The 69474-nt window shown below is 37.1% G+C and overlaps 2 protein-coding genes across 2 annotated transcripts in view; both read left to right on the top strand.

Moving 5' to 3' along the window:
• Nucleotides 1-10623, top strand: part of ABCA5 (ATP binding cassette subfamily A member 5) — a 79218-nt gene extending 68595 nt beyond the window's left edge. Inside the window, 4 exon segments of the mRNA XM_032210824.1 lie at nt 4001-4080; nt 4988-5043; nt 6097-6241; nt 9485-10623. Coding sequence (XP_032066715.1) covers nt 4001-4080; nt 4988-5043; nt 6097-6201 — 241 coding nt within the window. The 3' untranslated portion in view covers nt 6202-6241; nt 9485-10623.
• Nucleotides 10624-14173: 3550 nt separating this feature from the next.
• Nucleotides 14174-68902, top strand: LOC116504696 (ATP-binding cassette sub-family A member 5-like). The gene is made up of 40 exons (XM_032211888.1): nt 14174-14260; nt 14945-15128; nt 17534-17658; nt 20765-20969; nt 21548-21709; nt 22156-22253; nt 24205-24434; nt 27660-27801; nt 29923-30111; nt 31280-31427; nt 33662-33830; nt 34650-34708; nt 34963-35073; nt 35401-35576; nt 36164-36283; nt 41451-41589; nt 41682-41772; nt 43387-43526; nt 46122-46241; nt 46634-46835; nt 48119-48291; nt 48790-48920; nt 49127-49264; nt 49571-49684; nt 50831-51001; nt 53312-53425; nt 53918-54052; nt 55924-55989; nt 57260-57351; nt 58509-58632; nt 59635-59752; nt 59854-59945; nt 60841-61016; nt 62580-62655; nt 62751-62845; nt 63795-63914; nt 64028-64177; nt 66467-66546; nt 67312-67367; nt 67785-68902. The coding sequence occupies exons 3-40, from the start codon at nt 17554-17556 to the stop codon at nt 67890-67892; spliced, it is 4935 nt and encodes a 1644-aa protein (XP_032067779.1). The 5' UTR covers nt 14174-14260; nt 14945-15128; nt 17534-17553; the 3' UTR covers nt 67893-68902.
• Nucleotides 68903-69474: the final 572 nt, after the last annotated feature.

Raw genomic sequence — 69474 nt, 5'->3', positions numbered from 1 at the left:
CTATCTATCTATCTATCTATCTATCTATCTATTTATTTATTTATTTAAAGTCACAACCCCTGGTATGCCCAAATATGGGAGGAAGGTCACACTTCCACTCTCTGTCTTCGGCTCGTCACAAGAGACCATCCAGACAGAAACCCAATATTTTTTACTGTTGCCTTTTTGCTACATTTGTTATATTTATGCTGATAAATAAATAAAGGGAGACTAGTATAGATCTATTTCAAGCTATTTAGCTCTCATCAGCTAGCCATACCCTATGTTGGGAATCGAACCTGTGCTCTATTGCCTCTCAGGCAGATGTGTTAACCATTGAGCTACAAGGCTCGACTCCTTATCAGCCAGCCAGGATGAGAGGTATATATTTAAAGTCACAACCCCTGGTATGCCCAAATATGGGAGGAAGGTCACACTTCCACTCTCTGTCTTCGGCTCGTCACAAGAGACCATCCAGACAGAAACCATATATATAGACATATATATATGTCATATATATATACTTTATGGACCATGCTGATCAAGCTGTAACATGGTCTGTTCACAATATGGTCCTGAAACAAACTGGTTTTGTGTCCAAAGGAAGAATAGGATGTTTTGAAAATTGCAGAGCATTTGGTCTCCAAAGACAAAATGTCTTTTGTATATCCATATTTATTATTTTTTGTAATTTTCAGTATGTATAATAGAAAATTACATCTACCGTATTTTTTGGAGTATAAGACGCACTTAAAAGTGGCTGAAAATTTGGGTACGTCTTATACTCCGAATGTAGCACTGCTCACCAGGGGTGGGGTCTTCCCAGCTTTACTGCTGGTGTGCGTGTGCGTGCTGGATGCACGCTCCACACCATGCACAATTTAATTGAAATTGTTCTGTACATGCGCAGAACTAAAAAAAAAGATGGTGACAACCACGAGGGAACCGATTTGGGGGTGTGGCAGCCCTGGGTCACTGCCGGTTCCAGCAACCCAGGCCGCTATACCACTACCGGTTTGACTGAACCAGTTTGGCCGAACCAGTAGGAACCCACCACTGCCACACCGCATCTAATATTACAGGATAATCATATTAATAAGATTTCATTGTAGTTTTTAATTTCTTATCCTTTACCCAGAGCTGTACAGTCTTTTCACTAAGGCTAAAATAGAGGCTGGCATCTGTGTGTATCTGTACACCATAGGATTAGTGGGGATCCTTCACAGTTCCATTCCTGTGGCTCTTCAGTTTCCTGTTTGTAATGCTTTTTGCTTAAGTATCTATATTCTAAGCTCCTTTTGATTGTTAGATCTGAAATTACGTCTTCAGATTTCTTGTTAACTTTTTGATAAAGGCTATTTTACTTTGAGGAAAGCTTTCTAGCTGTCTTCTGGTATTTCTTTTAATCATCACCTGTGTTTAAAAACTCTGCTGGTCTCCTTTAATGCAACTTTCCCTCCTGAATCTTTTTTCTTGTACATTTATCTTATTTTTCTGCCTCTTTTTCTAACCTGCTTTCTGTCTTGCTGAACTTTTCTTTAAACATTGATAGTTTTTCAAACTTTAAAGCATGTTCCTCTTTGCCTTTTATTGGAGAAATCTTCCTTGGATCCTTTTTTATCTTCAGATTATTGGACTTGGTCTCTCTCTTTCCTTTTTCTGATCTGAGGTTTCTGAGAGTATCCTTCCATAATTGATTCTTTATTGTCTTCTAATGACATTTTAAATCCATAACTATCAGGATTTCAGCCAGGAACTCAACTAAGAAAACACTTTGTCAAACACTGAATGATATTTCAGTGCTAAAATCTTAATATTTTATTGCTGTTGCCAATCCTTTTTGGACCTGATGTCAGTATTCGAGAGTCTCAACCATTGAATATTGCTGTTAAATTATGATTCCTGAGCATCATTGCCAATGTGGTTGATTGATATAAAAATCGTTTTTCTTCTCCTTTCTCTGCAATACTTTATGCTGGATTAGAGTCTCAGCAATTTCCATTTATATTAAATGTCTCTCAGGGTTCGGTCCTATATTCTGTTTTATTTACCCTCTGAGTTCCTTGATTTACTGGATTATTTATTTATTTATCAGTTCCCTGATTTACAGTTAGGGTTTTCAATATCATTGATGTGCGGATAAAGGGTCTTTTGTGACCCTTGATGACAGTGCATGGCCCATATCTTACTAACATTTCCTCTTGAATGTCTTCCCATTATCTCAAGTTGAATATGCATAAGTCAGACATTGTATTTGGCCTGATGATACTCCCCATCCTGTATTGTGTCTTTGCTTATTTGTCTCCAGGGACCTTGGGTGTTCTCAATTTCTTTCACTTGCAGCCTCAACGTTTTTTGATTGATGATTAGCTGACTTTATTTGTATATTTATTTATCAATTCTTTATAGCCTCCCATCTCAGAACACCCATTTGGCAATCTTAGAGCAAGGGTTACTAATTTGCATTTATCTATTTACAGTCTCTATCAAATTTGTGTAGCTGCTCATTTCACAAAAAGCGAGTCTGGGTGCGATTCAACAAACCAATAAGCAAAATTATAAATATAACATAGACAAAATATATTACAAAAATATAAAAAATAAATAAAAAGATAAATATTATAAAAACAAATAGAGTTGTGATGAATAATTGTAGGAAGATGGTGGGGAACAATGGAGAAGAGAATAGCTTTGTTAGCGGTGGTTTTTTTTTTGTACTCTTAGATTATGGCAAGTCTTTTGGCAGATGTTCCTCATTGGGTCTCCGCTCTTAGTCTAGTACAGCTCCATTCTCAATGATCTGAATGATGCCAATTCTTCTCACATTCTGTTGTACCAGAGGTGGCATTCAGCAGGTTCTGACCAGTTCTAGAGAACCGGTAGCGGAAATTTTGAGTAGTTCAGCGAACCGATAAATACCACCTCTGACTGGCCCCACCACCATCTATTCTGTCACTCCCGAGTCCCAGCTGATCGGGAAAGAATGGGGATTTTGCAGTAACCTTCCCCTGGAGTGGGGAGGAAATTAAGATTTTTACAGTATCCTTCCCGTGGAGTGGGGTGGGAATGGAGATTTTATAGTATCCTTCCCCTGTCATGCCCATCAAGCCACGCCAACAGAACAGGTAGTAAAAAAAAAAAAACACCACTGTGCTGTACCAAAAGGCTCTACTTATTTGAACCAACACCCAGTACCAAAACCATTGGTACTTATATTTGGAGCTCTCTGGTCACAAATTTCTCAATATCTATCTTATTGGAATCCTTTTTACTCCTTATTTCCTTTGCACCAGACCATCCTTCAGAATTGTAGTCTGGCTTCTTTCAGGATTGCAATTCTGTAATCAGCTCCCTTTTTGTCTTTTCATCTCTGTACAGTTTATTTGCCTTTTAAAGGGGTTGAAAAGTTTTTCTTTATGGCTGCTAGTTAGTCTAGGGCCTGGTTATCCCATCCTACTAATTAATCTTGGCAGTTTTACATTAATTCTGGTTTTATGCAGGATATACGTATTCTCAATTGTATCAGAGTACATTGTTTCTAAACATGTTTGGTTTGTCTCTCTGATTAACATTTATTTACTAGTTTGGCTATTAAGTTGTGAATATACAGTATGGAATTCTGTAATCACTCTTTCTGATTTATACTATATCTCAGTAAAGGTATCTAATAAGTAATTATTATTATTATTATTATTATTATTAATTATTATTATTCATTATGGATAAAGCAAAGATAAAACAATTTATCAGTGATGTCCATAAGCAAGGTCAATATTCTCAAAATGGTGAGCATGACTGAGTGACTGTACACACTGTTTTTGTGTGTGCGCAATGTACAGTGCATATTAAAAGAGGGCAGGGCTTCACTTGTTGGTTGCCTCTACCATTTTGATGTCACTGACCTTCCTGTATAATCCTGGTGTTTGACAAAATATCTAATGACATTGCATTAAAATACTTAAACTAATATTACTCAAACTATTTGTTTTAGAATATACTTCCTTTCTTTCTTTTGTTGCAGTTTTGGCTCAATTTCATCATACAAAATCCCCAAGGAAGATGTCCACTCACTTGCCCTGTCTTTTTCCAAACTTGAGGAAGGTAAGGTAACAGAATACTAAGTGAACTGATAATCTTAGAATGTCTGTCTCTTCGTTAATCTTTTCACTTTCTTAATAATCCATCCTCATCATTTTGCCATCTTATGTCATAATTTCATCCATTTTTGGTCAGTCAGATACCTTTAATATATATCAAGCTATTGTAACAAATGAAGTTTTAACTATTTTCTATTCAGTCTCATAAAGTGCTTGGAAGCATGAACAGAGCACCTATCTGCAATACACTGAAGCAACTGTTTGCAGGATTGTTCGGCAGCGGCACAGATCAGCCACGTGATCCCATGATCTTTAATATATTGCAGACAGATGTGTTCATGTTCCCAGTCACATTATGGTGATTAAATTCAAAGGACTGCATATCCTAATTTCTAGCCTTTCTGACTTGCTTTCAGGATGTGTAGAGAAGTTAGTTGAACATTAGAACTGTTACAGAAGTGTGTGTTTTGAGAATTGAACTTTCTTTTTTCTATAACCTGTAAACACTGCTTGACTAAGTACATCCATGAATGAAAAGCAGTTTCACACTAATACACTACTGCTGATTCCCCCCTCCCCCCCATATTTTTCAAAACCACAAAGGAAACTTTGAAGAGGAAAATAAATCCAACAGAATTTCTTTTGTTAATAGAAATAACTTCCACTGAGAAAAGCATTCCAACAGATTAACAAAGAGTGCCCACAAAACTTGATTTGGTCTCAGTGTAGCAATTATATAGCAGTTTTAGTAGTTTTATAAATCATCATGTGCATGGGCTTTTGGAATGATCTAGCAGCTGTTCAATGGTTTTGGCATCAGATGGAATTGGTTGTTTTATAAAGTATCTTAATATCAAATACTTTGATACCTGTCTTTCAATGACAATTAAGTTTTTAATTCTTTTAAACAGCAAAACATGCCTTTAATATTGAAGAGTACAGCTTTTCTCAAGCAACTCTTGAACAGGTAACTCAGAGACCTTTCCAAATAATTGTACTGTATTATACTTACTAATTCTTATATGTGTGTGTGTGTGTGTATATATATATATATATATATATATATATATATATATATATGTGTGTGTGTGTGTGTGTGTGTGTGTGTGTGTGTGTGTGTGTGTGTGTGTATGTATATATATATATATATATATATATATATATATATATATATATATATATATATATATGTTGTGACTCAGCAGCAGTCTTCTGTGAGTCTTTTCGGGATGCAAGATTAACTATGCAGCTGGGGCTCGTTAGGGGCATCTTCTGGGGATAAAAGGACGGATGGTGCCACACCCTGGTTGCAGGAGTCAACGTTCCTTCGTTCATTCAACATTCATTGATCATCGGTCGTGGTTTATTTGAGAGCACTTGGAGAAGTGATTTGCTTTCTGTAACCCTGATTCAAGGAGGCACTTGGAAAAGTGCATTGCTTTGTAAGAGTTTTTGTTTGGTATTCTGTTATCTCGTCAGAGACTTTATTTATGTTTATTTTTGGGCTCGCAGCCAGTCTGAGCCGAGAACTGATAAAGTGAGTTCCTTTTAAGTTTGTCTGCCTGTTGTCTGTTAATGAGCGGAGAAGGGGGGACAGAACATATGTGTGTGTGTGTGTGTGTGTGTTGTATTTGTGCTGTGACTCTAATTACATACAAATAAATTAGTAAGTATATGTATGTATATATGTATGTATGTATGTTTTCTAATTCTGTATAAACCAACAATAATTGAAATGACATTCACTTATCCATAGTTTCTAAATTTCTGATTTTACTAATTTCATTCATAAATAAACTTGACTTTCAACTCTTCACCAGATATGAATGTAGTCAAAAGTTCAATGATTAATTTAAACTCATCATTATATTCTTATTTTACATGCCAAGTCAAAATTTTCCATATGCCATAATCACTAACAAATTGGCTCCTGAATACTGACCTCTACCATCTACTATGGCTTTGATCAATCAAAGATTTTAGATAATTTGTTGTATTAAAACTATTGTATTGTTTGTAGGTTTTTGTGGAACTTGCCAAAGAGCAAGAAGAAGAAGACAGTTTTGGAACATTAAATAGCATGCTTTGGTGGGAACGAACCCAAGGAGAAAGAGTTGTTTTCTGATATATTCCATGTTGCAGACTTCAGCTTCTACATTCTTCAGGTTTTTTTAAAGGATTATTTTTATTACTTGAAATTACTTTATTCTCCTGGAGTGTTCATTGTATTAGAAAATGATTACTAGTAATTAGGAGTACAAATAATACTGATTCTTAACATCCTAAAAATGCAAAATTGACCCTATTCTCTTTATTTATTTTATATAGAGTACCTCCAGTGTTTTGTCTTTGGTAAAAGTATTTTTAAATGAATCAATATATGCTTTCTGTTGAAGAACATGATATTCTGATTTCATCATTCATGATCTATCTAATTTCCATATTATTGTTGGAAAAACATAACTCTAGAAAAATCTGATTATAAACCCATGACACATATTTCATTTTAGAATCTTGTTTTTCAAAAGAACTTTTTACTAACTAGAATACTGAGAATTTTGTCTGCATGGTTAAAACTTTGGTAGAATTTGAATGAAAAATTTCCTTTTAATTTGAAATACTCCAATTGATCTTCAGCATTTACTCTGTAAATAGTGAATATATTAATAATACACACACACACACACAGAGTAAGACTGGGATGCAAGTATAAGATCTATCTGTATATTTACAAAATTACAGCTATCCTAGTTATTTCCTAAGTAGTCAGTGTGATGATTAAAAAATGATTTTTTTACAAAAAGTTGATTGCATGTGGAGGTACTAAAGGTACAATAAAATCAAAGAAAATTGTATCCTATGATTAGTTATTATAACTATGATTTATGGTCTGTGGTCTGTCGCTTTCTTGTTTGTATGTACATTGAGAGCTTATGCACTGCAGACAAATTCCTTGTGTGTCCAATCACACTTGGCCAATAAAGAATTCTGTTCTGTTTTTATTCTATTATATTCCATTCCATTCAAATCTGTCTTTACACAAAGGGAAAAAACAGTCCAATCTATCAAAAACAGATTAGGAACCCAAGTTGAAATAGGAAAGAAAATGGTAAGTGAGCATCTGTCTACCCTAGACAAGTTCAAATCATAAGGACCAGATGGATTATACCCCAAGGTTCTGAAGGAACTAGCAGATGTGATCTCAGAACCACTGAACTATATATTTCAAAGATCCTGGAGCACTGGAGAACTGCCAGAGGACTGGGAAAAAAAGAGCTAATATATTTCCCATCTTAAAAAGGAGAAAAATAGATCCAAGAAACTACAGTCCCATCAGCCTAAGCTCAATACCAGGGAAGAGTGTGGAAAAGATAATCAAGCAATGAACCAGTGAACGCCTAGAAGCAAACAAAGTAATAACAAACAAAATTTACTTGGACTTCTGTAAGGCATTTGACAAAGTAGACCATAACCTACTACTTGATAAAATAGAAAAATGGAGGTTAGACAGCATCACCACCAGATGGATTCATAACTGACTGACCAACCGCACTCAAATGTAGTCCTCAATGGAAGTGCATCTACATGGAGAGAGGTATGCAGTGGGGTACCCCAGGGCTCGTCAACATATTCATCAATGAATTGGACGAGGGGATAGATGGGGAACTCATCAAATTTCCAGATGACACCAAGCTAGAAGGAATAGCCAAAACTCTGGAAGATAGGCTTAAGATACAGAAGGATCTTGACAGATTTGAACATTTGGTGCTACCTACCAAAATGAAATTCAATGGTGAAAAAGGTAAAATCCTACATTTAGGCAAGAAAAACAAAATGCACAGGTATAGTATAGGTGGTACCTTGCTCAATAGTGGTGACTGTGAGAGGGATATTGGAGTCCTAGTGGACAACCATTTAAATATGAGTAGGCAGGGTGCTGCAGCTGCCAAAAAGGCCACCACAGTTCTAGACTGCATAAACAGAGGGATAGAATTATCTATCACTTTATAATGCTTTGGTAAGGCCACACTTAGAATACTGCATCCAATTTTGATCACCACAATGTAAAAAAGATGTTGAGACTCTAGTAAGAGTGCAGAGAAGAGCAACAAAGATGATTAGGGGACAACAGATAGGATTAGGATAAAACATAAAGAATGGTTGCTGGAACTGGATATGTCTAGTCTTATGAAAAGAAGGACTAGGGATGATATGATAGCAGTGTTCCGATATCTCGGGGGTTGCCACAAAGAAGAGGGAGTCAAACTATTCTCCGAAACACCTGAAGGTAGAACAAAAAGCAAGGGGTGGAATATAATCAACAAGAGAAGCAACTTAGAATTAAGGAGAAATTTCCTGACAGAACCATTAATCAGTGGAACAACTTACCTCCAGAAGTTGTGAATGCTGCAACACTGGAAGTTTTTAAGAAGAGATTAGATAACTATTTGTCTGAAGTAGTGTAGGGTTTCCCGCCTAAGCAGGGGGGGGGGGGTGTTGGACTAGAAGACATTCAAGGTCCCTTCCAACTCTGTTATTCTATTCCATTCCATTCCACTCCACTCCACCCCACAATCTACCTCATCCCTATTCCAAAAAAGGATTATATGGAAAATCAAGAAACTCACCTTGTGCAGTAGTATTTTACTATATAAACATGCATGATAAACTAAATCTATGAATGATCTTTGGAGAGCATTAACTTCTACATTTGTATGTTGAGTTAGATTATAATGTTAAGTGTTTCTTAATTCAGTTTCCATACTGTTTTTAAAAATTATTTCAATTCTTTGATAAAAGTAATAAATTAAAAAGATGTTTCTAGTCTACATTTTTTGGAAATGCAACTGGTCAAGAACTCTTATTGCAGCAGCATTATTGTGTGACACATTGCCTTAAAGCTTTCTTTAATGAAAAAGCCTTTCCTTTCCCTGTGTTAGGATTGTCTGCTTAAAATGACCTTGCGTTTTCTTTCCCTTTGTTTGCCTGATTCAGTTTTCATATCATGAAGCATGAAGCTATAAACGGCATAATTCTGATTCTTCAGGATTTAAAATGTTCCCAGCCCATTATATTGCATGAGGTTATGTTCCAGTGGTAGACCTACTTAAAAAAACAACAACAACCCACTGACACATTCTTCAGTTAAGAAACTGCCATGTGCATGGGCTGGCTTTGTTGGCAATATGCAGCTACAGATTTGAAAAGTAATTAGCAGGAGACTAACAATGGGTCTATCCATTTGGTTTTCTTGGCAGCAATTCCTAAATGTTTTGCCACTGAGTTTTCAAAATTCTCAATCTAACCTGTAGCTTTGATGTATCATGGTGGTTGCTCAAGAGATTTTTAACTCATTGCACATTGATCTAATCCTATCCCTTCATTCTCGTATCCCTTTGTCCTTTCAGGCATTGAAGAATTAAATTGAGATTGACAACCTTCCTTCTCCTTGGACTGTTTATTGATATATTTGCTCAGTCAAAAAGTGGTTGGAGATTTCTGCCTTTCCTGTCAGAAGACTGAGGATTGATTTGGCTTTCAAGAGACTTCCCAAATTGAATTCAATAGTTTTCTGAGATGTGTGTGTGTGTGGAGAGGGTGGGGGGTGTCAGTGCAGCACCTATATTTTTTTTATTAGTTGAGCAGTAGCCAGTTTGTTTGTAGACTTGTATTCCAGTAGACTTGCAGAAATTAATTTGCGTATCATGTGGTTTCATTCCTGTTTAACCTAGTTCACAATTTCTGGCATGTTTTCACTCTCAGAATCTATTTGTAAGGGATTCATGTTATGTATATCAAAGTTGCACTCTTTGCTCAATCGCTCTCAAAGGATTCATTCCAGGCACCACCCAACCAGTTGTTTTTCTCACAGTTGGAAAAGATTGTTCAATACAAAACTTGCAGCCTTGCTACAATGGTGGCTGCAGATGAACATTTTAGCCCAGGAGTTTGTACTTCTAAAGCTAGAATTATATTTTCTAAAACATTGATTGTTCATAGCAGTTTTTCTGTCTTCTAAGCCAGTCACTTTGTATTTTCCATTATCTTGATGTTCCCTCATTCTAAACATTCTCACTTTCACAGCAAGAGGGAAATAACAATATTTTTTCTCTTGTTCCCAATTTTCCAGAGAAGCACCACTGTATTTCCTAAATGTTACACAAGCACTGAAAATGATCTTTTGCTTTCCTCAGCTCTTCATATGTCTTTCTGTTCATTAAGATGAGGACAAGAGATTGGTTAGTCCTGCTTCAAAAACCTCATTTGAATAGTAGCACAAAACATACTTTTCAGAGAATTGGTAGCCCTTGCCCTCATCTTTCATATTCAGTTTTACTTGTATCCCTCTGATTTCATGAATTACTTTTATGTAAATGTCAAAATTGTTCTGATTTTAAAACATTCAGTTTCTGTACAAAATCCTAATAGAATAATATATTAGACTCACAGATCTATCAGTGGTAAAGTACTATAGTATTGTTGCTGCTATTATGTTAAAGTGCCTTGCTGGAACTTCGTTGCTTGTAATAAATCATTCTAAAATGTCTGTTTATTGTTCCAATATAAGAATATGAATAATTTATTTGTATAATATTATAAACATTGAAACATTTTACTGAATCTTACTTCCGCTACAGGTAGACTGTTTTGAGTTTCACCACTACACATACTCTATGGCTTATTTTACAGCTAGTCTTGCCTGTGACACTACACTGCACTTTACATTGGAACTATCCTTGAAAATTGCCTAAAGATTACAGTTGGTACAAAATGATGCCAAATTGTTCTTCTGTTTTCTGAGCACAGCATAAAATAGTAGTGCTGTATTTTATAATTAAAGCAGAGTAAGACCCATTTGCAGAACAGTCATTACAAACTTAATTACACAAGTAAAGGCTTTCATGATTTTCTTCCTGCCGTCAGTGGTTTTTAGACATGCAGGAGAGATACTTTTTCTACATTACATCCATCTTTTGAAATAAACTCCTTTGAGAATGTTTGGCATACTGTAGTTCGACATTTGTCAAACCTAACTTTCTATGAAAAGGGTTTTTCCATGTGAATATGTACACATGTGTACAGGTATAAGGCAGATATAGGTAATCAGATAATTAAATTTAACCAATAATTACCATTTTAATTAAATATTAGTGTTTTTCCCAACAATTTATAGTGTTTAAATATTTTTTCCTACATGCTGTCAATGAGAACAAAACCAAAAAAGTAATAGAAATGTTTTATGGAATGAAAGGAAATGAGATAAACTAAGCATTTTTGGTAAGATTGAATCCTTATTTTTATTTAATATGTGGTCCCAGCCCTATTCTTAGCCAATTTATAGTAAGTGCTGCTGCCATTTCAGTATTTTTTTTTAATGACTCTGTACTGGTATGATTTAAGTATCTAAGTAAATAATTAAAACTCCAAAGCAATAGCATGAAAGCACTCATTAGTCTTAAAGCACTTTGAAAAACTTACTGCCATTAAAATTCTACATTGTGTAATCAATATTTATACATTATATAATACAGTCAGAAGATTACACTATAACATTATGAGAAATGTTTTTAATATTAAGATATAATTGAAGTTCTCAAAAGTATTATACACACAGTCCCTTAAGTAGATTCCTTTTAAACCTCAAAAGCCACTTTAAATTCAAGTCCCTCTCGATCTCAAATTGATTTTTTTTCAATTTAAATTTTATTAATTAAAATATAAAATACAAAGAAAAATGAAAAGAATGGGAAAGGAAGAAAAGAAAAGGGAAGAAAAACATTGACTTCCAACTTTTTTTAGTGTAGTAAAGTAATAGTGTACAGCCTCAACCTTTTACTCTTGCATGATATTACATAGTAGCCGTTTCTATAACAATAAACATATGTAATCAACAGAACCCAAAGTCAAAATTTCATTTTCTCCCCCCTCAAGCATAAAGTCCAGAAGCAGTCTCCAAGTAGAAACAAATTTATATTCTTAATTAAAGCAGTCAATTTAGCCATCTCTGCTCACTCCACCAGCTTTTGCAGCCACTCATCCATTGTGGGAATTAAGGAATCTTTTTATTTTTATTCATAGATCATTCTTGCTGCTGTCAAATTGAAATACAATTTTCTTTTATTCGCTGGAGGGAGGGAATACATTTCTTTCACTTCTCTTTCAATTTGTTAAATGCTAATACAGGCTAATTCTACCCATCTTATTTTCACTCCAGTGGATCCCCTCAAACAAGGATGTATCGCCTGCACAAATTGATAGCCTCTTTTGTGGTTTGCAACCAGCGTTATTGGCTTCTGATCCTGGGATTTTGCTGGGAGAGTTGTACTTTCTCCTCCCAGTATTATGGAAATTAGCTCTTTTGAGTATATAATCAGATAAAAATGCACTGCCTCTGACATCTGCAGCTCTATGATTATAACTTTGTATTCTCAGATCCAAGAATTGTTTTTTTATTTAATACTCAAGTTTTCCTTAACTTTAATTTTTCTTTCATATTCATTGCTCTCCCAGAAAGAACTGACTCTTAGAGTCTTAAAAGGAAATGTCCAGAGAATGTGAGTGCTTGGGATCCTGTGAATTTCTAACATCATCTAACAAATGTCTACTTTGGGACCATTGCCTACCTAGGACCAGCAGTCTAACCATGGACCAATAGGAGCTAGCTGGCACACCACATCGTATCTTTTCTTTCCTTCATATCAGAAATTCATGGAGATATTGAAAGTTTGAAAAAAAAAAGTCCAACTTGAATGTTAAAAAATCCATTTGAACATCTATCATACTTCAAAAATTGGTATTTGCTAATCTAGAGGCCCAGTTTAACATATTCTGGCACAAAGGGCATAGTAAAAGTTGGCATTTAATTTCTCTATAATATGTAAGAGTTGATTCCAAGTGTCATCCTGGATACCACTATAATAGTGCTTCATACAATCAATACTTGGAAAAGAAATTGGACTAATTGGAGGACTGTAATATGAGTTCACTACCCTAAAAATCTGCAATATTTTATAGCTCAATAGCTATATTTAGAATTTTGAATACATATATTCACAAATGGCATCAGTCACAGCAAAACAGAAAACACCTATTTCCTAGAGAATGAGGTTAAATTGTCCTGGGCTTATTTTAAAAAACCTTGTTTATATTTGGTTATTGCCATAATAAATTGTCAAGCTAACCACACTGTTGCAAACAGCCCAAATTTAGCACATATGACTTACCAAAATGGCAGCATCAGAAACAGCAGGCAAGATACGTCAGAAGATGTGTCAAATTCAGAAATGTATTTGTGGCAGAGAATTCTATCCATGAATTCTTTCATAGAATATTCCATTGGCTTTATACCAAGCCCAGATTGAGTATTTACATCCCTAAATACTAACAGTTGTGTGCAGCTGGGCCTAACCTTGTCCAACTTCTCTCTTCTGATATAATCTATGCTCAAGAAGGTGTTATTGAAGACTAGCTGAGAAGATTCCTGGTTTGGGGTAGTCAACCAAGTCCAGGGCAGGACAGAAATGATAGGATTGCCCAGCATCACACTGGGTCCCCTCAGCCTAAAAAATGCTTCCTGGTGGCTCTCTTTCTTGTCTGAGGAGTGCTCTTGAGTCAGGATCAGGATATGAAAGAAGTAATCTTTGCAATCCCCAAGCCATTTCTCTGCCTTGATATCCTTAAGATGCCCAGAACTCTTACCATACAAGTTTATGGGATCGGGATCCGGCCAAGACCCAAGGATCCACCTTGCCTTTTCCTGGACCGCCTCTAACATTGAACCCTGATGCAATTAAGGACTCAGATTGGAGGCAAACCCCCACTTTTAATCCTTTTCCTTCTCCTTTCCTTCTTTCCTTTCCTGTTCCTTTCCTCTTTTTCCCCAAGAAAAGTTGGGGAAAACTTGCTCCTAATAAAGTTCCTACCTTTATTTCCACCCACACCGCCGGCAAGCAGTTAAGAAGGCGGCGGCGGCATCATGCCCTGCAGCAACTCCGCTGCCAAGGGGACAACCGAGGAAGCGCTCCGCCCTGAGGCGGCTCAGGAAAGCGAGTGTGGGAGCCCGACTTTGGCGTCCGCCAATCCGAATCGACGAGGAGGCGCTGCAGCGCAGGGAGCGCCGCTGGTGGCCCTTAAGGCTGCTTTCCGGCTGCGCATCTAACGGGATCGAGAGGCAGCGGACTGAGGTAGCAGCAGGCACGGGAAGACAGCAGCGCCGCGTAACGTAAAAAAGTGGGGAGGAGAGGAAGGCGGGAGAAGAAAGAGGGGTGAGGGGATGAGAGGGGGCGGGAGAGGAAAAAAGCGGAGTCAGGAAAGATGAGGAACCGCGCACAATTTGGGGCGGGGGTTTAGGGAGAGCTGCTCCCTCCCTCTGGGCGGGGAGGCTGCGTAAAGAGGGCATCACTCTGCTCGCTTTGCCAGCCGCGGAGACACAGCGCAGCGCCGCCGGCACTTGCTCCAATGGCGCCACTTTAAACCGAGCCGCTGCCTCCGTGACTAAGCAAAACCTGAAGGGTGTCGAAGCGGTGTGAAGGGGGGGGGGGTTAAATAAAAATAAGCACCTCTTCGTTCTGCTTCTGTGCCCCCCTTGAAAACTTATTTTAGGCTGGCTTCCTGCTGAGGGAAACGCCTGCCCTTATAAAAGGCGCAGGGTACGAACCTGAATAACTTAGTTAGGTGCCAATAACAACCAAGGTTAGAGGTGAGCTTCAGTGGGAACCTAAATACCCCAATCGGCCCTAATCCTACCGCTCCTGACCCCTTTAACCTTCTTCTGGCCTTTTAGTTTCTTTTACATAAAAGTCACCACAACTACTTTCTGATTGCCCAGCTGTCTTGTATTCCATGACTTTTCCATGGTTCTTTTACAGACTTGCCTGCCTCCTTGATCTGCTATGAGCGGGGTGTGGTTAGTTCTGGACAGGACTTAGCAGTGCTGTGAATGGAGCCTCACAAAGTGATCTCTGCCTTTTGATTCCTTCTGGGAGTATGCATTGATGTTTGACTTCCGCGGAAGTGACTTGTCATTTAACTGAGTGCTGATTTTTTAAAAAGGTAAGGGGCAGAAGTAAAGTTTAGTTAAACCAGGATTTAGGTTTGATGATTTGGTTTGGTTTGGGGGCTGAGGCATCTGCAATAAAGCTAATAGGAAGGACTCTGAAGAAAAAGTGTGTTAAGTGTGTATAAGTGATATACAATATTTAGTATTCAGATAAATTCAGTCTTATTAGATCCAGTTCCTTGGATTTTGTAGTCTCTCTCTCCTCTCTCTCTCTCTCCCTCCTTCCCTCCCTCCCTCTCCCTCTCCCCTATCATCTAGGTGGGGAAATGCATTATATTTGTTTTGATTTAGTTACTTTTCAGGATAACAGTACTAACACTAGAGTAGTTTGGGGCTACTCTAGTTGACTTATAAAAATAAAAAGGGAAAAAATGGGAAAACTGTAAACAGAACAGAAAGTAATAGAATAAAACAAATAATGAAAAAGAATAGATCAGTGAGAATACAGCAATGATACCTACAACGATGGATGGTGGAAAGCAGAGAAGAAAGTGGGGGTGGGGGGTAGGGGTGGGGGAGGTGAAGACTGCCATTGATCCAGAGCTGTTCAGAACAGAAAATTCATGTGGATGTTGGAGTGCATTGTTGGGTGCATTGCCTTCCTTGCCTGTTATAATAGAAAGTGAAGTTACCCAGTAGATGCTACAATATAATGCTGGACAGCAGCCACTCAGTGTGAGACAAGCTCTCATCAATAGTTAGGACATAGACAGTACAATATTGAAAGCAAAATACAGATTGCTCTATATAAGATGCTAGGGTAGCATCTTATGATGCAACTCTCCTTGACTCTTTAATTTGAATTGGAAATATGATTCGACATATAACAATGAAACTTGAAGGGACAGTTTACTTCAGCAGAACTTCAAGCAATGCACTCTTAAAATGCAATCACAAATTGATTTGCCCAGTTCCTGTTTCTTTCTCCCATAAAGATGATTTGAAATGTGTCATTGCAGATAAATGATTTCTGCAGATTCTCAATATATTAGCTTGGTTGTTTCTTACTATTCTTTCTCATCTTAGTATACTATATTTTAATTTTTGTTGTACTCCAATTTTGCTTTAGTCTGGGAAACTGCTAACTGCTGCAAATCTGATGGTCTGGACTTGAGCTGTAAACCTCTGTCAACAAAAGCTCATACTCTCATCACTATGTGCTTAGACTACTATAATGCACTCCACACCAGCTTGCCTCTAAAGATAAACTACAAAATGTGGCATGGAGTATTGATCTATCAAGCCTTTAAACCTCAGATCTATGATACCTCAGGGTCCCTTTACTTCAGGTTAAAGCCTTCCAGCCCATGCATGCAAGCTAAGAGAGAATGCTTAAGGCCCCTGCATAAGGAAAGAGCAAAGAGATATGCAGTGATGCTGCTATGTTGGGGAACACATTCCCCTGGAAATGTACCCACCATCCACCTCATTTGTTTTCCTCAAACTCTTTTATATTAAGCAATTGATGATTTCATTACAATATTCTTGTTATAAATGCAAGCATTGGATTCCCATTTATATTAGGTTGATTATCATGTTCTGCATATTCAGCTTTTTATTTTGTTACAAACTGCCTAGTTGGCAGTTTATAACAAAAACTGCATAATTTTGTATTTATATATTTATTTATTTTGTCATGTTTATGTAGTGTATTTTGGAAGTGGTGACCTTTTCAGAGCTGTATGCAATGGAATTTCATTTTAATGTATGCTAATTAGCATGCATTCAAGTGACAATAAAGTTATTCTATGTCTAAGTCTAAGCTGGGTGATACATAAATTCTGTACATATAATGAAACAGTTGAGTTTAAGAATATACAGTATTTTTCCATATTTTTAAGAATATACCGTATTTATACCATGATTTTGAAGAGATAAATTAAAAAAAAAGTTTTTGCACTCTGCAGGCCTCCCAAACCCTCTGCATGCCTCTTTTGTTGCCAAAAAAAAAAAAGCATGCAGAGCTTTGGAAGGCTTGTAAAGTGCTCCTGGGGGCTGGAGGGGGGGGCAAAAACAGCCAGTTTTTCACTCGTTTTTGCCCCCAGGAGCACTTTGCAAGCCTCCCAAACCCTCTGCACGTCCATTTTTGCAAAGGGGCCGGGGTTTCGGGAGGCCAAAAATGCTGTATTCCATGTATAAGATGCACCCAGAGTTTCACCCTCTTTTTGTGGGGAAAAGGTGCGTCTTATACTCCGAAAAATACAGGTAAGCTCCAAATATTCTATTGAACATTTCCATGATAACAAAATGCCTTATAAGAATGATAATGTTTTTCCCCCAAACTTTACATTGCTGTTTTGGTAAAGTACCATTTGCAGAAATAGAAAAAATATAAATCTGGGCATTTAAAGAAGATGTAAATTAATTTTATGTGCACACCACATGCATTGTTTTTCAGGTTACACAAACACACACAAAATGTCTACAGAAGTTCCAAGACAAGGAGGAACATGGCGACAAACTCGAGTTCTTTTATATAAGAACTGCCTAATTAAATGGCGGACGAAAAGGACAAGTATTCAGGTGAGTTGATTAGAAGTATTGTATTTTAACCTCATCTCAACATTAAACCAAATGATTTATATAAAACATAGCAAGTTGGCATACAGGTACATTCTGTTAATAAAATTCCATATTTTAGGAGTGTAATACAATATCACATCTCCACTATATTTTTATTCAGAATAATGTTAACATTTGTTATGACAAAGTAAAAACAAACCATAAATGGACCTGGCCAAATCATATGAATCAGACAACCATTACATTTTTTACAATGTAAATATTAAAAAAATCTGATATCCACCCTTTTCAAAACATTCTTTGAGAAGTCCATTAATCACAGATTTATGCATTTCCCCATGAGAATTTTGAATGAATTAACTTCTTCCCTAGATCATATTTAAAAAATCATGTTTTGGGTGGGAAATGTATAAAATTGAATTGATGGTTTTACTTCAAATACAGAGCAGCTTAAAGTTCATGATGTTTCAGATATCTCTAAAGCTGATAAAGCATGAAGTCAGTTCGTTTGATTAAGACTTCATTTAATGGGCAACCACGTGTCTGAAATGTTATAGAGCACTGATGGCTAACCTTTCTTGGCTCCCATACCAAAAGCGAGGGGAGCATAGGGGGGTCGTGCACGGGTGTGCCACACCCATAATGTTATGCACGCGACCAACACACACACACACACACACACACACACACACACAAACAAACCGCTTTTGGCACGGTTGTTTCACTCTCCTCAGGCTCCAGAGGCTTTCTAGAAACCTGGGGAGGGTGGAAACAGCCCCCCGACCCCCCCGGAAGCCCTCTGGAGCAAAAAAGGACCTATGGGGAACCCAGAAGTTCAGGAATGGTGACTTCCGGTTTGTCCATAGGGCCAATTTTTGACTTCCGGAGCCTTCAGGAGGTTGCTCTGGAGGGTGAAAATGGCCCTATGGACAAACCAGAAATCACTTCTGGTTTGCTCGTATGGCCGGTTTTTGCCCTCTGGAGTCTTTAGGGAAGCCTTCTGAAGGCTCCAGAGGGCGAAAAACGACCCTATGGCCAAACCGGAAGTCTGTGGAAAATGCCCTCAAAAGAAGGCTGGTCAGCTGGCTGGAGCTGACATGGCTCCCCATGACACCTGTGGCACACGTTCCATAGGTTCACCATCACAGGTATAGAGTCTCCTGAAGGATTAGAAGGCAAATGATGCTTCTTGCAGTTTTTCATTTAAAAAATCTAAACTATCCTTTAATTTTCTCAATTTCCCTTTTAGGAAAACACACTGCTCTTTAAGCACACATTTTTTCTGCTTGCTTTGATCAACAGTTTACACATGACTGTGATCAGGTAACTTGAAAGAGCATATTGTTATATAGCATTGTTTAAAAAAGACATGGAGTTTATTTAAAACACACATGCGCACAAAGCTCAGTAGGACTCCTTTCCCTCCTTACTAATTAGAGAAGCAATTAAAATCTTTTAACAAGAAGCAAGCACACTGACTTCCACACTTAGTTAAGTGTTATTGCTTTAGAGCATTCTTCACCCATACTTACTCATTCCCTCATGCAATTAACTCAACTTACTGATGAAACTGGGAGCTGGCCATGCATCTTGTTCAAGGGTGTAAGGATTTTCTATCCAAAGAGGAAAATCTTTAATTTCACGTACGATTGCTAGGCTAATTGTATTGTCCAACTCTGATATATAAGATGGTGTGTTATGTATTTACTTCAACAATCAACACACACACACACACACACAAACATGTGCATGTAATATTCAAAACTTACCTGAAGTTGCTCATCTGTTTTACATACATCTCACAGTAGAGATGTAATGTACCATTCTGGATTATTTTTCCTCGGTCCCTATTGATCAGCCCATTATAGAAATAAAGAGGCATTTCCTGGAAATAAATGTTCCAGAAAGGCTGCATTTTGTGATATTCTGGACATGCTCTGGTCCAGATGTGGTATTCAGCAGGTTCTGAACAGTAGAGGAAAGTTTGAGTAGTTTGGAGAACCGGTAAATTCTACCTCTGACTGGCCCTGCCCCCATCTATTCTCAGACCCAGCTGATCAGGATGGAGTGGGGATTTTTCAGTATCCCTCCCCTGGAGTAAGGAATCCAATTACTGTTATTGTTATAATTTTAATCCCATCTTTTACATATTTTGGTCAGCTAAAAGCAGCAGACATGCCTAATACTCATGCCTCCAATTTTAGCTTAAAGTCATCTGCAAAAATGCCTTTGGGCTCTCTGGAGAAAAAAAACCCCAAAGCATGGGCAAGCAGGATAATAAAAAATATTCCAGGGAATTTGGGAAGGTTGTAGGGAACAGTCTTATCAGTTTGCCTTCGGATAAATGGGTGCTTTATTATGAATCCCTCTTACCAAGCCACCTGTTTTCTGAATGGGTGGATTCTAGGCTGTGTTTATCTGTGCTTTGTTTTGATGAAAGAAATGTCCTTCTGGGTTCAGCTCCAAGTGGGGAAAAAGACACTGGAGACATGGAGGCTGCTTGGAAAGATGGTTTATTGGTGGACAGGACTACATGGCTTGAGTCCTGAACAGAAAAGGTGATCACATGCTTCAATGTTGGTGGAGAAGAAGAGAAGGGAAGGCAAGGGGAAGCAAGGAAGGAAGAGAAGTGGAGTCTCTGGTTTTATGCCCTCTCTGGCTTTTGATCTTGAGCTTATATTCTGATTAGTTGTCAGACTTCCATGGGGCCATACAGGGGCAACTCTCTAGGCTGCGTTTTGAATCTAGGTTTGGTTGAGTTCTCAGATGCCATGTGGTGAGTTGGGTAAAGTGCCAATATTATCATGCCTTAATCCCATCCCCTTGGAGCTGAAAGGGAGAACTCTTTATTATGTAAAGGGACTGGCTTGGCCAACTTAATTTTTCTTCCTTTTCACATCCAGAGAAATATAATCTGCCTTTTCAATATTTCCTAGGATATTTCATTTTTCTGGGAGAGGGCTGGGTGATAACTTTCCACAGTTTAAAATATGTTTTTTTAATTAATGTTGTAATGTTGCAGTTGTATGTGCTGCACTTTATTGCAAATATAATTGCAAATGATTGTTTATTACTCATTTCTATTTTACTTTTCTCATCTCTGCAGGAAATCCTCATCCCTCTTTCCTTACTTGGTTTGCTCATTATCATAAGCATGATCCAGCCAAACAAAAGACATGACAGGATGCCAGATGCAGTTCTTTATTCAACAAATCGCACAAGTGTTTCTGAGTTTAATGTAGGCTACACACCCATAACTAATGTGACAAGAAAGATCATGCACAAAATGCGTTCAGAATACTGCCCAGAAGGTACTAAGAATCTGTATGGTATTTTGTCCTAAATAAAACTGTTTTTCCTTTGGAAGTTACAAACCTTAAATGCAAATCAGTTGTGATCCCCGCACAAAAATCTATTTCCTCCTATGTAAAGAGAATTTTAAAACTTGCTTTCAGTTTTTGGCAATTTAAACATGCAAAAAGTCCCAAACAAACAATAGGATGCTCTTTTTTGCTTCAAAATAGTATTGAAGAAGAAATAGGTTAAATTAAGTAGTTTTAAAATATAGCACCACCAAGCTTTGACTGCTTGACTTTGAAAGGACTAGCATAAAGTGTTGCATGTTTTACATTGGATGTTCATTCCTAATTTACAAGATGTATAAACTGCATGTTAAATCCCAGAGTTAATAATAACAGTGCAATTATATCATGAATATCATTTGGTTATTGAGAATGTGGCAATTCCAATATAGTTTGCAAATGTCATTATCCCTGGTAAGTACAAATAGAATAGTTTATTATTTTGCTGGGTTCACAAATGAGTGGAACATTTGAACATATACTATTGCACTCTTATCACTATAAAATAAGCTTTTGATGTTTTGTAGGAAAAAAGGTGCAAGAATTTCTAACTGAACAAGAAATGAAAGAAGCCAGCCTTCATAGTTTAGAAAACTTTATAGGTGTGATTTTTAAGGATTCTATGTCCTACCATCTCAGAGTTCCTCGACAAATGATTCCAGAATCTTCAAGCCATTTAGAATCAAAAAGTAAGTATATATGTGCTTTTTAGAAAAAACAGAGCACTTATCTTGCCTAATTTTGTGCAATGTTGAAATAAGAATGTAAGGAATTTATTCTATAAAAATAGTATAATAAAACTGTTTAGTAGTAATAGGTAGTAAGAGGTATTGGATGTGATTTTAGGTCATGCAAATTATGTAATTTGGTGAAAGGGATGACATATCAAAGGAGTAAATATAGCAAGATCATTAAATAGATGTTTTTATATTTCTGGAGATTTGAATTATTATTGGCCATCATAGATCCATTGGGCCATTTGTCCATCACATCATGGTATAGAACAAGGGAGATACAGTGAGTTCACAAGATTGTTGGGATTTGAAGATATAGAATAGAAACAGCCCAGTTTTAGCATATTTAAACAATTAAAGTAAGCTAATATTTTCTTTCATATAATTTGTTTTTTCCACAGCTAGTTGTTCGAAGTTTTCTGAAATGTGTGAAGCTGAAGTATACTGGAACCATGGATTTACAGCACTACAGATCTGCATTGATGCAGCAATTATAGAAGTAAATGTTGAATAATTTAGAATTTTATACAGTTGAAGTTTTTAAAAAGTACTGGTTTTTTTCCTTGAATTTTGACAGTGGCTGGGTTATTTATCACATAAGTTGTTATTTATTAAAGTGATTAATTGAATAAATTGTAGCTGGTTAAGTTCACAATCAGTAGTAAGAAAATATGGTTTACAGTGGCTTAGATTTACCATACTAAACCAAGATACATAAGCCCCATTTGTATGTAGTGTGGCATATAAACATTGGCAGCATTCATTCATATCTGAGAAGATATAAATTAGGATTTCTCTATTAGGAGCAAAGCATTCTCAGACTCCTACGAAACAATTAATAAAACTCCCAGTGTTTCAAAGTTTAATATAAATAATTAGTAATTTATTTGTTTCCATTTCCAAGGAAAGAACTGGTCCTACTAAATTGCTGTTCAATATAATTTTAATATCTGTACACTACTAAAACTCTTTGCTGTGTAACCTTTAACTGGATGAAATAGGGCATCATAGGGCAAACTTTTTTTTAACCAAGTACTTCAAATGGGCTAACTAATAGAGTACATCCAAAATCTGGGACTAATGACTCTTATGCAATTGAAATTTGATAAATTTTATAAAACATTTTAAAACATAAAAGTTATAAAGCATTTTATGATATAAAATATTTTTCGGACTATAAGACGCACCTAGCTTTTGGGGAGGAAAAAAAGAAAAAAATCTGCCTCCCGGCAGTTTGCCTCCTTCCAGGAAATAGCAAACAGCTTGGTCAGCTTCAGTACAGCCTGATTTAGCACAAGCAGCTGATTGATGATTGTATCGGCCTCCCAGAATACTGCCAATCAACTGCTCCAGGCTGTGGAGATTGCCACCGCCCATCGTTGCTGCCACCTATTGCCGCCTCTGCACGCCTTTTTCGGCCTCCACATGTCCTGTTTTTCGCCTGTTCCAGGCAGTGGGGATTTCCGCCGCTGCCGCCTATCCCCATCACCTGGAACAGGTTGAAAATGGGACATGCAGAGGCCAAAAATGGAGGCGACAATAGATGGCGGTGGGGACGATCCCTGCAGCATAGAATAGCTGATTGGCAGTATTCTGGGAGCCTGATACAACTGTCAATCAGTTGCTCATGCTAAGTCAAGCTGTGCTGAAGCTGACCAGACTGTTTGCTGTTTCCTGTAAGGACGCAAATTGCTGGGATCCAGAGGCTGGTGGGTGGGAGCTGGTGGGTGAATGGGGCTGCGGCAACATTTGTTCTGTAAGATGCACAACAGACATTTCCACCCATTTTTTGTGGGGGAGGAATGCATTTTATAGACCGAAAAATAATACAAAATGTCCTAAAATATTTCTGATGAGTCATCTCCTAATGTTTGACTGTGCTATATATTTCCAATGTGGGCTATTTTAAGACAGATCTATCTCTGAAGTATTCCTCTGAATTTTTAAGAAACTACTATTGTTGAAGGCATTGATAAATATGGTAAGGAAATATTTCTGAACCTGTATACCTACCAGGCCTGAGAATCAGGAGGTGGGGCTGAGCACATTCATTAGTTATGTTAACTTGTAACTGATGTTCCTGCTTGTTTTTTAACTTCAGCTGTTGCTTTGTTTTTGTATTTTTGTATTTTTATGCATTCATATTTTTCTCTTAACATTGTTAGGCTGCCAAGAGTCATGAACTTGAGATGGGTATAAATTGAAATCAGTCAGTTGATCTGTTTGAGATGGTTGGGGATCCTGAATAGCAGACCTGAAAAAGCATAGTGGGTAGGTTGGGGTTGTAGACAGGAGGAATAAAACCAGGATCGGATTTTTCACTTGGGCGAAATTGGATTTTCCCCTTTGATATATTCAAGCTTATCTCTGACTTTGAAAACAGAAACAATCTGCAAGAGCTCTGGTAATATTCAATTTATTTTAACTTTTCCTCCCCTCACCCCTCAAAGTTTAAGACCAATCGTTCCATTCTGAAAGACCTGGCGGAAACAGAAGTTGTCATAATGGGGAAATCTGCTGCAGTGGAAATCGATTATTTTTTTCGTGGAGTCGTTCTGATTTATTTAGTGATTGCTTTTTCGCCATTTGGATATTATTTGACAATCCATATTATGACAGAAAAAGAGAAGAAACTGAAAGAATTTTTAATAGTGATGGGACTTCAAGACACGGCATTTTGGTATGTGACCTTATTTATTTAATAAATAAATAACTCAAGGCGGTGAACTTAACTAATCACTCTTTCCTTCTCCTATTTTCCCAATAACAAAAACTCTATGAGGTGGATTGGGCTGAGGGAGAGTGACTTGTCCAAAGTCACCAAACTGGCATAGGGTTTTTTGTCCAAAAATCTCAAACATAAACAAGTAAAAATAATACTTTCTCCAATACTTTTCACATATTGACCAGAACATTGGAGTATAACGGTTTTTCTAATTAAATATAATGCTCTGGACAATGTTTATATAACAAAATAGAAACTGCTTTGAGTGAATATGAAAGTATGTATAAGTTCTAGATTGTGTTGCTACATTATTGTTTGAAGGTTATTCCTGTGCTTTTATCTTTTTTAATACTTCTTATATACTATTTATATATTTTCTTCCAAATGCGTTAAATAATTTTCAACAACTGGAGTTTTTCCTTTGTGCTTTAGCCATCAAATAGGAATCAGTTCTTTTGAGTTAACAATTACTGTTTTGAAATAATATTTGTTAACCTACAATAGATATGGTTAATGATTATATAAATTAGATCTATAACTTTTTAATGCTACTAGAATGTTATAAAATTCAAATATATGCCAAAACAGAAAAAAAGTTTGGAAATAGTAGTTTAAGAAAAGTGGAATTTTTGAAAGGTGATTCAAGATATATTGCATCTTTTTGCTTATACAAAGCTGCTAAAGGTCATGAGAGAATCTGTACTTCAAGATCTTTTACACAAAAGTACTAATAGTCCTTGACTTTAAACAGTGACAGTTCGAAGTTACAACATCACTGGAAAAAGCAACTTATCACACTTAGCAACAGAAATTTTGGGCTCAATTGTGATCTTAAGTTGAGGATAACCTCTGTGTCATTTTTGACCATGATTGTATTTATTTAACAATGACAACACTGTTAACTTCTTTTAAAAACTGTATAGTTACACAATCGTATCAACATCTTGTGATGATCACCTCCATACAAAAACATCTGTACCACAATGCTTATAAGCAGGAACAACAAAGCGTTTATGTTGTAGGTAGTGGTGGGATTCCAAATCTTTTCCTTTTCCAATTCTATGAGAGCACGTGCGCAGCACTCAAAGACGGCCATCGGTGTCAGCGCTGGTGAGCTGAGCTGTTTTTTATCTCAGTTGAGACGTGACAATCTGCTCTGCCGCGTGAATCAGCCAAGCTAAAAAACAATGGAACATAGGACAGGGAACGATGGGGGCGGGAGGGCGAGACCAACCAGAGGTGGAATTTGCCAGTTCTCTAAACTACTCAAAATTTCTGCTACTGGTTCTTCTGAACTGATCTGAATCGGCTGAGTACCACCTTTGGTTGTAGGACACAACGAGGGATTTTAAAGTGCAGATACTTTTCAACATTTGTAATACCATAATAAAATTCTCTGTAATTTGGATCAGGCTCTTCTAAAACATTGCAGAGTAACAAATCAAAAAACTGATTATGGGTTTTCCTGGAATCAGCATCTTTCCAACTTAGTTCTTTGCTTAATTTTTTTCCATATGTCTTTGAAGTAGCTGTCCAAAGTATATGTAGTTCTCGCTTACTGGTTGCCTTGTTTAGCAAACATTCAAAGTTACAACAGTTGGGAGGGAAATAACAGTTTTGTGATCACTCCTGACATTTATGATTGTCACAGTGTTGCAGTGATCTAATTACTATTCAGGTGGTTCATAACTGGTATGCATTTATAACTCACATAATCCTATGGTAATGTGATTGCCATTTGCAATCTTCACAACCAACTTTCGATAAGCAAAATCAATGGAGAAGTGAAATGATAAGTCACAGACATAAAATATCTTACTTAACAACCATGGTGATTCGCTTAATGATGGTAGCAGAAGTGAGATTGCAAATCTGGTGTGGTCATTTGATTCTTCATTTTAGCAATAAAACTGCCAGTGCCAATTGTGGTCAGTAACAAAGGACTATCTCCATTGTTCTGTTCAATCCATGCTTCTAGTTTTCATGAAACGATGGAAACTTTTCATCTTCGATACATGTTTACTATCCCATTCGGTTTTATTTCATTTCTCTTTTCCCATTTGTCCATATTTGCTTCCTGCTCCTTCCTTATCCATTTTGTCAGTTCTACAGTTTGTTATTTATTTTAAATTAAATAAAATTTCTATTTTCAATGCTATTGCTATTCTGTAAAAATTTCAGAGTGAGAATAGAGTGAAAGCAGATGAAACAACTGGAGTATAGAAAAAAATATTAAAACCTACTTTGACTAATTTGTTGGAGGAACATTTAAACAACTTTAATCAATTGTAACCAGATCTCAGTTTCAAAGTAACTAGTCATTGAGGGACAAACTAGAGATGGACTTAAGCACGTCATTGCACTGATTGTATGTTTTTTTTAGAAAATTTAGTTTTTTAAATTGGTGTTGCGTGGTTAATATTTTTTTCCTTGTTAATTGTGTCAGATTCACAAAGATTACCTGGACAAATCCCTGCAGGTTTTCTTGCTAAAGTTTTTCAGAAGTACTTGGCCATTGGCTTCTTCCTAGCCCTGGGAGAAAGTCACTGGCCCAAGGTCACCCAGCTGGCTTTGTGCCCAAGACAAGACTAGAACTCAAAGTCTCCCAGTTTTAGCCTGAGGCCTTAATCCTAAACCAAACTGGCTCTGTCCTAATAAGCATAAATGTAAATATAAATATACAAATAAAGATTATCAGCTGGGGAAGGAGAATAAATGGAGAATGAGTGGAACCTAGGAGGCAAGGTGGATTCCAGCGGGAAACTTGTGGAGATAATATTAGCTTTAGGATAAATCTCAGATTCAAGCAGTAATTTTTAGATGAATTTTAAAACAATTTATTTTAAACTGTTGGAATAGTACTTTTCATTAAATAATATTTGTGAATAATTATATTCCTACCACTAAAAAACATAAATCTAATATTAATTGTTTTCCACCCATTAAGAGCCATTACTTAATAGAAAACTATCTTCTTTTGAAGTTTAATTAATCTAATATGTTATTTTGTACTATTATGATATCTACTACAGTTCTATGTTTCTTTGCTTTATTTATTTCATGTAAGAACTTCTGAAAGTGCTGGCCCTCTTCATTGCCCTGAATATTTTCTTTTAAATTAATAATTTGCATGGGTTTCTTTAAATTCACGAATCTTTGTTTTGTGCTTCTTTTTTCTAGGCTGTCTTGGGTCTTGCTATACTCCAGTCTGATATTTGTTATGTCCTTTCTCATGTCGATCATTGCAACATTCTCTTCACTCTTTCCTCAAAGTAGCAGCTTTGTGATATTTCTTCTTTTTTTCCTATATGGAATATCCTCCGTAAGTGTGTGTGTGTGTATTTGTGTGTGAATGCACTCCTTTTTACTCTGTTGTGGATATTGTATTAACAATAGTGAGTTCACCTGGCTGTTGATGTTCCTAGGGAATAATTCTAGGATCTTTTCACAAAGTTAGCCAACAATTCAGACATTTACATTTGGGATATATGCTAGGGTTAGTGTAGTTCTGGCATATGTATTGTTTTAAACAACGAACAGCACAGGAAAATGGGTAATTATCCAAATCATTTATAAGTATTCTGCCACATCAGGAACGGTATTATATGTGGATATTCAACACTTCCCAAGTAATCGGAAAAAGTTGCTTTAAAACATGTGGGAACAAGAATGTAGAAGCTATTCACAACTCAGGATCCCGGAACTGTCTTCTGCAGCTTTTACATAATTCTGGGAAAAGCCATGGCTGTTTTAAAGAAATATAGATAAAGCTATATTCATATTCCTGTACACTTTGAAAGAACTTTTTGAAATAAATTCCAATGAATTTCAGTCTTAAGGGTAATACCCCATTACTACGCATTGCCCATTCATGAAAAACCCATTCAGTTAAGAAATAATTATTGCAAAGGTAATCTTAAGCTTAGGACTGATCACTTAGCGGCCATTTAAATTTACAACAGATCTCCCCCCAAAGGTACTTACAACACTGTTCTGACAGCTAAGGCCACTACCACCCCTGCAGTCATGTGACTCAGTGATGGGTTGCAATTTATTTTACTACCGGTTTGCTCGTGCGTGCACTTGCGTGACATTGCGCATGCACGGAAGCATCTGGGTGGGTGGGTGGAGCCTCCCACCACTACCGGTTTGCCCGATCCGGAGCGAACTGGCAGCAACCCACCTCTGATGTGACTGCATTTTGGGACTTGGCAACCAGTCTACGTTTACAGCTGTTTGCAGCATCCCTCAGTCATAGGCAGTAATTTAAAATGTTCAATTAATTTTTTTGGCAAAAATGCTCCATAGCAAAAAAAAAAAATGGTTAATTTAACAACTGTGGCATTTGCTTAACAGCTGCTATAAAAAATGAGTCAGTCATGTGGGTGATCAACTTCATGCTGTCACTACTTACAACCATAATGGGCAGGCTCCATTAGGGTAATCCGTTATGAATTACCTGTACTTTATCCAAAACATGAAATAAAAATATCATGGCAATTTACCCATGTGGCAAAGTGAGTATTATGTATTATTTATGTAGAATTTTATTCCCTTATAGAGCCAGACAATCAAGCTGCAAAAAGTGAAACAAAATCCCTCATATATTTTTTTAACCAGACAAGGCCCTAAAACAAACCAAAAACCTAGATTGCATCATAATATTGCCCATAACAACATAATGTGTTAACATAGCCATATTAAAACTATGCTCATAAAGAAAAAAGTTTAAGCCTCACTAAACAAATACGTTCTCCAATAATAATTGCATAGTTATGAAAAAAAGCTAGCTATTTGCCCAGGAAATCCCTACATTAAGGAGAGTATCTCAGTAGGCGATCCGCCTGCCCCAGCACTAAGGCCTTTCCATTATCTTAGTAGGAGTGATCTAAGATAGCAGTCCAAGCCTTGCAGTAAGGGGACATTGATTTGATTCTTTCTAAACATCAGTCTTCATGTTTTGGCTGCTGGTTAATAACAGTCATGTCCGATGTGTAAGAAGTGGAGGAAACTGAAACAGAACTTGTACTCACTTTAAGTTCTACGTACTGCTCAGTTTAATGTTCTAAATTTATAATCGTATCATCCAGAATGAGGAAGTTTTTAATAGGGACTTTGCTGTTTGGAACACCACAATTTTAGTGTGTGGGAGGTTTGAAATTTCAAATGTGAGGACAGTCTCTTTCAAGGGTAAGATATATGCATAGGCAGAAATGTAGCTGAAATCATACCATTGCTGTAAACAATGTACTCCCAACACATTTGCAGGACATTAAGTTGGACAAGTTGGCACACTGTACTCTCTGTAGGAAGTTCTGTCTGAGGTGTGAAATAGACATCACTTTTTGTCTTTTGAAATAGGTGGCCACATATAAAAATCTCATTTCGACATTTTGAAGTGAGATTTCCTGCACCCTGAAACGTGTTTTCTATTTTTCTTTAGATTTCCTTTGCATTTATGTTAACATCACTTTTTAAGAAATCCTCAAATGCTGGCTCAGCGCAGTATTTCACGACTGTGGCTTTTGGTGCTATAGGTGTGACTATTGTCCTGCTGCAAGACTTCCCAAAATCCTTTGTGTGGTCATTAAGTCCACTTTGTGAGTGCACATTTTTAGTTGGTGTTGCACAGGTTAGTAAAGCATCCTATTGGTCTGTTACTATTATTTGTGACTGACTGGACTTTATTTTACTTTGATACATGTCGCATACATCCTTGATTCAAACATTTAGCAAATGTAATACTTGTTTTTTAATGGATTTATCAATTCAAATGTGTGTTTTATTTTTAAAATGAGTATGTCTTGTTAACCTTGAAAGCTGTGCACTAATTCCTTCTTAATTAAAATTTGCTTAGAAATTTGTGGGTTGGCATTTGATTTCAACAAAAAGAACTAATTTCATATAAGCTTTCATTCTATACTGTATGTGTAGCATTACCACAGTGAATATACTGTTAGTATTGCCTTGGATCTAAGCATAGTTTTTCATGAGCTTTAATATTCGCTTTTGATATAAATGCCACTTTCAGTCAGCTTCATTTTGCTATAAATTCAAGCTGCAAAAACCCTTTTTCCTGCTATTCCCTCTTGGCAAGAAAATTTTGCACTCTGTTTTTCTTTCTGCTTAGAGTACATTTTATGTGCCAGAACCATGATGTTAAACCATATATTGGTTTCTCTGGAGAAATTGCTTTTTCCAGCATACTTCTATAGCAGAATGCAGTTGCAGTGGGATGAAACACAGGAGGGAGAATTAGCATAAATTGTGAAATTACAATCATAGGTTATCTGTGGGAGGGAAAGGGGCCAAGGGATACAACACATGTCATGATATCTTGATGGAAATCTTATAACTAGCCTCTTGCATCCAATATCATGATGCACATACAATTTGATTTGTATTAGAACATCACAATGCATATTTCAACCATGTTTTGTTATCAAAATAGTAGTAGGTGTCTGTGGGTGCAGCCTTTAGTGTAAAATTAAAAAGATGTACATTATATAGCCTCTTTATTACGTATTTCTACATTCCCCAACATTCCTTTTTGCTGCTTTGGCCACAAATTTCTGTTGTATTGCTAGCTGCAAACCAGAAATGAAGGCTTGGAGAGGAGAAAACCTAATAAATATAGAGGTCTGATTTTCTGAGCATTAATTAGCTTATAGCTGCTGGTTCCAATCTGAATTGAGCTTGGGGGAGATTTCCCTCTCATTATTCTCTGATAATTAGAGTTCTGTAACTCTTAACTTTTCGTTAACATTTTAATGCCATGGCACTTTCACATTGGCTTGCAGGTTATACATCTGGAAGATTATGAACAAGGAGCTGTTTTCTCACATTTAACCCATGGTCCTTATCCACTAATTATTACTCTTACGCTATTGGCTCTTGATAGCATGCTGTATCTACTCCTAGGGATTTACTTTGATCAGGTGATTCCAGGTATGTTTATTACAACTGGAAAAGAATGTAAATGGTGAGATATATTCAATAACTGTTCACAGTGGCATATTAAGGCTCACTGGTGCCCTAAGCCTGACAAATCTTGTTGCCCCTCACCTTTGTATATATTGTACAAATCTTCATTGGTTTTTTTCTTTCTCAACTTCGTGGTGCCTCCTTGGCCCTAAGCACGTGCTTAATCTGTTTAATGGTTAATACACCACTGACCATTCAGATACAGTGCTTAAGAAGTAATTTTGAATCTGAAACTTAGTCTTAGTAAGAGAAAGCATCCATGAAGTTTAACATTCCACAACATTCATATGTTACAGAAGCTCAGAAATAAGGCATTATATATAGTCCTTGACTTACAAACATAATGGAGCCTGCTCATTCATTAGCGGTTATAAATTGTGATGGTCGTAAAGCAGATCATCATATGACTGATCCGATTTTGCAACATTTTGGGGGGGGTCGCAGTTGTTAAGCCAATGCCACAGTTGTTAAGGGAACCCATTGTTCACTCTGGGATATTTTTGCCAAAAACCAGAATTAAATGGCATTTTTCAGCAAAATATGACTGCAGGATGCTGTAAACCAGGGATGTCAAAGTCAAAGACCGCGGGCCAGATGCATCCCACGGGGTACTTAGATCTGGCCTACGGGGCCATCCTGGAAACAGCAAAGGACTGGCCCATGGTGCTTCTGTCAGCGAAAACAGAGCTTGTGAGTGCTGCGTGTGGCCCCACTGAGCTCTGTTTTTGCTGGCAGAGGGTTGCAGGAGACCGTTGCAGCCAAAAATGAAGTTTGGGAGCCCATTTTTGCTGGCAGAGGTCTCAAGCCCCCACCCCCAACATGAGTGACATCAAGCTGGCCATGCCCACCCTGGCCCCTTGAGTTCAAACACAATCCTGATGCGGCTCTCAATGAAATCAAGTTTGACACTCTTGCTGTAAACCGCTGTAAAGGTAGGTTGGTTGCCAAGCACCAGAAATGCAATCATGTGACTGTTGGGAGGTGGGCAGCTGTCAGAACTTCTTAAGTGGGTTGTAAGTATATTTTGGGGTGGTCTATGATAATGTCAGATGATCACTAAGTGATCATTTGCAAGTCGATGACTATTTACATACACAGTGAACTAATTTGCCACGGTGGTGCAGTGGTTAGAGTGCAATAGTGCAGGCTACTTCAGCTGACTGCCTCCAATTTGGCAGTTCAAATCTCACCAGGCTGAAGGTTGACTCAGCCTTCCATCCTTCCGAGGTGAAATGAGGATCCAGATTGTTGGGGGCAATATGCTGACTCCATAAACCGCTTAGAGAGCGTTGTAAAGCACTGTAAAGTGATATATAAGTGTTATTGCAAATTTACAAATTGTGCTAAGCCATGGTATATTAAACCCTAATTGTTGTATAAACTAAAATTGACTGAGATTGCACAATATGCCCTAACCCATAGTTTTCAAATCACAATCCACGGCTTCATATCATGCAATCAAAAAAAAATCATGTTATAGTTTCATTGTGTAAATCTAGCCAAATGGGAAACAAATTTTTATGCAGCAGGATAAACGTTCAAATGTATATTTCAAGATAACAGTTTATGGGCTGCATAAGGCAATATAGAGTCACACTACATAAATTATATAGGCATGTGAGTAGTTGTACATGCTCTCTGCCTACATTTTTCTCTCATAAAGAGATGAGTGCCATACCTCTAATTGACAAATGGAGAAAATCACTTCAGGCACATGTGAATCTGGAACTCCAGTCATAAATCATCTATCTAGCTCAGGATCAAATGAAGATACCTCATTCAGGGTTAACCATTTTAAATCATTTCTTGTGCATTTGCTAAGCACTGAAATAAATCTGAGCATTAAAATAACATCAGTTGATAACTAAATTGACTATGTTTGCTGGCAAGCCTTGACAGTATATACTTTGCTTTCTTAGTTTGTCTTAAATAGGAACAACATTTTCAAATTACTTTTATACTTGATCTTACTTAAAAGTATTAGTTTTTCAAAGTTAAAAAAGGAATAAATTTGCGAAAAGAGAGAGTAGTGCTCAAAAATGAAATGGTGCAAGCTAGTGGGAGAAATGTGGGCTTGATCAATTGGAGCATTTCTTTTCATTCTTGCATACATAGTTTAAAGCCACCTTTTTGAACTGCCTCAGTACTCCAAAATATTAAATATTTACCCTTTATATATATATGTACTTTATTCCCAGGGGCATATGGATTGCGACGGAGTTTTTTCTTCTTTTTAAAGCCCTCATTTTGGATTAAAAAAACAAGAAATTATGAAGAATTGTATGAGAGCTGTAGTAATGAAAACCTAGATTTCAATCAGGTCATTGAACCAATACCTTCTGAATTTAGGGGAAAAGAAGCTATCAGGTATGACGGATTAATTTTGAGTAAATTAAAATGATTAAATTTAAATCCACAATGCCAATTAATACGTATTTTGTATCTAAGAAAAATAACAGGGTAATTTGTTTGTGCAGCCACAAATAAAGAGCAACTTTGGTTGAATACATTTTTTCTTTTTAAGGTTCAGGAATGTGGAAAATAATTATCATCTGCCATTTAAATATTATATGATAATTTTCATATATAAGTATTCTTTACTCTGCCTTGTGAAGTTATTTTGTGTGTGTTCTTTATAGGGATGTGGTGATTTATAGCCCAAGGGAAAACAATCCATATTGGATGTTGGTTGGCATTGGTTTCCATACCTTTTTACTACAACACCATAAAAAGCATTTCTATGTCAGCCGTCAAGGTAGACCAGCTCAAGAAAGAGACTTCCTTGCATGTCTTGTCTCATCTCATCTTGTGTCAAAAATGCAGGAACTAGAAAATAGAAAATTATTAGTTTAAATTTGAAAAGATTAAAACTTTAATAAAAAACATAAATTTATATAGTTCTAACCCAACACCGGGCCACATTGATGGCATGGGTATTTCCAAGCAGCAAATCTTCTGTGTACATGTTGGTCCCAGAAGGAACTGTAAAAGTTGGATAGTTGTTTGAATAGTGCCACATTCTCAGTAAATATCCTTGTCCACTGGGAGAAACCTCCATTTTTCCATGTTGTCTTTAGTTCGGGCCCAAACCAGCTAAACATCATGCATGTAAAAACTACAATGTACTCTGATTATTTTTAAATTGTATCTGTTCTTAAAAATTGCATCTGCCTGTTTTTTTTTCAGGATCAGCCATATTGGGAAATCCTTTGTTAAAAAGGATGAAATTGTGGAAGCTTTGAAAAGTAAGAGTGTTTAATTTTTTGTAATCTGACATTGGAATTCTTGCACTTTGTTAACAGTGATATAGGCAAGTAATTCTTAACAATCATGATTTGTTACTTCTTCAATAACTTTAATTATATTCAGCATATGCTAATGTATGCTACTTAAGGGTCAAAAATGTTCTTTCAATGACATTCTAAATGTTTATGATGGGACTAGTAGCAATGCTTACTGATATATATATAATCCCCCTACTAATTATTTTTTTAAATAGATTTATCCTTTGACATATATGAAGGACAGATCACAGCACTGCTAGGACACAGTGGAACAGGCAAAACAACTTTGATGAATATTCTTTGTGGATTGTGTCCACCATCTGATGGTATATATTGTTAAAATGTTTTCATTTTTCTTTTTTATGCCCACTTTAAAATCTTGCCTATTAAAATCCTCTTTGTTGTTTTATACATATGTAAAATAGTTAAGATAGAATGTCCCATTCCTCTTTGATGTATGTGTAAATTGTGTACAAGGTGTCAAATATGAATACATAAAGTTTCATTTGGATTTCCTGAGCAATCTATTATAGCAGACGACTCTTTCTCTCTATTAGTTTTTAATGTATTATGATAGCTATACCTATTTCACTGTATTCTGTCTGTTGTTAGCCATATGATTATTTCCTCTCTTCATTATTTTTATAAATTAGGCTTTGCGTCAATATATGGATATCAAGTTTCTGAAATAGATGAAATGCTAGATGTAAGAAAGATAATGGGAGTTTGCCAACAGATAGATATTTTTTTTGATGTATTAACTGTGGAAGAGAATTTATCAATTATTGCCTCTGTTAAAGGCATACCTCCCAACGATTTAATACAAGAGGTGAGTCAGTTAAATACCACTTATATTCCATGCCCAGTGTTAAAATTTTGATAAAATAAAATTACCAATAATGTTTTTTGCAGCAAGACTATAATCCATCATAGCATTCATCAAGATGAAGCACATTAAAATATATTATTTTTGAAAAAGTTATCATACATATACCCAGATTAGTAAATGATTAATTTCATAATATTTTATTATATTTTAAGAAATTATAAACTAAGGACACCATAAGAAAATATATTTGATCAAACCAAATGCTCCTAAAAATACTTGTTTTTAATGAATTTTATATCTATGCTTATGTGTGTACATACATACGTGTCTAAGCTTTGCATCTCAAAATCTCTTCCAATGAATCTTATTTGACAGAGCTGTTCAGCTGATTGCTGGGTGAGAGAAGGTGTGGCAATATTATGAGTGTTTTTAATGTTTTCGATTTTAAACTGCCCAGAATCTAGACTGAATTGGGTGGTATACAAGCTTGTATTAATAAACACAATAATGCATAATATTTTATTATTATAACACAGAATTAATATCTATTAAACATAATTAAAGCCCTTTCTGCTGGATTTTGTAAGGTTCAGAACGTTTTATTAGACTTGGATATGCAGTTCTTTAAAGATAATCAAGCAAAAACCTTGAGTGGAGGCCAGAAAAGGAAGCTATCAGTTGGATTTGCAGTTCTTGGAGATCCAAAGGTAAATGCCAAAAAAACAAAACATTTATTTTTTTCCCCAGTTCTCTTGTATCCGTACAATAGCCAAGTATTTGTAAAATTAATTTCATTGCAAAATTATAATTTCCAATGACCATATTTATTTATTTAATCAATTTATATAACTGCCCATCTCACAGAATGTAATTATGGGAGGCTTACAGTAAAAATAAATGAAATTCATATGATACAACAAATCAAATACATAGCAGCCATAGAAATTATAATTTATAAGGTGAAAACAGATCACTGTTTCAGTGATTGCCTAGCTTGTAATCTTTGGTCAATTCTGATAACTGAATGATGACAGGTGCCTGTCTTTTACTAGCAACATGTCAAAATATTGAAATTGCTACCTGGGCCAATTAGCATGTTAACTAATGTGATTACAGCAATATTATAGTTTTTCTGAGGAAGATTAATTTTTTAAATGTTATGCTATTATGTGTATATCAGTGACGTGCGGTGAGGTTTATGGCTGGTGAGGCAGTCCTCTCCCCCGACAACCCACTGACTAAAGCATTTTCTTTCACCCACCTGAGCTGTGACAGGCGGGTGAAAGAAAGCGCTTTAGTCAGTGGGATGTCGGGGGAGAGGAGAGAATGCCTGAGCATTCTCTCTCCTGGCACCCCACTGATTAAAGTGCTTTCTTTCGCACGCAGCAGAGCTCAGGAGGGCGAAAGAAAGCGCTTTAGTCAGTGGGATGTTGGGGGAGAGGAGAAAATGCCTGAGCATTCTCTCTCCCGGCACCCCACTGATTAAAGTGCTTTCTTTCACACGCAGCAGAGCTCAGGCGGGCGAAAGAAAACACTTTAGTCAGTGAAGCACTTTCTTTCACCCGCCTGAGCTCGCTTTCTCTACCTTGCTTTCTCTACAGGTGTTTAAGGTTCAACGTAGTTTTATTGAGGCAAGGAAGCTACACATTGCTTTCCCCAACTCTGTGCTCTCAAGAGAGGACTCATTTCAGGCTCCCGTGCTCTCTCCCACGGGGAAGATGAGTGGTCACCCAACTGTATTCAGGGCAACAGATTTGGGCAACAGAGCGCCCTTTTCAGGGTTGCAAGGATGACCCGGCTCCTTTAAAAATTTGCAGTGTTCATCGAGAAGTTGAAACCAGCATCTCCGAGGCCCTCAGGAAAGGAGAGGCGATATTAGGGCTGAAGTGAAAAGAGCACTCCAGCTCTTAAAAGTCAAGGAATTATAGGACCACGGAAAAAAGAAACTTTCTGAATCAGGCGCTTGTAGGAAACCAGCTATAGACAGGCTGGCGTTTTGCCCAGGAAAACCCTGACTGGCTCCTGCATTATGGGAAGTAGGGTTTGTGGAATCCAACAGGATCCATAGCTGGCTTAGCCCTATAGAAAAGGCGGGCTATAGGGTGCAATTCACGAAGAAGCTCTGCTCAGCCAGCGGGGGAGCCTGTGTGGTGGGCGAGGGATCTCGCCCGGGGGACAGGAGTCCCCACTACTCCGCAGCCACCGGCCCGCCTCTCCCCTTCGGCTTAGCCACCTGGGCCATTAATAGGCGCTTCAGCTCCTCATTGGGCTGGGTCACACACCACTCGTTGGAAAGTGCCTTCTGTGACAGGGCAGGAAGCCGGCAGGGGAGGGGACAGCAGCGGCTCAGCTTCGTGCCTTTGCCGGGCGGTTAAGAAAACCCCCCTCCCTCTACTCGCGCGTGTTGACCAGCAGCTCGCCTCAGAATGGCCAGGCGTGAAGGAAGAAGGGGCGAGGAAAGGCTCTGGCTGGAAGGAAGACAGCCTCTCCCCCCCCCCCCCCTACGCAACCAAGTGGCTGAGGAAAGGGTGATGCCTGGTATCCCAAGCAAGGGCAACAAACCCATTTTCTTGAAGAGCGGCTTTCTGAGGCAGTGGCATCTTTGGTGCCGCACCTAGCAGCGCGCCCTCTCCTGCCTCTCCCTCTTCTCCCACAGAAACTTTGGGTTCTCAGCCGCATTGAGGTGGAGCACCTTTACTGTGGAAAGTTCAGCTGCTCTCCAAGCAAAACCGTGGCCGAAGAGGTTGTGGCATCTCTGGCTTCTACACCAGAAAGAGGAAGCTTTTCCACATGCTTTTTCCAGGCAACCCCCACATCTGGGAAGCGCAGCGCCACCACAGCCACCCTCTCCCAAGTCCCCATATGAGACAAAGCAGCCCGCTGGGCTTCTCAGTCCGCCTTCCGACGCTGCCCACCTGCCGGGGAAGAAAGTGCCGCCTCTGGGCAAGCGGCAACCCGCCAGCTCGCCTGAACTCCCCACCTCTGGGCAAAAGAAAGTGGCAGCCTGCCAGCAGAGGCGGGCAAAAGACCCGCCTCTGCTGGCGGGCTGCCATGGACACAGAGAAAGAAAGCTGGCGGGCTGCCCTCCCTTCCCCTCCTCCCTTCCCTCTCTTCCCTCTCAAAAAAACTCACAAATTGAGAGAGAGAGTTTGTTTGAGTGAAGAAACAAGTGCGCGCGCACACACACACACATACACACAAATTACTTACAAATTGCATTAATTTTGAATTTCTCCCCCTCCCTCTGACCCACTTACCTTTTCCAGCTGTTTCACAATCACAGAGGATTTCAACTCTGTTCTTGCCTGCCATCATGAAAATGTAAAAATGTAAAAGGAAAAAGGCAAGAGCTGCTGAGGTCAGGCTGGGCTAGTTGCTGCCAGAGTCCCAATGGATGACTCTGCTTAACTGTTTAAAAAAGCATCTAAAATAACGCCCTCTACAGGAGGAGGCAAGAGAATCACGTGCCTCATCTACATAAGGAATTTTTCGGCTTTTAACCCTTGCTTAACTCTGCTCAAGTGATCATAAAGTCAGACTAAATGAGGCACGTGGTTCTCCCGCCTCCTCCTGTAGAGGGCACTTTTTAGAGGCTTTTTTAAACAGTTAAGCACTAAGCAGAGTCATCCACTGTGGCTCTGGCAGCAACTACCTCAGCCTTTTTCCTTTTACATTATTTGTTCTTTTCATGATGACAGTGGTGAGGGTCTGCCTCCCCTGCCTCCCCTGACTGCACGTCACTGGTGTATATGTATGTTTGTATGTGTGTAGTCTTACATGGGAAAAGACCTGAATACAACAAGTATGTATGTGTGTATGTAAGTGTGTGTGTGTTTGTGTATGTATGTATGTACATATACATATACATACACACACACACACACATATATATATATACACACACACACACACACAAACACACACACATATATACATACATACATACATACTGTATATGTATGCATATATATGAAATCTCTCTCTCCCCCCCCCCCTTCCTCTTATTTTGCTTCTCTACTAGTTTAGGTAGTTAGGTAATTTAGTTGGTTAAACCACCATGATTAGCTTAGTACATTTTTCTCTCAAAATTTACTCAGATTATTACATTAAGTTACTTCAGCAATACATATGAAAGGCTGGAATGGGGCAAGTTGCTATGGTCAACTTGTGTGGCCAACTTGCTGTGGGACAACTCACCATGGGACAATTCAACAATTCAATTTAATTATTTAAAATAATTTTTATTTTTATCATTCACATTTCATTTTGTACCTCCTCTTGCATCCTTTCTTTAATTATTCTTTTCTACAATTTCTTTAATATTAGTGTAACTCTTGTCCCATAGCGAGCTGTGATGGGTTGGCTGTGATGTTTTGTCCAGACCCATCAGAGACATGCTAATCAGACATATTTAGAAATTGATCAATTGATTGAATAAACTAAAAAATACAGTGCCTAGAAATCAGTTTCATTTTTGCCCTATTTCAACTCCATGGAGAAATTCCGCATTAGCATTGATTATGGTTCTGAAAAGAATAATAGCGCCATGAGGAACTCATGGCACTATGAGCTCCTCTGGTATTGACTGGAGATTGTCCTGATACTGAAATATTCAGAGGAAGCCAAAAACCTAAATGGGAATAGAAATGGGAATATTTGCATCGTTTGATTTGTGTTGTTTTGAGACTGCTTCCAAAATTCTCAGATTCCTTTCCAGGGAATCTTGGATTGAATAATCAACAGATAGTCAATAGTCAGCAGATGTGGAACTAATAATATTGTAATTAGAGGGAGACAGGTGGGAGTTGCCAGTTGCTTTCATGGGTCAGAAAGATGGGAAACACAGAATCAGGAGAATTATCTAATGAAAAGATGTCATAGCCTGTAGTTTGCTCTGAATACCTTGTGAGCCAAAGTACCTCAGTCTGGAAAAGGTGACTTTCTGCTACAACCACAGGGCTGCAGAAGCAATGTAAATCTTAGGTGTTTTGCCCACAGTAAAAATATTTTGTTAGAAATGTTGTAAAGTTATTCTAGTTTAAACTGTAGAAGTGATAACAGATAATCCTCAACTTACAACCATTTGCTTAGCGACCATACAACAGCACTGAAAAAAGTGCCTTATGACTGTTTTTCAGATTTACAACCATTGCAACAGTGCCATGGTCACATGATCAAAATTTGGACACTTGACAATTACAGTAGCATGTATTTATGACAGTTGTATTAGTCCAGGGTCCAGGCATGAAATCAACTTACCTTTGCTACCGGTTCGATACTGGGAGCTCGCGTGCAGTGCTTCTGCACATGTGCAGAACCTTCTGGGCATATGCAGCGCATCCGTGATGATGTCTTGGCAGATGGGCGGAGTCTCTCGCCACCACTACTACAAGTTCACCCGAACCAGGATGAACTGGCAGAATATCACCTCTGCCAGGGTCATGTGATTATCTTTTCCTTCTGACAAAGTCAGTGAGGATGCCAGATTCTTAACAATCACTTAACAATTGTAGCAAGAAAGGTCATAAAATGGGGCAACATTCACCTAACGACTATCTTGCTTAGCAACAGAAGTTTTGGACTCAATGGCGATCAGAAGTCGAGGACTTCTCTACTTAGGGTGATTTCTATTGTGAATTCCAAATTATGAGTTTTAACTTTGGATGACATTAATTTATAAAACTTCTGTTTTACTTTGCTCATTGCTTTCTTGTAATGGTTATATCCTTATCACTTATAATTTTGTGATCATGTCACATATGTTTTGATAGAAAGTAGTAATAAAGTTAATGAAGAATATTTATGCTGTGTTAAAAATGATGACTTAATGATAAGTGTGTGTGTATGTGTGTTTACTTATATTTATTTATTTAGGTATTGCTGTTAGATGAGCCAACAACTGGTATGGACCCATGCTCGCGGCAAACCGTTTGGAACCTCTTGAAAAATAGAAAAGCCAATTCTGTGACAGTATTCAGTACCCATTTCATGGACGAAGCAGACGTTGTTGCAGGCATGTTGAGAGATATGTAGCCCATGAATATTCCTTTGATGTTTATTGTCTAAAAAAGAATAACTGAAGATTCCATGTACTTCTGTTTCTAGATCGGAAAGCTGTGATTTCCCGCGGAATGCTGAAATGTCTTGGCTCCTCTCTCTTCCTTAAGACAAAATGGGGAATTGGCTATCGTTTGAGGTATTATTAGCTTCACTGCCTATTTCAAATACATTACTTTTACCTACACTTTATAAAGTGTTTCTGAACCATCGTAATTTTATTTCACAAAAGAGAGGATTGAAGTGTAGAAGGAGTGTGAGTTACTTAACAATTTGTTATTTTGATTAGCAAGCCTAATAAAAAAGGTAGATTGTAACGCAGCCTGAGGACCCAAAATAGTGGACAGTCTGTAAACATTTTAAATAATTAAAATAAAAACACTTTGTATTTTACATAGCTTTTATATATTTTAAAAGCTTTACATGCTATTTTCTTGGCTCCAAGTATGAAGTAGCTGCCATTGTATGTACTGTACATATAACAGTAAAATTATCTGAATAAATTTATTAAATATTCAAGTAATCAAACATGAATAGATCAGAACTTATCTGCCTTCTTGAAGTTTAACATTTCTGTACTAGTTCTATAAAGGAATGTTTGTAGTTAAAAAAATAATGCACACCTTTCACTACAATGATATTAAAACAAAAACAGTAGAGGAAAACCAGACTTGAAATTTTGGGCTTAGACAACTTAGAACTACACCCCCTTAGTCTGACTTAAGCATAGTACATAAAATTATCCGCTGCAATGTCCTACCTGTCAATTACTACTTCAGTCAGTTTCAACCGTAACAATACATGAGCACACAATAGATACAAATTCAAGGTAAACCGCGCCAAACTCGATTGCAGAAAATACGACTTCAGCAACAGAGTACTCAATGCCTGGAATGCACTACCTGACTGTTGTTAGTTCCTCAAACCCCCACAACTTTAACGTTAGACTATCTACTGTCAACCTCACCCCATTCCTAAGATGTCTGTAAGGGGCGTGCATAAGCGTACCAATGTGTCTACCGTCTCTGTCCTAATGTTTCTTTTTATTTGTATCCATTTCATATATCCAAAATCATGTTTTTAAATAAAATAAAAATAAATAAAATATATTGTTAGGAGCCTTCAAACAGATTTGCTATAATGAAGGAAAGAACATTTTTCACAGATCCTGGCCATGAACCTCCAGCACTCCATTTGTAGCAGTTCAACACTTTATTTATTTATTAAACTCATAAGTGACTGGGCGGCTTACAACATTTAAAAATCCAGGACAGAAAACTCCACAAAAACCCTATCTCATCCCCCCATGTCAGTGGCAACCCAATCAAATCACTTGGTCATCTCCATTTCCATTTTGAAATCCCCAGGACTGCTGACAAAACCACATTTTTAGTCTTTTGGGAAAGTGTCAAGATACAGGTCAGCTGTACCTCCAGGGAAATGATGTTCCAGAGAAAAAGGGCCACCCGCAAGAAACTTCAACACATTTACTATTGATCTATCAGGACCAAGAACCAAGAACAACACATGGAGTTACTTCTTAATATTTTTCTTTATTGTTGTTCACTTGTACACAGAATCTTGCTAGACTAAAGCAATTAGATAGCACAACTATCGATATACTGTATGAACTACTAAGGAGGATCCTGGTACACATTCTCTATTATAATCTTGCTTGTTATGTTTAAAAATAATGAGATCCATGATATAGCAATAATGCTTTTATCCCTGCTGTGTATTTGATCTTCTTTAGTATGCAGATAGACAGGTACTGTAACACAGAAGGTACAGCGTTCTTGATCAGGCAGCATATCCCTGGAGCCAGTCTGTTGAAAGAGACTGAAGAGCAACTCGTCTATGCCTTACCATATAAAGATACAGACAGATTTTCAGGTACAGCTTTTCTCTTTTTCTCCACTGAAAATTGGATGTTGAAATCTGAGGCAACAATTGGCTGGGCTGGCCATATCAGCAAGCACCACAGTAGCTGCTGCGTGTTTTGAAACAGGAGCAATCAGGGAGAGTGCTGGTACAGTTGTGAGGGGTAGCTGTGGTCGATGAGTTGTATGAATGGGGTGCATACATTCCTTGACTATGAGAATTGCTAAGGATTGATGGGCGGCGGAAGGGGGGGAGAGAAGGCAAATAACATTAGATTTGGGGGCAATCTAATTAACCTGGGGACTTTCTGTTTATTGTTCTTCGTTCTTTCTTTGCACACCTGGAGCCCAACAGTTCCAGTTAAAGTAAACAATTGTCTATTTCTTATCCGTATCGTGCTCCATTCTTCTGAATTTGAACAAAAATACCCAGTTTATGTACACTATCTTAACCCTGGACTGCCCAAGTAATGCTTCCAACGTCTTGTTTCAGTCTGGAGATTGTGTGAGTCTGTATGGAGAGAAACAGACTAGAATCACTCCTAGAAAGATTCTCACTCCAGAAATTTTCCATTATTAGTCCTGAATGGGGTAGTAGTTCCCCATTCAGGACCAATGAACAGTCTGTGGTTTTCTTCAACTTGCAGCTCCTGCTCAAAGAGTAGGTGGCAGCTGTGAATAAGAAGGACTTTGAAGGGATTCATTTCAGGTACCATCTGTGCCCATTCCTAGATTAGAAGATTCTAGACAGTCACTCAAGCCTTAATCACCTCAGAGTCGAGTGTTGCAATGAACCATGCATGATGCTTTTAAGGACCACTCGGAAGTTGCATCCAGCCCGGAATATAGTCATATGATCATGGTACATTATGAAGCAATGGATTCCACTGCTTCACAACATGCAGTTCACAGTTCATTGTAACAGTTGCCACTTAGAAAATCCTCCACGACATATTTCATATATGTCCAATAGTTTCTGCCCATCATGTAAAGCCAGGCAGCCACATCCTAGGTCCCTTTGATTAAACAATGTTACTTTCAGGCACAAGTAACCGGACCTACACATGTAATATTCAACCACATTACTTTATTATATTCTGTCTATAATAGTGCTGGCTAACTTTTTTGTGGTTGCGTGGTGAAAGCGTGTGCACATTCGCACAACAGCCTGTGTGCCCACCCACACCCATAATGCACAACCCCCTCATGTGCCCCCATGCTCCCTCTCCCCTGTGAATGCGCATGACCCCCCCACATACACCCAGTTTTGGGCCTAGAGGCCTCCCTGCAGCACCATAGGAGCAAAAACAGACTGTGAGGGAGGCATTACCCCCCCAGAGCATATGCGGCAGAGACCAAAAAAAATCAGCTGACTGGCAGGAGGTGCGCTCACATGTATAGTGGAGCTGAGCTGGGGTGACAGCTCGCATGCCCGCAGAGAGGGCTCTGCGTGCCATAAGTTTACCATCACGGGTCTATAATAAGGAATCCACTCAGACTACCAGCCTTAGCCTGAGAACAGATAGATAATGTTTTATAGAACTTAAGAGGGTAGGAAATCAGTTCTGGACCTCTTGTGGCTGCACAAGACTAATACTGCACTTAAGGCTCCTTCCCTGCATGGCTGTGTGTTTCCCAACCATTACTTGACAGGATCCAGGAAACACACCTTTTCAGTAATAGCAATCCCCACTGGAACAGCAATCCCCCCCTGCCCCAAGGTTCATATGATGAATACCTTTGTGATATTCAAGAAGTCTTTGAAAATAATAGTTGTTCTCCTACCCTTGATTTGGGAGAGTACTGAGCCCCTACATGGTATTATATCCTTGAAGAACTGCATTTTCTGATTGCATATGATTTGTTTCCTTTTGTTGCATTTTTTTTTAAAAAATTAGATAGTCCTCAAAACTCCTAATTTGGAATTCACACTAAGTACAGTAGTCCTCGATTTATGACCACAACTGAGCCCCAAATTCTCATTACTGAGCAAGTCAGTGTTAAGCCACAGCTGTTAAGGGAATCATATCATTCATTAAGTTAGTAGCATGGTTATAAAGTCAATCTGGTTTCCCCATTGATTTTGCTTATCAGAAAGTCACAAAAGATGATTACATGATCCTGGGCAACCGTCATAAATGTGAGCCAGTTGCCAAGCATCTGAATTTTGATCAAGTGACTATGGGGATATTGCAATGGTTGTATGTGTGAAAAATGGCCACGTCACTTTTTTCAATGCACTTGGAATGTTCACTAAATGAATGGTTGTAAGTCGAGGACTACCTGTAAGACCTTCCGAGTCTTATAGAATTAGCCCAACTATAAATCTAATCAATATATAATCTGAAAAGGCATTCAACAGCACTCTTGCTACTTTTATATGGAAGGAAGGAAGAGGAAGGAAGGGGGGAAGAGGAAGAAGGAATAAGGGGGGTAGGGAGGGAGGAATTAATGAAGGAAGGAAGCAAGGAGAGGAAGAAGGAAGAAAGAAGGGGAGGTAGGGAAGAAAAGGGAAGGAAGAAAGGAGAGAAGAGAGGAATGAAGAAAAGTGCTCTAATTTTTTTTATTTTTATTTTTGAAATAATTCTTCCTCTTCCACTCTCTCTAGCACTCTTTGCTGATCTAGATACTCATTCCCATTTGGGTGTTATTTCTTATGGCCTTTCTACCTCAACTTTAGAAGATGTGTTCTTCAAACTGGAAGTTGAAGCAGAAACTGACCAACGGGGTAAGAATTAGTTATATAACTTCATGTGGTATTTATCATATGATGAATTAATTAAAAGCATATTTCTTATTTGTAATTTGGAGACTTCTGTACAAAAATCACATTCTTTAAAAAAATTATAGTACAAGATGATTAAAACTCCAAGAAAATAGTAATATATTTATTTCTAAGAACTGTGCCTTAAAGAGTATATGTATGTGGATGTGGATTTTTTTTCTCCCATGAATAGTGATGATGTTCTCAAAAAATATTGTTGAGCATTTGCTGATATATTTAATTTAATTTAATTATGAAATGTTGCTAACAATGTGATGCCAAGAGTTATAGAGCTAGCAGGAAAAGATAAATTTATAAACATTTTTTTTATTTTTTATTTTTCCTTTATTTCCTAGATTTTGGTGTTTTTAACTTAGAGCAAGCTGAAGACAAAATGAATAGGAATTCTGTTGATGATCTAGAGCAAAGTCTGTTAATGCTATCTAGGAGAAAATCTTGTGCGATAAGCAATAAATCTCTTTGGAGAAAGCAGGCCCTTGTTATTGCAAAGGTTCATTTTCACAGTTTTAATCGTGACATTAAATCAATATCAGAAGTGTAAGTATCTTCAATTGAGTTTCCTCCACATTTTGGAAAGTTTAATTGATATGAAAAATAGAAATAAGAAACTTTGTTCTTAATTGGTTGATCATGCTAGTTCCCAAAATTATAAAAAAATGTCCTGTCTGGAATTAAATGTAACTTGTTGAAAATAACAATACAATTTGTGATTTTAAATATAGGAAATTTCTCTCTTGAGGATTTACATCAGTGAAAAACTGAGTTGATGGGCAAACCTGAAGCAGTAATTTTTAATACTAATAAGCTGAGCAACACAGGTTGCTTACTTTGGAATTTTAAATACCCAGAAGCTGGAAAAAAAGAAAGGCTAATTAGTGATAAAAGAAATTGATGTCAGTTCTCACAACAGTCTTAAGAGATATCAGTAATGTGGTAATGAACTTTCATTTTAATGGATAACTATTAATATACATTAACAGTGACAATAAAGTTATTCTATTCTATTCCATTCCATTCCATTGGTGATATTTATATAAATCCAATTTTAATCAGAGATTATTTTTGGACTATACATGTAGACCAGCATTCATATCTAATGTTTAGTCTGTACAAACTGTACTACTGTGATTCATGCTTAACTTATAAATCTTAAGCAATTTTCTAAAATAAGAAAACTTTTAAAATTGTAGGAGTAGAAAACTCTTGTAAGATCTTATGCATATATTGCATATTTAGAATGTTTTACTCACTAGTAAGAGAACTTCTCAAGAGAACATATTTGTAAGCTTATTGGACCTCCATAATTTATTTATTTTTTTAAAATTAAGGACTTTGCTAATTTATTTTTGCAACTAAAAGTGTAACTTTTCTAAGATGATATAATTACACTTTTATGTATTTTTCTCTTATTTACTCTTCTAGTCTTGTAAACTGTTCTTTCTCTGCCTTTATTCAATCATGAACTTTTATTTCATTGAAAAAAATCTTCATTGCTCACTTCATTTTTTTTTTGTCTCCCATTGTTCATACTTAATTTTCCTTCTGTGTATGATTTTCAAAAATACCTCAGATGAAATTAAGATTATTTAAATTTTTATTTTTCTGAAAAAGTGCAAAATCAGAATTATTTACTATTCAGCAATGATGCATTCAGGCATGTTTAGTATACGTTTGTACTTAGCAAATTTAATTCAGATGGATTGGGCGATTTTCTTAATAGAAAAAAAAATCAACTCCAGATAGATGTTAGTCCACTTTTACTCTAAAGGACAGTAATTCTTTAATGTAATTTGACTCAACTTTATTTTTTTCTCTTAAAGGTTAGCACTGTTCCTAGTATTTCTTTGTGTTGAGATTTTTATGTTTCACGTGTATCAAGAATACTTGAAAAATGCTGTGGCTCCTATCAAACTCTCTCCAGATTTATACTTTCTTAAACCAAATGAGACTTATCATAAATACAAAACCAGCCTTCTTATTCAAAACTACACTAGTAAGTAATAAAAAGTACCAATATTTTTTCCAGTTTTTTTCTTCTACTCCTTTTCATTTCTATTATTATTTCTTTTATTCATTAAACATGAAACTCAGTCAAGTGAACATTTAAATATTATTGTTGTTGTTGTTGTTATAATATAATATACACACTATAAATCAACTGAAAGAATATTTTCCATACATGGCTGAGATGCTTAGTCTCAGCCTGAATTTTTCAATTTATTGAAATTAGAGCAAGCAATTTTTGCAGCCAAATGTTTCTCTTTTTCCTGATAGCCAAGGCTCTAGAAGAGCTGTGTTGCTGAAGTGATAGACTTCCCTGTTGTAACTGCAGTTCCATACATTCAATGAGAATATATATGAAGAACTGTTTTTTTTCCGTGGCATGAATGGGGAAGTGCAATGTAACCATTACGTTCATTTGAATGTAGAGCGAGATTATTGACAAAGACTTGTTAATGATCACTGTCTTCCTTTATTCATTACTTTCTAGGTATAAACATTGATGACATGATCGTAAACCCACTTCAGAGCCAGAATATACTGACAGAAATGTTCAATGGCAGTGATTACGTATCAATTTCTCCTCACAATGCAGCATTAAATGTAGTTCATGTAAACAAGGTGAGAAGATATATAACTTATATTTCGCAGCTGGTAACACACGGCCTTTAACAGTTTATTTAGAACATAAGTTTTGCCAAAAAGCAGTAATTCCATCCAACACGCTATTTAGTTTGGATTTAGTTTTGTTTTAACGAGGGCAAAGCTAATATGTGTTGCTGCTTTGGATTTGTAGCTAATAAGTTAAATCTTTATTGCTTTTGCAGAGCTATGTCCTTAAAGCTGCTTTTAACCGAACCATGCTACATTCTTTACCTCTTATGATGAATATCATTAGCAATTTGTACCTACACAACTTAAATGTAACTGAAAACATCCATGTCTGGATTAGCTCTTTCATTCAAGTAAGTAAATGAAAACTCAAATTCTGATATAGTAAAATAAAATGATAGAAAGTAGTACTACTTTCTGTAGAAACAGATGTTTAAGACAAGTTGCATTTCTCCTGCATTGTCTATTTGTACAATTTGTGAGTCACAAGATGAAACACAGCCAATTTGCCATTTCCCTTGGTCTTCTAGTGCTTCTTGTTTTCTCATTTCCAGACAAGCTAGAATAAAAAATATTGAACCAGTCATAAACATCTGAAAGTAAATTATGTGTCATTTAAGTTTCATCTCTTTTCTATTACAAACATCTTTATCTTTCAGGAAATTACTGATAGAAGTTTCATAATGGTGATGATTGTTCAATGTTTGACAGTAGGTGTTACCATGACTGGATTGCCTTCATATTTTACTATGGAGAATGCAGAAAATCATAGGGTAACTTTACGTTAAAACATAAAAAAAAAAAAACATGAAGCAACATAAAATCCATGTATTAGTCTAAAGCAGTGGGCCCCAACCTTTCTGGCTTGGAAGACTAGCAGCGGGGTGGGTGGGTGGTGGTTTTGGGCAAGTGGCAAGTGAGTACACTCGCTTGCACAAATAGAGCTGTGAGAACACCCACCACTCATGCAGGTGAAGCTACGCACACCCTCACCTGCTGTTTGTGCAGCCTGGTTCCATGGTCTAAAGCATGATTTGTCTGCCCACATTTATATTCAATGTATAAAAGATGTTGGGTAAATATTTGAATTTATTTCAATATTTGAATATATTTTAGTTTGAAACTCATACATTATTTTAAAAATCATTCCCTGCTTCTATTACTGTTCCCACTCTTTGGAACAACTTCCCCCTGGAAATGTGGTTAGCTTAAACCTGCCTGCATTTTGGAAAGGGTCAAAGACCTGTCATTTTTCTCCAGATATTGAATATGAAAATAGGATGTCTGACTGGATGAGTTCCCCCCACCCAGTAGTTATGAATTTATATGCTACTCCTCTGTGTTTTTCATATTTCAATTTTAATGTACCTTTAATTGATGATGTAAGCCGCTTTGAGTCATGTTCTGAGTAGGGTGGCTATATAAATTAATTAAATCAATCAATCAATATTTAACCATATTTATAATACAAAGTAGAGCAAGTAGCATATATCTATGCCTGAGATCAACTTGAATAAAAAGGCCAATTTTATTCATTCTCCCTCTCCCTACCCCCCTCTCACACACACACAAATAAAAAGGGCAAGCTAGATCAGCAGTTAAAGCAGAGACATGCAACTCAGATTAGACCAAAAGTTGGGCGTATTAAGGGCTACAATCAAAAGGGGCAGAGTCACCTTGAAAAAAATGTTAAAAACTAAGAACAAGCAAATATTTAAACTGATTAAATTATATACATTGGATTATTTAACAATGTGTTTTAGCACACACATGTATTTAGTTATTCCTGTCCTGGCTAAACTGATTCTTGGGTTTAAAAGCAAACAAAAAGAACCCCATTAAAAACTGTGATTACAATTGTTAGATTTCTTCCAATATGCTGTATCAAATACTCATTTTAACCTATTTATTTTTTGCAGATTAAAGCTTATACTCAGCTTAAGTTGTCTGGCCTTTATCCATCTGCTTATTGGTGTGGACAAGCATTAGTCGACATTCCTTTATATTACACTATTATTCTTGTCATGACGGGGATCTTATTTGGTGTTTATCATGAAATCATTTTTTCCCCAATGAAGATTTTTGCTGTAGTAAGTCTTCCTACGTTCAAACAATTGTTCTTTGGCTTTTCTTCAGTTCATTTCCACTTACTGATAATAAACTCAGGTCTTGTATTATTTTGTACTCCTAAACCAGGGGTATCAAACTCAATTTCATTGCAGGCTGCATTAGGGGTGTGTTTGACCTCGGTGGGCCGGTGTGTGTGTGTGTGTGTGTGTGTGTGTGTGTGTGTGTGTGTGGCCGGCCAGGGAACCTGGCAATGGTGAGCGTGGCAGGGTGTGGGCATAGTAGGCATTACACAGGACTCTTGTCAGGGGCACCTGTATAGCCCAAGTGCTAAAGCAGGACTTCCCTGAGACCCTCACTCACTCTCATAATCTTTCTCCTTCCTTCCTTCCTTCCTTCCTTCCTTCCTTCCTTCCTTCCTTCCTTCCTTCCTTCCTTCCTTCCTTCCTTCCTTCCTTCCTTCCTTCCTTCCTTCCTTCCTTCCTTCCTTCCTTTAAGACTCGAGCCTGAGGTGAATTCAGTCTAACTTTATTGCAGTAACTAACAGTCAAGAACAGAACAACGAACGAACAACAGAGCCCACATGACAGCTATTTATACTTGACAGCTGTCAGGTGGGTAGCCAATCGGCTGCGCTTGTTTCTCCCGCCGGCCGGCAGCCGCGCCAGAGCCAATCAGGAGCCTCGAGCTCTGGCTGCGGCTGCTGGCTGTGTTGGGAGGATGCAACACATTCATTCATTCATTCATTCATTCATTCATTCATTCATTCATTCATTCATTCCCTCCTTTTCTTCTTTTTCCTTCCCTCTTCATTATCCTGTTTTTTCCTTCGCCTCTTTCCTTACTTATCCTTCCTTGTTCTTTTCCCATCTTTTCATCTTTTTCTTTGTCTTTCCTCTTTCCCTTTCTCCTTTCCTGTCCCTTCTTGCATGCTCAAATGCAAAAGGGGAAACATTTCTCCTTTTGTTTTGTTTTTAGTTTGTTTTGATAGCCCTCTGCCAGTGAAAACACCCCCGTTTTCAGCCTGGACGGCCTCCTGTAGCCCTCTGCTAGCAAAAACGGAGCTCATTGGCCCACATACAGTCTCCCACACCCCGTTTTTGGCCTGAACAGCCTGCAACCCTCTGCCAGGAAAAATTGAGCCTCCCCCCCCACCTCTGTTTTTGCTAGCAGAGGCATTGCGGGCCAATCCTTTGCTGTTTCCAGGCCAGTCCTGTGGGCCAGTTCTAAGCACCCTGCAGGCCAGATCTGACCCGCAGGCCTTGAGTTTGACACCCCTGTTCAGATCCTCCCTTTTTAAAAATGTCCATCCCTGGTAAATGCCCATCCCTTGAAGAGCATCTGGAAGCCCCAGTTAGTGCAAAATTCAGTGGCCCACATGGTTTTATGCAGACCCCGGTATGCACATGTATCACTTCTACTGCAAGAGCTGAATTGGTTGCCGATCTGCTTCCGGTTGCAAATCAAGGTGCTAGTTGTTACCTTTAAAGCCCTTCATGGCTTGGGACCAGGTTATCTGAGGGATCGTCCCTTGCCAGTCACATCTACCCGACCCGTCAGAGCATGAAGGCAAGGAATGTTGTGGGTCCCATCCCCTAGGGAGATACACCTGGTGGGACCCATAAGAAGAGCCTTCTCCATGGTGGCTCCCTCTCTCTGGAACATCATTCCCCCAGAGATTAGAATGGCCTCCACTCTAATACTCTTCCAGAAAGCACTGAAGACCTGATTCTGCCAGTGGGCCTCGGGAACCCAGAGCGGGATGGAGCCCATTAAATGGCTTGTGTGGTCTGTTTCCGGAGTGGGAGGTGGGGGGTGATTTTGTTATATTGTTAACTTACTTGATTCTTTTGTTAGTTTTTATTATTTTAAATGTGGTTTTATATTCTGTAAGCCACCTTGCAATTGCTCTGGGTGAATAGCCAGCAATATAAATTCAATAAATAAATAAATAAAACAAAAGATGTTGAATCTCTTAAATTCTAATAATTTTAAATACGAAATATCCTGTCTTAAGCTTGAAACAATTGTATTGAATGAAAATCTATTGATTCATATTCAAAACAAGTTGTTGCAATTATTCTGGATGTCTTTTTCACATACAAAGTGCTCCCAAACGATCAAAATATCCTGTTTCAAATGCAATATTTCATTCAGAAAATATTAATCTGAACTTTAAAAAAGTTACAAATTTGAAACAATACTGAATTCAAGACATTTTGCACAATTCTTAATGGCTTCAGCTTCTTACTATATTTATCTTGTAGGATAATTTAAAAAAAAATAAAAACGTGTAAAATTACATATTAATGAATGTATTTCTTTTCTTGCAGGCTTTTTGCATTATAGGCTATGTACCTTCAGTAATTCTGTTCCATTATGTTGTCTCTTTCACTTTTAAAAGTATACAAAACACCAAAGAATTTTGGTCATTCATTTTTCCAACTGTGAGTAAAGAGGCAGAGCCTAATTTGTTTTTTTCATTTATTCAAAATTCTAATTATGTTTCTCTGTTTATGTGTACAGCTTCACATTGGAATATACATGAGTTCAGCTTTTAAAAAAGAATTAAATCATGTATGCCTTTATTCTTATTTAGTTTGCGGTAAACATTATGTATATCTGTCTATTTTCTCTGAGCTTCATTTATTACAATGAATCAAATCATTGTTGTCTAAGTTATAATGTCCAGTTTAGGTGTTGCATAATGTACCATCCCAGTCCTTGAAGTTCTTTATCTACTCTGGGGAACACACAACTCTGTCTTAACAAACCATGATAAAGTTGTTAAAGCAGCTATGAGTTTTGTAAGAATCAGAAGATGCTCTGAAGATATTCCCAACTGTCTCAGCATTAATGTAGAACATCACAGGGACAAGAACTCTAGTTTGATATTTCCCCATAAATTTTATTATGATTCTATTTGTTCTTTCTTTCAGGTAGCTTTGATCTGTATTATTGTTACGGATGTTGCATTTATAAAATGGTATACAGCAGCCATTATAATTCACATGTCCTTTTGTATCTTCATTCCAATCTACCCTCTTATTGGCTGCCTGATTACTTTATTAGAGGTAAGTTTACAATAGACTAAATTCAATATTCATAATTCTAGTGTGCCAAAGAGCACTATACATTTAAATTTCAAAATATATTACATATTTTAAAACTTGTGATAAACAACCATAATATGTCTTCAAAACAGCAATTTCCGTACAATTGAGACAGGGAGAATGCTTTATCCAAATTTCAGCTTTAAGTTAAATTAGGACCGTTACGAGTTCTGACCGCTTCTCAACTTTTTGTATTAATTTTTTTTTTGTATGTCAATTTCTTCTATTCATTTCAGAATTAAAACTTCTAAAACTTATGTAAAAAGGCAGGCACTAAAGATATCAAGGTATTGGGAGAGTGAATATAACTTGCATCCACAGTCCTTATCAAATTTTATTTTCATTTTAACGGTAGTCAAATTGATATCTGTAGTGCTATGGGTAAGAACAGCCTTGTTGTGAGAATTTCCTATCATTCTCTCACATGCCCGTATCTTTTTAAGGGCTCTACCAAGTAAGACATGAGAGATGGACCTTTCAAACAATGTCCAATATTCAATTGACAAAGGAATAAGTTTATCAGTAAATGTATCCAGAAAAGGAACCAAAGAGTTATATAGCAGTCAAAGACTGTAGAGTTCCATGGCAGTTGAAGAACTCTGGTTTGGCATCAGGATTAAACAGTCTTGAACTTTCTGGAAAGAAATGGCCAATTAAAGACAGTTTCACAAAAAGCAGGACCAATGACCATGGCAAGATGAAGAGCTGGCAAACAGACCAGCTCTTCATAATTCTCTGAACAAGGAGAGGACTTGAGATCTCTCTCAAATGCTTTTACAACTCATGAGACTGCGATTTCTCCACGGGTCGCCCATGAGGCCAATGATGAAGGAAGACACGGACACGAGTTCCCTCGGGATGAGATGACCCAGAGCAGAGTCCGGGTGCCTCTTTTATTGAGTATACACAAAGAAAGGGTGGAGTTGCAAGGTCTATGTAGGCCAATCATGGTTATACAAGTCTATGGTATAGTAAATCATTGATTGCCACACAAACCTCTGATCCTACATAATGCCCAAAGTCAGCAGTAAATCTTTTACTGGCACACAAACCTCTGACCCCACATAATGCTCAAAGTCAGCAGGTAATCATCTACTGACACACAAACCTCTGACCCTACATAATGCTGAAAGTCAGCAGGTTGTGTTACTGACCTTATGGTATAGTAAATCATTACTGCTGTTGTAGTTCCGCATATGTGTTCCAGCATACCTATGCATGCCTGCACTTATGCTACAACATGAGACCATAAGGCAATGATCTTTGTCATGTTTAGAGCTCTGAGAATCAAGGGATTCTTCTTCAAACTATAGTTGGAGCCTTGAAATGGATACCAGGTTCACATGCTTCCTTTTCTAATCACTTTCAGAAATTGCTTGGTAATGTCTTTTCGGCTATTAGGAACTTTCCGATAGACAAGTTTTATAGCACTAATATCAGTGGAATTACATTCCACACTGCTTGTTTTGGAAAATGGTTGGGTTTGCTAAATAGAATTCCGAATCAAATCAAGAAAAGATTTGTCTATGGAAATTCTCAGTCATCCAGGTCATGGTTGTCCCAAAGATGCTTTTTCAAGAGGCAATTGGGCTTTCTGGTTTTTCTTCAGCTCAGAGCTGAAGAAGCTTCTTGGATGAGAAGCGAAATGTCTACAAAGAAAATCCAGTTGCCTCTTGAAAAAAAACACCTTTGGGACAAGAAATTATTTGCTGTTGAATTCCAAAATATGAATCATTGTTGAAACATAATAATAGGATTTTTTAAAATTAATCATCTTCATCATCTGCCAAAAAAAACTGAAAAAATAATTGGGATAATTATTGTCTTGCTAGGAGACAAAGAAGATTGGCCAAGAAGTGGAAAGAAGTTCAGAAAGATTATTGGTTTCAATAGTAGCGGTAAGAATCCTATTTTTTCTTCACAATTCAGGAAATCTTATACATTTTAAGAATTTTTGTTACATATCATATTTTTCTTGTTTATACTCTGAATAGAATTATCAGATTCTTCATTCTATATTCTAAACTCATGCAACATGTGCAATATATTAACAAAAGCTCACATACTCCTTTTTAACAGAACAGCCGTGGCATGTGAAAGCTATCTAATTTGGTGAGCTCTGGATATAGTTACAGTCAAATATATCCTCATTTTGTGAACATATCCTAGAAATCAACTTACAGCATTATTATTATGATTTTTAGGAGCTGTGTTTCAAAGCAACCCATTGCCTCTTAAATGCCTCCTCTCAATTAATACACTTTGGGGAAAAAACTGGATCTCAGTTCAGGTCCAGCACAGGAACTACAACCTGTATGTGTACCCTTTATCCTAACCATACTCTTAATATTTAAACATTGTCCAACATTTTTAGCATTTTTTAAAAAAAATGGAAGTGCCCTATAAGTTTCCAAAATAAACAATAAATAGTTCTAGGTGCTCCATTCAGATAAGAATAAAAAAAATACAATGAAAGATAAAGATTTCCATTGGTTTATTAGCTTTCTTTTAATATATTATTATAAATTTTTTGGAAGAACATAAGAACATAACAAGTTTGGAGGCAAGGAATAAGATAATGAAGTACAAGAAAAAATGACAAAATTGAAATATCAGAAAACTAATATATTCTTTTTTGGTCTCAGTGCCTGCTCTCTAGAATATCTAATCACTTATTAGATTTGCCCCTACTTTGCTGTCCTCCCAGAAAATATTCCACATCTCTCCAAGCATGAGAATCAGGAAGTTAGTGAAGCTTAATTGGTTTGTTTTGTTTGAGATTTTATTCTCTGTTACCTTTTTCTCAAAATTGTGATCATATATTGCATTTATAATTAGTTATATTGCTTAAATTTAAATTCTTCTTACTAATCAGAGTCACTTTGGTGAGAGGAAAGGCCATATCAGTATATGAAATAAAGTATATGACATAATATGAATATAAGAAATAAATGAAAAAAGCCTTTAATATTATAAGTTCTCTATTAAACTTTAAGATGAAAGTACTTTAACAGTGTTTAACAGTGTCAATATAGTATACATTATGAGAGTTCTGTTTTCTTTTTACCAGGAATCAGCAAGCAATTGTTTCCCCGATGCAATTACTTAAAATGTAATTTGGAGCAAAGCTGTGTTAATGTTGTTTTTTGTTTTTTCTCTTTCTTTTAGCCTTATTTGCAATGTATAATCTGGCTTTTTCTTCTGCGACATCTTGAGGTGAAGCATGGAGGCAAATCAATGAGAGCAGACCCTTTCTTCAGGCAAGTATTCTGCATTTTTCTTTTAAAAATGAGTATTGAAATTACTTTTTCAAAACAAAACTTGACAACAATAAGCTGCTTCTTTGAGAAAAAGAACACTTGTTGTAACTGAAGCTTTTTGTCTATAAAGACTATGAAATCCATATAGTCTGGTCTTGAATGTTCTCTTAAAGTAGCAGGATTTTTGGCTTTTTCAGAACTGTCTTTGCTAAGACTATTGATCCAGGAAAATCCATGCTTCTCAAAATGTTTTCATATATATATCCTTCCTCTTTGCATTTCCAAATTTACTCCGTCTTTTGTAAGTCCCTCATGGCATCCTATGCTTCTCCCACATTTCTGTTTATTGGATTATTTTTGTATCCAGCAGTTTGTTTCCTATTGTGACAAATGAATGTACAGACATTGGGATTTTATTATGCTGTTTCTCTACGAGGACTACCACCTCATCCATTCTGTTGTTCTCTCAGCAGAATAGCCCTTGGTAATTATAAGAACATGGATTGGGCCACCCTTTATTATGGTATTTGCTTAGAGCATGAGTATGAAACACAATCATGAGAGCTGAGGTGGCGCAGTGGTTAGGGTGCAGTACTGCAGGCCACTTCAGCTGACTGTTATCTGCAGTTCAGCAGTTCTAATCTCACCGGCTCAAGGTTGACTCAGCCTTCCATCCTTCTGAGGTGGGTAAAATGAGGACCCAGACTGTGGGGGCGATATGCTGACTCTGTAAACCGCTTAGAGAGGGCTGAAAGCCCTATGAAGCGGTATATAAGTCTAACTGCTATTGCTATTGCTACAATCATATCACATGATTTATTGCAACATTTTTTGCCTTTGCGGAGCTGAGATGGACGTGGCCTGCAGGTGATACATCCAGCCCGCGGGCCACCAGTTTCACACCCCTGGCTTAGAGGGTTCCTTCCAAGAGTCAGGGTGAGGGAGAAACAACTATAGAATCCTTGCAATGAAGTGAGAAAATGCTTCCTAATGACAAAGTCCTTCACTTGAATGTACTATCATTTGGCAACAAGGATCTTAGGCTTTGGTCAATATGACCAAAGGATCAGACTTACTGTCTGGCGTACTAGATTGTACCTTTTTGCAGTCTATTTAGAAGTCCCACAAGCAGAGATTGAATAAGTTTTTCTATCCAGATCCTCTACGCGGCTCAAAGCCTGTAAATTCTTAGATGTATCACATGAAGACGATGGCGATGAAGATGTTATGGCTGAAAAGCTGAAAGTTAAAGAGATGATAACTTGCCAGGACTGTGAAGAGGTAAACGAGACTCTCTTAATCTTCCCATGCTAATGGCACTATGTATACAATAACACAGAAAGTTACAAAGGTGCTTTTTCAAGAGGCAACTGGACTTGTTGGTTTTTCCTTAAAGGCAAGACAGAAGCGGAACATCTTTAAGGAAAAATAAAAGAAAGTCCAGTTGCTTCTTGAAAAAACACATTTGGGGTAACCATGACCTGGATGACTGAGAATCTCCATAGACAATAACACAGAAATTAAATAATTGTCCATAGGCCATATTTGCAGTTATTAATACAAACCTAAAATATACTGGGAATTAATCCCTCCGGGGATCAGAGAAAGAAAGCTGTAGTAAAATCACAAAGGGATCTTTATCATTTACCTGATCTTCATGGGATTGATTATATCCCTGAACCAGCAATATTATTCCCCTCATTCTCAGTCCTGGGTACAGGAGTATGTAGAGAAATGTCAAATGGAACTAGCCTGAAATACCCTGCACCCATTTTCATTTTTACAATGTCCATTTCTCATAATAACAGAAAAGGCTTCAGACTATTCCTACTTTGGCTAATCATGCTGACTAAAAGAAATAATGACATTTGGAAGGAATTATTCTGCATCATATATACATGCTGATCAGGGGTGGGTTTCAACCGGTTCGCGGCGGTCCCTGCGAACCGGTTGGTCGCCGAACCTGGAAGTAAGTAACTTCCGGGAACGGCGAAGGGCCCACCCGCGCCCACGCGCCCGCGCCCGCTCCTTACCCGGTTTTGACGAATTCTGCGCTTCCACGCATGTGCAGGACGCATACAGCGCCTGCACGATCCTCCAGGAGCAGCTGGAGCATCGCACAGACGCTAGTACGCATGCGTGCGCCGCATGTGCGCCATGCATGTGCGTGCCGCATGTGTGCGCGAGGACGCCGCCGGCCTCGTTCCAACCGAACCGGTTGGAATGGGGCGAGAAACCCACCCCTGATGCTGATACAGTGTTAATATATTTTTTGTTCTTTAGAAACCTGCAGTATTGGTCATCAGCTTACATAAAGAATATGATGGAAAGACTGATTTCCTTCTTGGAAGAAAAATGAAAAAAATGGCAACGAACTATCTTTCACTTTGTGTTAAGAAAGGTTACTTTTAAATTATTTACTACATAATTACTTTGTCAAAAATGAAACAATTAACTTGTTGAAAAAAATCAGGTTTCTCCCCTTTTTTGCTTCTTTTTTAGGAGAGGTTCTTGGAATTTTAGGCCCCAATGGAGCTGGGAAAAGTACATTGATTAATATTATAGCAGGAGAAGTTGAACCAACTTCAGGCCAAGTATATAATTTTGATCAAATCTTTGTATCCATTCTTTCTGACTAGTTTTGCTTATTAATCGCTATTGAGGTCCCATCCACAAGATTCACAGTACTTTCGAGGCAAAAGAAATGTATATTTCTTATTGAAATATATGCATTTCAGCATTGTTAATGACAAAATATCAGTTGAAATACATATTTTATTTCTAACTAGCAAAAAACTACCTAAACCTCATATGGATAACCAAATATTTATATCTTCAAAGCTGTGCCAACTGATGGGACCCAGGCAGCATTGTTCAGAGAGCCTGCTCTCTGGAATTATTTCCCCTATCCCCTCCCACCGGGGGGGCTCTGAGTTGCCCTGATTCTGCTGCATTATAGAGCTGCCTCTTTTCCTAGGCCTGCTTTAGGGATATATGGTAATTTTACTAATGTGTTTTGTATATGAACTAGTACCTTCTTTGTGTTGCATTGAATGTGTTTTTAACTTTTACACTACCCAGAGCCATAATGAATCAGAGGGCCTATACATTTGATTTATAGTTCCATCAGTAACATAGAAAAGATCCCTGCAGTTGACAATATTTGAGCATTTGGATTCATCCTTTGTGTGACTACATGCACAGATTTGATGCACTCTATTAATCCCAGCAAACAATAGAATATGGGAATGGACATAAGCAATTAAATGAATTAATTTTATAAACAATAAAGAATGAAGACTATTGGAAAATAAATTCCTGGATAAATTCTTATAGTCATTAGAATACATTTTTTGATAAAATAAAAAAAATGAATTTTGTCTCATATATTTATTTAACATTAAGATTTTAGTGAATTCAACTTTTCACAACCTCCTTTGACTGGAAACACTATGAAGAAATACTGAGAAGAGATTCTTGTATCCGCAGGTGCTGATGGGAGATTATTGTTTAGGTGAAAATATCGTGGATAATTCCATGAAATACATGGGGTACTGTCCACAGACAAACCCACTTTGGCCTAATATTACATTACAAGAACATTTTGAAATTTATGGAGCAATCAAAGGAATGAGTCCTAGTGACAGGATCGAAGTCATAAAATGGTAAGAATCACGTATTTAATTTTTGTATACATTAATTGTATTTTCTCTTATTGTGCAATCACACAATTTTGTTGAAGATACTGATTGTATTAATATTTTATAAATGCTATAAAGATTCTAATATAATTGACTGTTTATTTACATTTGGCATTTTTGTTTTCTTATTTATTTATTACCTACTGTTTCACCAAAGAATGACTTTATTTTTTTTTAAAAGATGGCACATTTCAAATTTTATATTTATTATTTTATATTTATTTATTGGGAATAGCTCAGCTGCATATAGTTTAATACAAACTTCAGTTGCATATAGTTCAAAATCAACATGAAAGAACCATGGTGGCGCAGTGGTTAGAGTGCAGTACTGCCGGCTGCTTCTGCTGACTGCTGGCTGCCAGCAGTCTGTTCAAATCTCACCAGATTCAAAGTTGACTCAGCCTTCCATCCTTCTGAGGAGGGTAAAATGAGGACCCAGATTGTTGGGGAAAATATGCTGACTCTGTAAACCGCTTAGAGAGGACTGTAAAGCACTGTGAAGCAGTATATAAGTCTAAGTCTATTGCTATTTATGCAACAGATTAATGCAAGTCAAGGTGCCTGCACATACCATTAGTTTATTATATTATTACCAAAAAAATCGCAGTTTCTTCATTCTTGTACATACATTTAATAATTTTCCTTGAACGAAAGCATTTTAATAGTTACTTGTGTATCCAACCATCATATTTATTACTAATTATTATGAAACTTTATATTTTATATTTGAGTTCAATAAAATACCAGGTTCTTCATCACGTTTGATGAAAATACATATATAAATCTTGTTGATCTAATCCTGCCTTTAGATTTAATACCAGCCAAAATGAGCAGAAAACTTTGCTACCAACATTCTGCAGTTTCCTGCTGAAGTTTTCAAAAGTGAAGTCATCAAAAAATGGGTTATAGTTATTGCTGGTGTAAAGTATTTGGAAACAGCGCTGCATGATAATTTTTAAAAAAGTATATATAGGTAATCATGTCTGATATTTATCATACTTGATGAGAGATTGAAAACATATTACTCTGGCTTCTGTGCTAGCAAAAAATGAAAACTTATGCATTTCAGCTATAAGGTTGGGTGGCCCCATACCTCTGGACTGTACAAAACAGTGATACTTCTCAAAACCTATTACTATTGGCCTTAAGAAAAAAAAAACTCGTGTTCATTTATTTTTCTTGGTCTTCTCCCAATTTCTCTTTATAGATATGTTGATGGTTGAGATGAAATTTTTTTCATTCTCAACTTTCTTGTTGAACTATGTTTTGTTATCACTGGTTTTTATTAATGCTTACATTTATTATATTTATTATATTATTTTTATGTTGTTAATTATTTGGGAAAGTTTTATGTCCTAAAGTGGGGGTTGAAAATATTTTAATTAAATATGATGTGCTGAGTCTATCCTACCTTCCCCTATTTTCTATGCTTTTATGAGTCAGACTGCTGTTTCTTAAATGTGAAAATTTTTAACACTTTATTAATACTCTTCTTTCAAGACTACAAAATGTACTTGTTTTCTACAGTTTTTCCAAAGCACTTGACCTTAAGGAACATCTACAAAAGAGAGTCAAAAAACTTGGTGCAGGAGTCAAACGAAAGGTATTTTCTATTTTTTAAAAACGATGGTGCAAGTTCTGTTATATAAAATAGCAAATGGACAGCAAAATAATCACTTCTAATTCTTTATTTTTCAGTTATGCTTTGCGTTAAGTATGTTTGGTAATCCCCATATCACTCTATTAGATGAGCCATCCACTGGTATGGACCCTATAGCCATACAGCACATGTGGTAAGTAGCCTCCCATAGTACTGGAAGGAAATATCATGTTGCTTTCTGTGTAATTTAAGTTGTAATTAACATAAGTGTTTCATAAAGCCTATTATCCTCCTTTCACTATCAAAATCATGGCTTTCTAAGCTCTTATTTCAATAATCAAGAGAGAAATTTCAACTGTTATTCAAGGATTTATCAAAGTTTAAATCTTGTAGATGTTGAACAAAACTTTCAGGGAAAGAAAAGAGATCAGTATTGAGGAGAATAGAAAGTTCACAGATTGAAAAAAAAGTAGAAAACAGAATGGAATGGAATAAAAAAGGAAAATGAGGATGATAATAGTATTAATAGATGAAAAAAGGAGGAAGAGAAATAAGAATAATTTTCTCCTAAATGAGTGACTAGATCATTTCTTGGTTCATATACAGAGTTTTAAAAAATGTTCTCAAACAGACTTATAGGCCTGTAATGGCAAACCTATGGCATGCGTGCCAGAGTTGGCATGCATGCCAGAGGTGGCACCTGTGCCAGAGGTGGCATGCAGAGCCCTCTCTGTGGGCACATGCACTATCGCCAGCAGCTTTTCTGAGTTCCGTAGTGCGCATGTGCACCGATCAACTGCTCTCTTCCGGGTTCTGGTGCTTCAGCGCATGCACAGACACTCCAGTTTTGGCACTCGGTGCCGAAAAGGTTAACCTTCACTGGTATAGGCCCTCCATAGAAATCAACAAGGATTATTATATATGTGTCCATCTATTTCATAGGTAGGTCTATCATTCTAGATGGTGCAGAAAACCAAACGTTTAGTACTGACTTTTGCCTTTCCTTGGAGGCCAAGTTTGTGAAAGGGCTAGGAGATTATTTTACATCATTACACATGACTATGTTGTTTAAAATCAGACCGTTTAGAGGCTTAGTTAAGGAACCTATACTTCTTTGTTGAGTTGTGCATTATATTGTATAGGAAAGCAATCCGAGCAGCCTTTAAAAGTAAAGAGAGAGCGGCTATTCTGGCAACACATTATATGGCAGAAGCAGAGGCAATTTGTGATCGTGTGGCTGTCTTGGTATCTGGAAAGTTAAGGTATTTCCTTAGCATCTTATTTTTTTCTTCTTAAAAAAATGAAACTTAAAACATGATTGTGAACATTGAATTCATTATCTATCTATTTCATCTTTTCCCCATCTAACAAATAGGTACATTGGAACAGTTCAACATCTCAAGACTAAATTTGGCAGGGGATATTTTTTAGAAATGAAATTAAAAGAAACACCAGAATCACAGCAGAAGGAATACCTTCAAAGGAAGATTTTGAGCATTTTTCCAAATGCAAATTGTCTGAAAAGGTAAACGTTAATGGGTTGATTCTAGATTTGATCATGTGTAGTCTTATAATTAAGCCTATTGAAATCTGAATTATTTAAAGGCAAAATAGTGCTTTTGATCACATAAGGAACTTACCTAACATCTTTCATAAATCAAACTTTTTGATTTATGAAAGATTTTTCCAAGGTTTTCCCATAAACAATGGTTATTATTTACCATTGAGACTATTTAAATCAGCATGACCACTATGTGGGGTAAAGTAAGGATTCTTTAATCATATATTGGTAACTTTGAGAAACCTATGCTATGATTTATTTGTCAAACATAGATATCTCCTATCTCACTCTCAGAGTGTCTCTGGGTGTATAAAAGGCATATACAAAGGCAGTAATCAATAAAAGGAGCCAGATATTTTATACATCTTAAAATATGTCTTTGTATTGGCCTTCCCTAGCTATTGTCACTTTTAATATTTGTGAATCAGTGCTTTAATTCTGTTTTATTCTTTTTTCTTACATTTGTTGTATATTGTTTATTGTATATTTTTATAACTACTGTAATCTGATATATATGTATGTATGTATGTATGTATGTATGTATGTATGTATGTAGATTTTCGTATATTCATATATTTTCGTATATTCGTAGATTTTCATGGGTGTAGGTATGCTGGTCTTGTTGTATTCAGGTCTTTTCCCGTGTAAGATTGAGATTGTCTTGGCAATGCTTCAGTGAGGTCTCACTCGCCATCCTCAGGCTGGTGTTTTTGGCTTAAAGTGTGGCCGGAGCTGCCATCTTTCTGTAAATCTTGGTGGGGGTGTGTGGAGTGCTGGCTTTGTTTCAGTAAGTAAATTGATTGGATGTGTGGCTGTATCATGATTGGTAGATTGGTGCTGATTGGTGCTGGCTGTGGGTCTGTTGTTGTTTTGCGTTGTAACGGCCTGGGTGGTGGGTGGGGCTCATTTGTTTACCAGGGCTGTTTTCCAGATGTCTGGTAGGCGGGAGGTATGGTCATGTTTATTCATGTTGTGGGGGTATTTCTCTATTTTGATAGCTTCCATAATTATTCCCTTGTTGAAGTGTTGAGTTTTGGAGATTAACCTGATTCTTTCAAAATTAATTTCATGTCCTGTAGCTTTAAGGTGCTGGAAAAGGGAGGAAGTTTTTTCTTTTTTTCTTACTCCCTTTTCAAGCACCTACTCTCTCTTCCTCCCACAAAGCCAGCACTCCACATACCCCCACCAAAATTTATAGAAAGACAGCAGTATTAGTCCAGTCAATTTAGCTAATTTGCAAAAAGGCAGAAGAAACACTAGATCAGTGTTGGCGAATCTTTTTGGCACCGAGTGTCAAAATGGGAGCGTTTGTACGTGTGTATGCCGGAAATAAGAAGAGCAGCTGCCCAGTGTGTATGCACACATCAGGAAGATGGTCTTCTGGTTTATGGTGCATGCATGCACACCGGCCACCTGATCTTCCGGTTTCTGGCATGCATGCGTGCACGAAGACCAGCTGGCCGGCACCTATGCATGTGCCAGAAACCGGAAGATCATCTTCCTGAACAGTGCATGTGCACCGGACGGCTGCTCTTCTGGTTTCTGCTGCTCCTGTGCACGTGAAGACCAGCTGGGTGGTGCGCCAGAACCCAGAAGAGCAATGGGTGATGGCTCATGTGCCCAGAGAGATGGCTCTGCATGCCACTTCCTGCATGTGTGCCATAGGTTCGCAATCACTGCACTATACTCAACTGGTGCAACAACATCATACAAACTGATTCTAAAAATATAACACAATTGCCAAAATGGTTTTCTGGAACATCTGTAAGAAAGTACTCAAGAACAAATAGGTTACAATATTGTGGGATTTCTGAATACAAAATGATAAAGATTTAATTGTAGCAATAGCAGGAGATAGTAGTGTAAAAAACTTGGTGAACATCACAAAGTATCAAGATAGGAAAATAGAAATAGAAAGATTATGACCTAAACAGGCCATGGTGATCCCACTAGTTACTGGCACACTGGGAGCTATATCAGAAAAATCTTGGAAAAAATAAGAAAATATGTCCATTGACAAAATTTCCAACTGTTAGTTACAAAAGACCACAATGTTTGGATCTGCACATATACTTCAATACATTATAAAATCTTAGATTGTTGAGAAGAATTAAATGCATATGGAGGCCAATTCAGCTAAAGCACAGGCAGATGTGATTTCATATTGTTGTACATCATAATAGTTACTGTATATAGCTAAAGCCATGTACTTCTTGTTGAGGCTTATCCGATTTTTTAACACTTTTTTTACAGTTTTGCTTCAATTTTGGCATATAAAATTCCAAAAGAAGATGTCCAGTCACTAGCATTGGTTTTTTCTAAACTGGAAGAAGGTAAGGATTTAATTTTCTAAGTACACCGAATATAATAGAACCTTCAACCTCAGTTATCCACCTTAATTTTGTTAACTAAAATTCATCTTGTTGTCTGTCATCACTAAAATCATCCTATTACATTATGTTTCTATATGCATTTATCTTTTTATCCAACCTTTTGTTTTCTGGTAAGCTTTTTTTTTTCATATTGCTTTCTAATTAGTAGAGCTAATTTTTTTGGTTTTTCAGACTTCCTTTATGGAACACATTTATAACATTAAAGCATCATGGCATTAAGTTGTCAAACATTGTCACAAAGTTACCTACTGCCATGTTAATAACTGATGATATGCAATCTTTGGAAGTGGGCACAGGAGCAAGAAAATGAGAAAAGCAGTATTGTACTACCACAAGGCCCATCCCTTTTAACATTTGTTGTCATGCTGTATGCATAAAATATCATGACAATTCCTTCAAAAGGAATCCAATGGACGTCTGACAACCTTAATAGAAATCAGAATCAGTCATTCCCCAATCACATTTTGTTTCCTTTTTACTAATGTCTAGGTATAAATGGTGTAATATATATATATATATGTATGTATGTATGTATGTATGTATGTGTATGTATGTATGTATGTATGTATGTATGTATGTATGTATGTATATATATATATATATATATATATATATATATATATATATATATATATATATATATATATATATATATATATAGTCTCTCAGTGAATAATAAACAATTATTTCTGTCAATTTTAACAGCAAAACATACCTTTAATGTTGAAGAATACAGCTTTTCTCAAGCAACACTTGACCAGGTAATTAGATAAAGATTTATGATACAAAAATCATAATATGCCCTCTAAATGTATATTTTCCACAAATTTCAAAGCAGTCACTTTGTTATATGAAATTGTCATTTCCATCCATAATTTCATAAATATCTATTTGTTTTCTTGTTCTGCGACAAGGGCATAGGCATGTCATTTAGAGGCAACATTTCATTCACAATGTTGTAAGAGCAGGAAGATTTTTCTATACACAGAGTCTCAACACATGACAATGGAGAACCTTTTCCTTCTGAGGTTTATCTCCAAATGATTAAGGGATAAAAAGGCACTGTGAATTTTGAATCTTTTAATAAACTCAGGTCACAAATCTGCCCACCTGTTGAGTGGCATTCTAGTGTGGAAAAGTTATCATTAAAGCACTCATGTACTGTTCATTTCTTTTAGGTATTTGTGGAACTTATCAAAGAACAAGAGGAAGAAGACAGCAATTTTGCTACATTAAATGGAACAATTAGTTGGGAAAGATCCCAGGAAGATCGAGTAATTTTCTGATTTGTTGCACACTGAAGAATTTGGCTATTTCATTTTTAAGGCACTTTTTGCCTTGAAAATTGTTGCTTTTTTAAAAATATGCACTGAGTACTATAACATACTCTTACACAGCTGAAAGAATTCACCTTCTTTGCCTTACTATGCTATAGATAGGATGAAATGGCTTTATTTTTTTAATAATCTTATTAGGGTGCAACCTGAAATCAAGGGGCAATAGAATTGGCTATATCTTTTTCTAAGTCTGCAGCAAGCATGGCTTTTTGCATATCAGATAATGTAGCCAATGAATCAGATTCTGCATTAATCTAGTATTTATTTTTATGAAAAAGATTCCAGTCATGTGTTCCTTTATATTTTATTTTACAATGGGGGTAGAAAGAAATCAATGTACAATGAAATTTATAAAAATAATATTCTCCTCTGCATGCTTGGGAGAACTCAAAAATTATAGGTGGAGGTACTCGAGGCTGCAGGAGGAAGGTAAGATTAGCAAAAATTAATAATCTCCACCTTCCTCAGGTAGTTCTCAGTTAAGAGATGAGCCTCCACTGTATTTTGCTCAATTCCATGAGCTGAGTTTGTAGGGCAGTGGATTTACCCCATTATTTATCTATATTTATGAAATTTTTTATATGCAGTGCATTTTATGAAATTTTATTTTAAGAATCGCTTTGTATACCAAAGTACCTTTTTTCCTTGTTGTTAATGTTGCCAATCAATGTACAATAATCATTATATAATCAATAGTATCATTTTTCAGAAGATACTGCTAAAGCATTGTCTGTATGTTTGCCGGTTCCCGGAACCTTTTGACAATTTTCATTTGAACATACTGTATATAATCCTAAAAAAAGCAGTTTGCCTTAAGGACTTAGCTTTTAAATAGTTGTTATTTAGGTGACTTGCAGCTCAGGTATATCGTATAATAAACAAAAAAATGCTGCCTCCCATTAACTATTATTTATTCTGTGATGAAGATGTCATACCAAATAAAGATCATTTTTGAAATGGATATTGAAGGAACACGCAAGTTGGACTGCTTTGCAAGTTGTGGTAACCCAGGGGAATATTATTCCTGGTAGTGATATGAGCACTTTCTTATATAATCCACTTAGGCTGGTTGGAGAATCAAAATAACTGAAACTAAGAGAGGGAAGAATCTTTAGGCGACATACTTTGAAATGTAATGCCATCTTTTCTCAGTCTTTGAACCTGCGTTGGCAGTATGAAAGAGAAAAGGAGTGCATCTTTTAGTGCAGGGATGCACTCCATAGTGAGTTCCCTTTGGGTGGGGATCATTTAACACTTTTAAGCTCAAAGGGCCACACTTGTTACTAGGTAGAAAATCAAGATGCATCCTTTGCATCAGTGGTGGGTTCCGGATCCCGTCGCAACTGGTACGCTGCAACAGGGCCGGGTGTCCATCACGTGCACATGTGCTGCGCATGCATGTGCACCTACCACCCTGCGATGCTCCAGCTGCTTGGCGGAGCATTGCGCAGGCACCATACACTGTGTGCGCATGTGCAAATGGCCTGGTTGGGTCAAATACAAGTAAGGAACGCGGGCGGGCAGGTAGGCC

This window comes from Thamnophis elegans, chromosome 2 (genome assembly GCF_009769535.1).
Source record: "Thamnophis elegans isolate rThaEle1 chromosome 2, rThaEle1.pri, whole genome shotgun sequence".
Lineage (NCBI taxonomy): Eukaryota > Metazoa > Chordata > Lepidosauria > Squamata > Colubridae > Thamnophis > Thamnophis elegans.
This window is presented reverse-complemented; position numbering and strand designations above follow the sequence as displayed.

Coding starts and splice junctions, on each gene's coding strand:
- LOC116504696 (XM_032211888.1), top strand. CDS start 17,554: ATGTCTACAGAAGTTCCAAGACAAGGAGGAACATGGCGACAAACTCGA. Junction 30,112..31,279: donor TTTTAGTTGGTGTTGCACAG/GTTAGTAAAGCA, acceptor ATTGGCTTGCAG/GTTATACATCTGGAAGATTA. Junction 41,773..43,386: donor GGAATTGGCTATCGTTTGAG/GTATTATTAGCT, acceptor GATCTTCTTTAG/TATGCAGATAGACAGGTACT.